The sequence below is a fragment of the Heloderma suspectum genome, chromosome 6 (genome assembly GCF_057233095.1).
Source record: "Heloderma suspectum isolate Gila_16-S chromosome 6, 16-S_ref, whole genome shotgun sequence".
NCBI classification, from domain to species: domain Eukaryota; kingdom Metazoa; phylum Chordata; class Lepidosauria; order Squamata; family Helodermatidae; genus Heloderma; species Heloderma suspectum.
Window position 1 is genome coordinate 111,420,168 of NC_139463.1, and position 65,000 is coordinate 111,485,167.

General features: G+C 45.9%; 3 protein-coding genes across 3 annotated transcripts; all 3 read left to right on the plus strand.

Moving 5' to 3' along the window:
* Nucleotides 1–812: 812 nt before the first annotated feature.
* On the plus strand, nucleotides 813–30,793 carry LOC146342526 (vomeronasal type-2 receptor 26-like). Its single transcript, XM_084807877.1, has 7 exons — nucleotides 813–821; nucleotides 6,962–7,128; nucleotides 8,704–8,881; nucleotides 16,089–16,949; nucleotides 18,967–19,194; nucleotides 27,142–27,268; nucleotides 29,892–30,793. The coding sequence occupies exons 1-7, from the start codon at nucleotides 813–815 to the stop codon at nucleotides 30,791–30,793; spliced, it is 2,472 nt and encodes an 823-aa protein (XP_084664003.1).
* A 4,151-nt stretch (nucleotides 30,794–34,944) lies between these two features.
* Nucleotides 34,945–48,049, plus strand: LOC146342527 (vomeronasal type-2 receptor 26-like). Its single transcript, XM_084807878.1, has 5 exons — nucleotides 34,945–35,210; nucleotides 37,858–38,149; nucleotides 45,083–45,943; nucleotides 47,664–47,835; nucleotides 47,982–48,049. The coding sequence occupies exons 1-5, from the start codon at nucleotides 34,945–34,947 to the stop codon at nucleotides 48,047–48,049; spliced, it is 1,659 nt and encodes a 552-aa protein (XP_084664004.1).
* Nucleotides 48,050–50,984: 2,935 nt separating this feature from the next.
* LOC146342528 (vomeronasal type-2 receptor 26-like) lies at nucleotides 50,985–61,261 on the plus strand. Its single transcript, XM_084807879.1, has 2 exons — nucleotides 50,985–51,087; nucleotides 60,360–61,261. Exons 1-2 carry the CDS (start codon nucleotides 50,985–50,987, stop codon nucleotides 61,259–61,261), a joined length of 1,005 nt encoding a protein of 334 aa, XP_084664005.1.
* The last annotated feature ends 3,739 nt before the right edge of the window (nucleotides 61,262–65,000 follow it).

Sequence of the window (65,000 nt, forward strand, 5' to 3'; positions counted from 1 at the left end):
TCCAGAGAAACCTGCACCCATCTAACAGCAGTAAATAGTAGTGGAGTTTCAGGGTTGTTTCTGAGTGCAGGGAGTGGAATAGCAGTTCAGATTCTGAAGGAGAACTGCCAGACACAGGGGAGATGTTTTCCCAGGCTAGTCCAGACATGACTGAGCTGGCTTCTCAGGTTTCAAACTCCCAGCTGGCTGAGGATGAGTGTTCCTCTCCACACACCCCTGTGAGAGATGGTGAGCAGAAGGAAGCAGGGTGTGGAGAATCTGATCTAATAGATGCCAGGCGCAGATGCAGAGCAAAGAGGGAGAAGGCAGGGGTGGAACTTAGACGGTCCACCCGATTGGCCTTGCATGAGAAGCTGTGCTCAGAGACCTCACGAGACAGAGGGTCCTCCCCTCCCCCCAAGTTAGGCTAGTGAACCTGCTTTCCTCTTCAAATGGCAGGCAACTCTCTCTCTCTCTTAACTACCTTTTGAATTCCCCTGAAGGTATTCCTTTGTAGAGTGAGAGTCACTGAGACTTTGCATCTGTATGACCCTGTGAGGTAATGGATTAAAAGCTATACTGAAGCCTCTCGCCTGTGTTCGTCTTTGACGCTGAAATAAAGTGGGGGCTAAAGAAAACCTGATGCAGAGGGCAGCAGCTCCAAAAAACATGAAGAAAGGGGAAAATATAGATCTTCACTTGCTCATTCTTAGCTGTTGCTCTCTTTGATATTGTTTTGTATTTTGTATTTTAACATTTTCAATATGTGCCTGGGGAATACATTCAGTAACTCAGGGGCTTGGGGGGATGCCACCATAACTGTGGTCGTGGGTATGGGGGAGGTATGGCCATGTGGGATTAACAGGTCAAAAAAGTCAAAAGGGCTGGGACCAAAAATATAAAGAAAATCCATTACATTCTAGAATGAACCTCTTACTACCATAACTAAGATGTTGCAGTGTCATAAGCAAAAATAGAGGCACTGTAGCCTTTAAAAATGGGGAAATGCTGCACAAAAGCTAGGAAATCACAAACCACTTTGTGTGGTCTGTGGAATGGGGTGTAGTAATCTTCCTGGAGAGCCATATTGTGACACAGGAGGGCTGTATTCAGCCCTCAGACCTGAAGTTCCCCATCCTTGCTCTGTAACAGTGCATTACTTGGGGGAAACATAACTGCCCCCACAGCTGTAGTACAGTCAGACCAGATGTAGTTCCTCCCAACGGGGCACCATACAGGATGCCACATTACCATGTGTCTTCCTTCTTCAGATGCATTCCAGGAAAGAGATTCTCACAGCCACTGTTTTCCCATAGTGATAAAATATGTTATTGTTGATTTTTAGCTGTAAACAAACAGGGACACCACTGCCAGCAAATCATGGATTCATGCAAGTATATAAGTGCCTTCCTGCCTCCAGGAAGTACCATGGACATCTTGAGAATTTCTTCATCCCAAATGTTTTTCACTCCTTCCTGTATCTCACACCCCCACACCTCCATGGATGTTGAGAAAACATTTTTAAATGGATGTTTGACAAAGCCCTGATGTAAACTATGGATTTGGTGCAAACCAGGAAGAAAAGGGGTCACATTATTTAAACAACAAAATTTTAATCATTTACTGAAAAAAGTATTATTAAGGCTGTAACATCTGAATAGTTACAGCACACGCATAACAAAGTCATAAGAGAATAAGGATAAGAAAGTAACCAGGATAAACACATCCAGCTAAACCTAACGAGAGTGTGTCCCTATTTTCTCAAAGTTCTTCCCACAAATATCTTACTGTCAGAGGTCCCAGATTTTCCAAATATTCAACCTCTCCTGAGCAGCTCTCTGATTTTCTTTTGTTTTCTGAGTCTTCTTTCCTTCTCTCTGTCTTTCAGCCTTCCTCTACCAAAGCAGCCATTCTTGCCTCAACTTTTTATATGTGAAAGCTATCCCACATTTTTGTAGCTCTGACCAATTGAGTGCTTGCCTTTGCCCTGAATACCTTCTGCTGAGCTCTTTGCAAAACTCTGCAAAATCAAACTACTATTTTGTGACCTTCAGAAACTTCCCTGCAACCCCTTGTCTTGCCTACCATCTGATAATCCTTGTTCTCTCACTTGCTTTACAGACCTGGTGGGACAAAACCTAGTAACACATACACTTAACTTTTAACCTTTTGATTTTAAACTGGCCAGAATATATGGGGGTGTGGGGGGGAATCAACCTTTAAAGATAGATAGATAGATAGATAGATAGATAGATAGATAGATAGATAGATGGATGGATGGGTGAGTGGGTGGGTGGGTGGGTGGGTGGACGGATGGACGGACTGTAGTATAAGACAGTTCTGTTGCTTCACATATGGATTGGAAGATAATTCCACAGCAGAGGAGCAACAGGGACAGTCCTAGGTGCAACCTGAAATAATCACAGCACCTAGTAGAACAGCGATGCCAAAAGGGCAGCCCATGGGCCATAGCATTCCCTGAAACCCTTTCTGGCAGTTTCAGCCCATGGGCCATAGCAGTCCACCCACAACCAGAAAAAAAAAATCTCTTGAAATGGGTTCTGCAGTTCCTACCATAGTATCAAAGGTTCCTGCCTGCTTCCTCAGACTATCTAGGAATTGAGCTTTTGTGTCAGAAACCATAGAGCCTGTTTCTAGAGCATTTTCCTGTCTTTCTTTTTGCTTTGTTCTTCTGAAAAAGTTCCAGGTCAGAGAGTGTGGGATGTGAGGATGCCTCAGAAAGAGAGTTGGAGGAGGGTTTGGAGCCACTCATCCTTGGTGACTGGGGGGTTTGAGAATAGAGGTTTGGGGGAGGTGTTGTCAGGAGTGTTTCTCAGCACACTGAGTAGGATAGCAGCTCAGATTCTGAAGGAGAACCATCAGGCATGGGGGAGGTGTTTTCCCAAGCTAGTCCAGATATGAGTAGGCGTGCTTCTCAGGTTATAAATGTCCAGATGGCTGAGCATGAGGGTCCCTCCTCACCCCCCCGTGACAGCCAGTGAACAGGAGGAGGCGGGGTTTGGGGAAGATGACCTAATAGATGCTAGGCGCAGACGCAGAGCAAAGAGAGAGAAGGCAAGGGCGGAACTTAGATGGTCTACCCAATTGTCCTTGTATGAACAGCTGCGCTTAGAGGCCTCACAAGAAGAGAGGGATCTCCCCCCCTTAAGTTAGGCTAGACAGACCACCTCCCTCTTCAAACAGCAGGCAACTCTCGCAAATCCCATTTGAATCCCCTGAAGGCATTCCTTTGTAGATGGAGAGTCTCTGAGAATTTGCATCTGTATGACCCTGTGAAGTAATGGCTTAAAAGCTGTAGACTGCAGCCTCTCGTCTGCGTATGTTTGGGTGTTGAAATAAAGTGGGGGTTAAGAGAGCTTCGGCTATTGGGCGGTATAGAAATAAATAAATAAATAAATAAATAAATAAATAAGGGAATCCTGACAGGTGTGCTGGTTGTATCTGCTCAAAGCAGGTGTCAGGTACCTGAAACACTCTTGGGCAGGAGGGTAATCTGAGTGAGTGAATGGGTGATGTGTGTGAGAGTGGTCTTTCTGTGTGAGAAAGTGAGTGTATGCTGTATGTCAGTGTGCATGTGTGTGTGTGTGCGCGCGAGCGAGCGAGTGAGCGTGCACGTGCATTCGTATATGTGCATACACGTGTGTGGTTCCTGCCACTCCAGCAGACACCTGATGTGGACCTCAGGGCCCCAAAGGCTGTGCAGTGCAGTAGAGTCTTATTTTAATCATTGCCACCTCCTCCCACACTCCATCTGAAGACTGTGACTAAATGTAGACTTAATGTCCTCAATGTCAGCCAGTGCCGCCCCGCTCCAACATTTTTGTGTGTGTGCTTTGTTTGCCATCAAGATCAGAGGAGGGCAACCACAAATTGAGTCGGGGATAGGGATGCTGGAGACATCTGCTGCAGAATCCAATGAGGCCAGATTCCCAAGAATTCAATTTCTGGAGTCCACAGTAGACCAGTTCCTCCTTACCTGTGTGTCCTCGGGTTTTGCGCACAGTGGCTCTCTGTTTTTCTAAAAGGTGTGATTGGCTACTGGCAGCCTCCATTTGCCTGTCATGGGAAATTACAGCCATAATTGGTGTATTTTACACTACTTGTTGCCCTAAAGCATTTAGGTAGAAGTAAGTGCTTCACAGCCCCAAATGGCATAACATTTGTCAGGTATGAATAATTTCTCCACAATACACTAATGTATGATTAGCCTATTTCAACATTTAGAAAGATGGAGAGCTGCCCTACGAACTCTGGCAGATGTGCCAGGACTCCTGGGAAATCCGCAGGGCCCCAAGTGGCCCGAATTTCACCATGGTGGACCCCCCACACACACCAGGTTTCAGTGGTCTCACCCATCCCTAGAGGGGGGAGATGACCTCCCACCTGGCCCACAGTGGGAAAAAAATGGTATCAAGGAGCATGAGCTTGCTCCTTGATATCACAAGTGGGGTTCCCATGTGCTTTAAAGGTACTTGATCTTCCTGACGACGCATCTGCCGGGAATTGGATTTTTTCTGCCCTGCACCTCCTTCCATTGGGGACAGAACGTAAGGAAGGCAAAGCTGGCTCAGTGAGGTTCTCAGAGACTGTACTTCCCCTTTGCTTTTTGAAGACTCATCAATAGTCACAGCCTTTTGCTGCATGAAGATGTTGGATTGCTAAAGGAGTCAAATTTCCAAATTTTGGTAAGAAGTAGGGGTGGACGAAAGTCCCTTACCTGTCGTCGAAGGACGTTCGCGGTGGGGGGGAGGCGCTTCGCTGCTCCCCCCGTGAAATTCAGGCCGGGGGGGAGGCTTCCCGCCTCGCCCGGCCGCGAACGCGAAAGTTTTTTTTTTTTAAAAAAAACGCCCCCTGATAGGCTTCGTGACGATTCACATAGCCTATCATGGCTAGGTCTGCAAAGTCAGCTGTGATAAGCTACGTCAATCATCACGTAGCCTATCACGGGTGACTTAAAAAAAAAAAAAGCGCGTACGCTAATGGCGGCCCCCATAGGGAGCCGCCATTCGCGTTCCGTATTTAGTCGCTGTAGTCTACGTAAATGTTTACGTAGACTACGGCGAAAATAAGGGCAATGCAAATAGCGTTGCCCTTATTTTCGCCGTAGTCTACGTAAAGATTTACGTAGACTACAGCGACCAAATAAGGAACGGGAATGGCGGCTCCCTATGGGGGCCGCCATGAGTGTACGCGCTTTTTTTTTTTTAAAAGTCACCCGTGATAGGCTACGTGACGATTGACGTAGCCTATCACGGCTGACTTTGCAAATCTAGCCGTGATAGGCTACGTGAATCGTCACGTAGCCTATCAGGGGGCGTTTTTTTTTCCTTTGATTGCAATGGCGGTGGCGGCAGCCGGTCGAAAGACCGGCTGCCGCTCCCGGCCCGCTCGAACACCCGCCGAACCGCCGGCCGGACCCGTCACCGGGAGGGACATTCGGTGAAGGTAAGTCCCGTCCCGGGGTGGGTGCGGGGGGCGGGGGGGGGGTTCGGAGGATTTCTCCCCGAAACTTGTTTGGGGGGCCGAACATGTTGGCGCTCGGCCCCCCGAAGTTTCGGGGAGAAATTCTCCGCCATCCCTAGTTAGGGATGCTGGAGAATTTCTCCCCGAATCTTCGGGGGGCCGAGTGCCAACGCATTCGGCCCTCCAAAATAGGCGGTGAAATTCTCCCCCCGCCCCCCCCGGGACAAGACTTACCTTTGGCGAATGTCCCTCCCGGCGGCGGGTCCTGGCAGCGTATCGGCGGCGTTTCGGCACGGGCGGGGGCGGCGGCCGGTCTCCCGACCGGCTGCCGCCACCGCCATTGCAAAAAAAAAAAAAAACTAAAGTAAAAAAACAAACAAACCCGTGCATAGGCTACGTAAATCGTCACGTAGCCTATCACGGGGTCCTTTTTTTTTAACTTTTTGTTTCGCGGCCTGAACCCTGGCCTGAATTTCGTCCGGGCAAGGCGGGAAGCCTTCCCCCCTTCGCCTGAACTTCAGGGGGAAAAGCGAAGTGCCTCCCCCCCACCGCGAAGCCAAGCTGCGAAAAGGTAAGTGACTTTCGTACATCCCTACACTCACTAGATTTGCAGCTTGAACAATAAGGAAGTTGTGCAGCTAATGGTCAAGCTGATCTAGATTTATTGTTTCACCATCATTCTGCATCATGCAACATGAACATGAATATGAAACTTCACAATCCTATGGCCATTCAGAGAATAGCTGAAATCAATAGCTGAAAACAATGCGTCATGCGTTACACAATCCTGTGTCTGCTCCTATGTGGTTTCTTGCTAGAACATTGGATTGTTCTTTGACCATCCTGATTACTACATCACTACTGAAGTTTGCATTTGGGTGCTGAAGTATTCCAGTTTTGTAAAACAGCAACAGCAACCAAAGAAAGCCTGTCTCAATATGCAATTTGTATGCTATCTCCAAATACAGAAATTGCAATCGTGTGCTTCTTTGGTAGTAGACATTCTTCTTCTTAAGGCCTCAGTTTGCTGAGTACCTTTTCTCACTGTCAATCATTAAGTGTATCTGTCTCTCTTGCTGTCCCACTGAAGAGTGGATAAACATGTTTTCTCATTCAATGTTTCACAGGGCCTGTAGTTCGAAGGTAGTGATTATCTCAGTTCTAAGTAACAATTGCACCATGATTATTTCTACTTTGCCTCCAAGTCCCTAGGGAGCTGCCGTACCTAACGTAATGCAAACCAAGATGACGGATGCTATTAATATTCCACAGACAACTGCAAGCCAGGGCTAGAGAGATAATCAAGGCTCTGTCAGTCAGGGCACTGATAACTTTCACTGCACGGCCTGAGCCCCACCCCAACCATTTGGCCATTTATGTCAGGCTATGCTAGTCAGCATAGACTCCTTGAAGGATAATGTGGGGACAGGTGAATTGGTTTACGCAAGGCATTGTTTCAATCTTATTTGTAGCATTGGTATTTGTGTTTTTTCCTCAGGTGGTGTGTAATGTTAAATGCAGCATCGGTGATCCACTTCCCATTCTTCACAAGCATTACCAGTCAGGAGACCTCATCATTGCTGGCATTATGTCTCAGATCTACATATTTTCTCTCCTTATAAACTTCAAAGAATGTCCCTCTATTAACCTCTTTGATGACATTGTGTAAGCTTTTCTCCGTTGTGGTTTAAAGACACCGATCATGCATTTCTTAATCTTTTAATAATAAACAGGTTTTTCAGGAAAGCCTGTCCCATACATTGGTGTTCACTTCAGTGGATGAAAGAATGATCAATACTGCAAATCTTTACCAAATAGCATTCCATCCCGACCATTATGTTAGGAAAAGTGCTTGTAAAATGTGTATATTAGGCAAAGTTGCATACAAAATACATATATTAAGAGAAATGCACTCAAAACATGGCAGTTTTCAAGCAAACAACCCCCCTCCCCCCTCCCACAAAGTTTGGGATGAACCAAATTTAAGATTGGAAAAAATGCTCAAAGTTCAGAATAAATCAACCTTAAGATCTGAAGCATGAGAAATAGAGGATAATTAATATTTACCTTTATCTCCATCTCTACTCCTAACCAACCCTTCAAAGGGAATTGTAAGTTAACATTATCGTGTCTCCAAATATCTTATTTTTCTAAGTTAGGGGTGGGCAGCCCTACATATTTTTGTAACCCCAGTGACCATGGCTGTGGCTACATTTGCCACCATAGTGCTTATAGTGAAAAAGGCAGTGATTTTTTTTTTTTTAAAGGAAGCCATGCACACAGGGAGCATACTCCTTATTCATAAGCAGAATCATGCTCATAAAAGCTTCCTAGAAACACAATTCTGGTTTTTGCCATTGCATTAGGTGTGAAGCCCACCAGCAGCAACAGCAGTGGGGTATGGCTGCTGGTGAATTTTGCTTGAACCAATGTGGCCCATGACACACAAGAAGTAGCCCACCCCTTTTCTAAGGCTTATCTAGACATTGAATGCTACTTCATAGTCTACATAGATCATGGGATTGGATCCAAGGAAGCACTTCTGGATCCATTCCATACACATATCCAACAGAAGAAGCTCCTCTGAATTCAACCATAACTTGTAGCTACAGATACATAATAATAAAATTGAAACTGGGACATTTAACAATGGCTTTATTGTTTTGTTTTTTAACACTTGAACATTTGTGATATAGAAGTGCAAAAAAGAAAAAAAAAGCTAAAGTAACTGACTGAAAGCCACAGAAAATGGTGTATCCACAGCACGTGGTTTGAAAAATCTGAAACAACAACAGTTTTTAAAAGAACATGGACAAAAGTTGGATTCTGCTTGTGTTGCCCCCATTTTGGAGACCAACACTAAACAATTCAAATATCCCATACCTGGAGAGAAATACTACTACTTTGTATAAATGTGGACAATGACAATCTCAGAAACATTCTTCTGCTAACTAACATCTTTCAAAAAACTACCAGTATTGGATTTTTGAACACAGATGACAAAAATATTCCAGAATGTGCCTATAGCTTTTCATATAGGGTCTCATTTGTACAATGTACTGAAATGTGGCAGATTCATATAATGAACCAATTGCACTGTGACACAGCAAATAACTCTCATTTCAGGTTCATGACCCAGATCTACCAGCACAATCTAGCCTTGGGTTTTGCTGTAAATGAGATTAATGAAAACTCCCAGATTTTACCGAATGTCACCCTGGGCTTCCATATCTCTGATAGCCATTTCACTGCAAGCTGGACCTATCATGCCTCATTGGAACTCTTCTCTACGCAGGGCAGATTGGTCCCTAACTACAAGTGTGACATCCAGAACAATCCAGTAGCAGTCATTGGAGGACCTACCTCTGATGTCTGTATCCACATGGCAATCATCCTGTACATCTACAAGATCCCACAGGTACAATGGTATATGGGAGGTCAATAAGCTGTGCTTACATCAATGGCCTTTTAGAAGTTTTTCTTTTTCTTTTGGGGGAAATGGAAACTGTTGTGATTGAGATAAAGAGGCATATCTTGCTTTAAGCATGGTAGTGAAAGGTCAAAAACATATCAGGAAATACGTTTCAGATTTGTGAAACAAAATAGTTCATGGGGACTTCTTTATTGAACTGCATAGCTACCAACATGAGAATGGAAAGCATCTCTTTGTTGGATCAAGCTGCATTATGATAAACTATGACTAGCATTTCAGTAGCAGTTTATACTAGGGATGTACACAGACCCTCTGCTTCAATTTGGACCCACTGAGTAAACACTATTTGCAATTTTGGCTTATCATTCCAGAGTTTGAGACTGTGTTAGTATGAAATTCAAGCTCTTGAAGACAGTCTGGAAACTGCATTTAGTACAAATTGCAGCTGTTAGAGTACAAATGGTGACCACTTGCTGGGTTCCCCATGAGTACTTATCAGTATGGAAGCATTCCAGTTCATCAACTCCACTTCTCTGCTGCTGATCAGGAGTAAATCCAGGATAGAAGATCCCTTGTTTCTTTCTCTAACTTTTTAGAGGTAAAGTTGTCAGCAACAGAAGTGAAGAATTTATTGGACATTTAGCACATGTCAAGAAAGTTTAAATCCTCCATTAGTACTATGGCATACCTCTGAAAATGCTTTGTATCTCTTTCATGAAAATGTCATCCATATCTTCTGGCTGGCTGAGTAGTTTGTAGAATACTGTGATGGGCATCAATTTGGATAGCTTAAGAGCGGATTAGACAAATTAATGGAGGATAAGGCTATCAATGGCTACTAGTCATGATGGCTATATACTCCCTCCAGTATCACAGGATATATGTCTCCATATACACATCCTACTTGTGGGCTTCCCATAACCAGCTGGTTGGCCATTGTGTGAATAGAATACTGGACTAGATAGACTCTTGGCCAGATCCACCATGGCTCTTCTAATGCTCTTATGTTCATATACTGCCACAAATATACCACCTTTTGTTTCTCTCTCCTTCTGTCCTTGACCCAAGCTCCCTCTTCCTTCCTTCCTTCCTTCCTTCCTTCCTTCCTTCCTTCCTTCCTTCCTTTGATATAATAGTTTTATTTAAAACAACAAGAACAAGAACATAAACACACAATGCACATATACTAAAATATCTCTTAAGATTGTAAGATATCTACCTTTGGCTCCCCTTACACAACAAATACTTATTATTAGTGTTGCTCTTGGCAGTGGTGGTGGCAGGATAGGGGCCTGTGTGGTGGCCCCTGCTCCTTGCCCGAGTGTTGCTCTTGGTGGATGCGGTGGCAAGATGGCACTTCCCTCTCAGCTTACATCCTGCTGCCTCTGCTGCTGAGAAGAACTGCACGCCTCTCTGCCCAGCACCAGCAGAGAGGGACACAGTTGCTCTTGGCGATGGCAGTGATGGCAGGGTGCTTCCCTCTCAGTTCCCATCCTGCTGCCTTCGCTGCTGCCGGTGAGAACAACTGTGCCCCTCTCTGCCCAGAACCAGCAGAGAGAGATGCAGTTGTTCTTGGTGGCAGCGGCAGCGGCTCTCACCAGGCTCCTGTGAACCATCAGCCAGATCACATCCCAGTGCAAGCAGGGGATCCGGTGAGCAGAAACCATCTTCACCTCCCCATCTGATCTCATAAGCTAAGCAGGGTCAGCCTTGGTTAGTACTTGGATGGGAGACCGCCTGGGAATCTGGAGATGTTGGAGAATTCTGACACAGATCTCAGTGAGGCCAAATGCCAGTGCATTCAGCTCCCCAAAATCCATGGCGGAACAAAGCCCCCCACCTCACCACGGAGCACTTACCTGTTGCCTTTCGCACTGCTTTGCGAATGGCAGCCGCGGCCGCCATTTGCTTCTTCATTATTGCCATGATAGGCTATGTAAATACGTACGTAGCCTATCACAGCTAATGCAGGGATGCCATTTGCCTCCCTGCAGAGGCTGTGATAGGCTATGTAAATATTTACATAAATATTTACATAGCCTATCACGGCAAAAAGGGAACGCAAATGGCAGCGGCTACGGATGTGGAAATACAAAGCTGAGCAGAGAGGACAACCAACTCTGTGTACCAACTTCCATAAGAAAGGCTATTTTTCGTAGGTATCAGTGTATTTTTTCCCCTGCCCTGAGATGTGCAGTAATTACTTTCAGCCAAAACACTTCCTCCTCCTTGGGGCTTCCCAAAACAAGGCTGTCCTAGGTGTGCCTGAGTGATGCACTCTTGGTTTAAAGCACCGCTGTTTGACAGAAAGAAAGAAAAAACGTTTTAAAATGACCATGCCAGTCTGGAGCCCTGAACGAGGTATTATGCTCCCTGGTAAGTTTTCTATTTCCACATCCAGCCTTGTTGGTGACGTTGTGAGGCTAAAATGGGGAGGAGAACCAACTCTGTGCATGTCTACTCAGAAGTAAGTCTTACTGAGTTCAATGCGACTTACTCCTACACATGTCAGCACCCCACTTGCCCCCAGCTCAGCTTTGTATTTCCACATCCAGCTCATTAGCAAACCTCCTGTTAGTTATCTCAGAAGACCCTTGGGTGAATGGGGGGGGGGTTAAGGGAACAGCTGGATTGAGGGAGATTCCCCACACACACACATAATGGAAGAATATTGTTCTTCATATTCCCTGGTATGTTTATTCCTCATTTTGTCCATTCCCTGAGCATGTGCAGAGTGTGCTTTTTATTCAAACAAAGAGAAGGTTGCTGATCTTTCCCTTCATGCTGCATTTGTACCAGTGTGACTGCTTCAGAAAGAACTTTCCATTATACTGTCTCTTTTTCTTCATAAGTTTCATAACAGAAGTATGGTGTAGTGGTTAGAGTCCAGTCCGGAGTCACCCAGTGAGATAACTAACAGGACGTTTTCTAATGAGCTGGATGCAGAAATACAAAGCTGAGCTGGGGGCAAGTGGGGTGCTGACATGTGTAGGAGTAAGTCGTATTGAACGCAATTAGACTTACTTCTGAGTAGACATGCACAGAGTTGGTTCTCCTCTCCATTTTAGCCTCAGAATGTCAACAACAACTCTGGATGTGGAAATATAAAGCTTAGCAGGGAGAATAATACCTGGTGCAGGGCTCCAGACCAGCATGGTCATTTTAAAAGGCAGGCTGGCTGGCTGGCTGTCTTTCTTTCTTTCTTTCTTTCTTTCTTTCTTTCTTTCTTTCTTTCTTTCAAACAGCGTTGCTTTAAACAAAGAGTGCATCGCTCAGGCACACCTAGGGTAGCCTTGTTTTGGGAAGCCCCGAGGAGGAGGAAGTGTTTTGGCTGAAAGTAATTACTGCATGTCTCAGGGCAGGGGAAAAAATACGTAAATATCTATGAAAAATAGCCTTTCTTACGGAAGTTATGCAGACTCACGGAGATGGCTGGGCACCAGAATTATGGCTGTCAGTACGGATTTATCTTTGCAATTTTCGGAGTGGAAAAAAAAGAGGAGAATTCCGGGGGCTTGTGAACGACGGTACTGAGCACTGGCCGCAAACTATGGAAGTCAAGCGGCACGGAAGGTACACAATTCGTACATCCCTAGATTTCTCCAACATCCCTAATAAGAAGCCTCAGTTTGGTAGGCCAGAGTGCCAAGTCCCCTATACCCCTCTTTCCAGAGATCTGAGGCCATGCTGGTGTAGTGGCTAGAGTGTGGTGTAGTGGCTAGAGTGTTGGACTGGGAGCCGGGAGATCCAGGTTCTAATCCCCACTCAGCCATGGAAGCTTGCTGGGTGACTTTGGGCCAGTCACAGACTCTCAGCCCAACCTACCTCACAGGATTGTTGTTGTGAGAATAAAATAGAGAGGAGGAGGATCATGTAAGCCGCCTTGGGTTCCTTGCAAGAGGAAAAAAGGCGGGATATAAATGCAATAGACAACAACAATAACAACAACAACAACAATGCTGCAATCACTAGGTTTCTTACCCCAGCAGGGCTAAGGTGCCACACTGCTGCTGAAATCACTCAGAGTGCCTTCCCTGTGAGGAAAGGCTCCATGCTGAAATCACTGAAAGACTAGCTCCCTTCCCACTGGAATCACTGGGCTCCTTGCTTCATTGACGGAGAAAGGTGCCATCATTGGGTACCTTGCCTCCCCTAGTCAAGGCCTGCTGCTCTCCTTCCCCATCAGCTGAGACCAGGAGGGTCGTTCAACGCTCACAAGTTCTTGTCAGCAGGAAAGGACTTCAGCCCAGGGAAAGGTATATTGCTTTTGGAGGTTCTTCATGCAAATTGTCGCCTCCAACCCTGCTTTCCTTTGTGTGTGTGTGTGTGTGTGTGTGTGTGTGTAGGCCTCAGGCCTCAGGAAGGCTCCTTCCCACAGTCTTGAAAACTGCTTTTAGGCCTGGAGCTCAGCTTCACCAAGAATGCAGCCAATTTCCCCACCAAAGCCTAACTTGGTGAAACCTGGAGCATCCCCAGCTGGTCTTAAGCATTAAATCCATTTGCTCAACTACTTTCCCCAAAACTAGCTTGTGTACTTGAATCTTTGGAAACCCCAAGAAATGTGCCATTGTGGCATTATCCTCTCCAATAGTGTCCGAGTGTAGATCTCTTTGGGTGGGAATCACCTTCTTGGCCATAGAGACTCTAATGCCACTGATTAAAGACTCTTTTTAAGTGGGTGTGTGAGTCTCATTAGAATGTGTGCAGGTTTGTACATGGGTCTGACCAGAACACATCATGTAACAGACCTATATATGAAAAGACAATGCTAACCTCCATCCATGAGGCCCTCTATCAAGGGTGAATCCTTTTCCCCTATAACATCCCATAATAAGCCTTGTTATGCACCAACCAATCTAATCCACTAGAAAATTACATAGCTATCTACATGCAACATTTGGGGCAGATTGGACAAGGGGGAGCTTAGCTATGCCTCCCAAACTGACTTTTTGCTCCTTTGGGAAAAATACATAAAATGGTGATCCCAACCATAGCTATGGGTGGCCCAACTGGGCCAGCCACAATAATGACATCAGAGGCCATTGGACTTCCACCTTCCCTGTTTCCCTACAGAATTTTCCTGCAAACGATCAGATATCACCTCGACTGATGTTATTCATCCTTTGTTATATTTAGCTCCAGGGTTTTGCCCCCCCCCCTTAGGATTTACTTTTATGCCATCTTGGTCAGGATTGCAACACTTCTGCCATTAGCAATATGACAATGGAACCAATTACCTAGGGAGGTGGTGGGCTCTCCCACACTGGAGGCATTCAAGACAAGGCTGGACAGCCGCCTGTCAGAGATGCTTTTGACCTGGATTCCTGCATTGAGCAGAGGATTGGACTCGATGGTCTTGTAGGACCCTTCCAACCCTACTGTTCTAGGATTCTGTGATTCTACGTTCTTCCCATTCTTTGTAAGGCACAACACATCTTGTGCCAGGAGTCCTAATATGTTATTTGGGTAACATAAGCTGCTATCAAAGAAACCAAACCTTCTCCAATGACACCACCTTCATAGACAGCTATTCACTTCCAGTATCTGCTTTCCCTAACAGCACCTTGACATTTGACAGGAAGGAGTAATGAACACACCACTTCATATTTATTGTTACGGGAGTGTTTTGTTTATTGCAGTTTTTGTAAACTTCACCTGGAAACAGATGTTTACAGCCTGGATAGAAAAATGGTAATAAATAAAAAACAGAACAAAATATATTAAAGGATGCATTTTTTTCCACTGAGATATACCAGCTGAGGGGCTATACAGTATAGCAGAAGCCTTGCTACACTAGTATAACATAAGAGATGCCACCACCATGTAACGTACACAGGTACAACTGCTTCAATACTTGGGTGCAACACTCTGCCAGCATATCTGTTCTGTTGACACAGTTCTGTCTCATGTGTAATTGGTGTATTGGATGTGCTCCAGGTATGGGTGAGAAACTCATTTGGTCCACATTTTAATGGGAACTTATGAAATGTGCACTTCCCACTCCCACACCTGAACCAGAATGCGGACCAAATGTGGAACAAATGAATTACAGTGACACCTTCACTTTTTACAATGCCCTTGGCATGGCTATTCCCTGGCCTATAAGTGAAAGGTTGACCAGGCAAAGCAAAGTGTTCCTCTGCTGTTTGCCCCTTCCTTTCTTGAACTTTTCCACTGCCATGTAAAAATGCATCTACTACAGACTATCGAGCACAAACATGCTTTATTTCAGGGTGAAATCACTTGCAAAATGCCATATATTTGCACAACTGCATACAAAAATGGCTATAATTAAAGAAATGTGTAAAAATGTATGAATTTCCATGATTTTTTAAAAAGCAAACTGATGTGAAAATGGGACGGAATTAATGAAATTCAGAAAAAGGGGAGGGGGAAAAGAAACTGAGTGAAACTGAGTTTCAGAGGTTCATCGATCCTGAAATTGCTCAATGTATGTGATCCTTGAGTGTTTCATCATTTTCAAATGAAATTGAGAAAAAAAATCTCTTGATTCATCAACACTCAATTAATATAAGTTTGAAATCTCATCAACACTCAATTAATACAAATTTGAAATCTCTGCGGCCAGTCTGTGGAGCTGCCAACCGGGCCCACCCACAGCCAGACTTCCGTCTGCTGCTGGGCTGCGGCCTCAAATGGCGTCTGGAGTAGCGGGCACCATTTGCCTCCCTGCGTTAGCCGTGATAGGCTACATATATATTTACATAGCCTATCACGGCAAAGAGCAGGGATGCAAATGGCTCCAGCTATGCCATTTGCATCCCTGCTCTTCTCGTTAGAAAAGAGAAGAAGACCTATCATTGCTAACGCAGGGATGGAAATGGCATAGCGGATGCCATTTGCATCCCTGCTCTTTGCCACGAAAGGCTACGTAAGTAAGTACGTAACTATCGCGGCTAAAGTAGGGAGGCAAATGGTGGCCGCAGACCGGGGCAGCGGACGGACCGGACCGGCTGACGCCGGGAAAAGTTCGCAGGAGGCGGGGGGGGAGTGCTCCATTCCACCATGGACTCCGGGGGGGGGGGATTTTAAAGAATGCAGCCTCATTGGAGTCCGTGGCAGAATTCTCTAACATCCCTACCATTTGGAAAGAATGTCACTATACATGAACATTGTTTCAACACGCATCCTAAATAATTCTTCTCCTTTCATTTTTATGTCTTTCCTTAAGCTTATATATGGCTCTGCTCTAGAAGTACATAAGAAAGAACAGGCGGTCTTCTACCACCAGATGTTCCCAAATTTGGACCATCAATATAAGGGGATGCTTCAGTTACTGCTTCATTTCAGGTGGACCTGGATTGGGGTGTTGTCAGCGAATGATGACAGTGGAGAGAGGCTTATACAGCATGTAATTCCAATGTTTTCCCAGAGTGACATATGCATTGAGTTCATACAAAGATTCCCAATAATTACTTATTCCAATGATATTGAAGGAATGGTGGCAGAGGGAATACAAACATACAATGTTGTCATGAGTAGCACTGCTAATGCAGTTGTTGTTCATGGTGAAATTGAGATCATGATACTTTTAAGAATGTTTCCCAGCTTGTCAAACTATGAGGATATACCAATGCAAAACAGAGATAAAATCTGGATTTTGACAGCCCAGATGGATTTCACATCACTTCCCTTTCAAAAAAGTTGGGACATAGACTTCCTCCATGGTGCTCTCTCATTCACACTTCACTCAAAGGAGGTGTTGGGATTCCAGAAATTTCTTCAGAGGAGAAACCCTACTTTGGATAAAGAAGATGGCTTCATCAGGGTCTTCTGGGAAGAGGCATTTGAATGTTCCTTCCCCAACTCCATGAACAGAAAGCAAGTTGGGACAATCTGCAGTGGGGAGGAGAAGCTGGAAAGTCTCCCTGCATCTGTCTTTGAAATGAGCATGACTGGCCACAGCTACAGTGTCTACAATGCAGTCTATGCCGTGGCGCATGCTTTGCATGACCTGCATTCATCTACACTCAAACACAGAGCAATAGTGGATGAAGCAAGGCTGAAGCTTCTGCATGAACATCCACAGAAGGTAATGCCCTGAGCACACTAATGAAGGAGAGCTCACCATATCTGTGGGAACAAAAACAGAATAGAGACAGAGTGGGAACTGTCTCTACCAAGGCTGCTTAGTATCTAAGGCCCGATTTGTACATGATGTTAACAGATCTCACTGTTAGCCCTGTTGTAGATTCTTTTTTTCTTAAGTTAATATTATGTATGTTCATCTGGCCAAGTGGTATAAAACTATATAAAATATATTTGATTTCAAATGTATTTTCAATCTGTAATTAAATAGTTGCCTCAGTGATATACATGGTTTGACTGAGTAGGGTGTGAGAGACACCTTGTGTGAGGCTTAAACCAGGCATCTGCTTTGACTGTGAATAGCTGAAGAGTGGGGTTTGGACTTGCTTGGAAGGGGCCAAAATGCGCATTCTTGGTTGAGAAAACCCAGGACAGTATCTGATTGCCCTTCCTCCTTTCTTACTTTTCACCACTGTCCCTTTCTACTCTGACCCCAGCTTTCTTTCCTGCATTAATTCTGAAGAGCTAAGAGACGCATGCCTTTAATAATGTGTTCATTGATAATTCTGTTTTGCAGATTGATTAATTCTTGTATTTCAGTGTTTATCTCCCATTTTCAAATATAGCAGCCAGGACAGTTAGCAGCAGCAGCAGCAGCAGCAGCAGAGAAATAAGTACAGAAAAACCATGATTTAAATATCTATATTCTAAAGTTACCCTTAGAAGATCATTAGAATGTCACCACATCGTTCATATATTTGAATGTTTCCTACATGCAAATCCTAATTTCAATCCTAAATTCCCCTCCTTAAATAAGCTTGGCTGGCAGCACTTTTTTCCCCCATGAGGCATAAGGTTAAGACCACAAACCAGTGGTCCCTGGGAGGGTGTCCCAAAGCTGAAGGACTTTGAGAAACTCACTCTTCATGGAGAAGGAGGCCTGCAGGTGGAGAAGAAGGTCCACCCTCATACGCTTCCTCTGTGCAGCAATGGGGAAGTTTGTCAACATTACTACAGGGTTACACTGTCAGAGACAGCAAAAAGAGGCTTTTCAGTGAGTGATTTGGGGAGGCTTGGATCGTGTGGTTCTGAGGCCACCTAACATGTCCCAAGCATGTCTTGACCTGGCTTAGTTCATTTTCCTCCAACTAAAAGTAACAAGAAAGGAATATTCAAATTGCTGACTTAGGCAGAGGAGGAAAACATCCCTACACTCCATTTTCTGCCCTTCCAGCAGGAGCCCGGCCCAGTATATGGACTGGTGGTTCACCTACCATAGATTCTACCACTCCTAGCCAGCCCTGTTGCATTTCTCTCGATAATGTTATTATTCTCTCAGACATATTAATGTATTTCAAACACACTGGAATTGATGGCTTTCACTCCGCTAGGTTTATCTGATTGTTATTTAGTTTTTCAGTTGTTTTACTGATATAATTTTCCCTTGATATTTATGATAACATAATCTTATCGATACAATGACAACAATGCAATGCCTAGCATATTTCAGCATGAAACAACTTCTACTATATCTCCTACTAATCTACATAGAGGTTTTAAATTGTTCACTGCCCATAAGCATCTCTACACCAGCCTAAAATCCCACATTTAAAACAAGGCTTTCTGCTTCCATTTTAAGTGCAGGATTGCTCCCTTTAGACGAGCTTCCCTTCCCCCTCTTATCTGAATCTTCCATATGTTTCATTATACAGCCACTAGATGGTGCTGTGGTCTATGTCTTCTTAATGCGAATTTTCCTCTTTTCACGAGGGAACTCGAGTGGAACTCAAGCACTATAATCTGATAGCTCATTACCACCGATCTTTTAAAAAATGGAATAAAGGTCATTTAGTGTGGGAGACACCCTGGAGGTTAATGACATCATCTAAAGGCCCCCAAACTTCTGTGAGAAACCAGTCTCAATAGCAGGATAAAAGCTCCATGAGAAGAAGCTCCATATTGCTTAAGTCAGAAAGATCAACATCCTTATGACTTACATTCCTTTTCTTTTTCCATTTTAGCTTGACTACTTTCTGAGAAGCATCTCATTTAATAACAGTGCTGGAGAAAAAGTTTCCTTTGACCAAAATGGAGAGCTAGAGGCCGGATTTGATATTATCAATTGGGTCACATTTCCAAACTTGTCCTTTATTAGAGTGAAAGTTGGAGCGATGCATCTCAAAGCCCCTCTGGATGAAGGATTCACCATTTGGGAGGAAGCCATTGTGTGGCCCAGCAGGTTTAACCAGGTAGAGTCCAGCAATATTTGGGCTGTATCTAGCAGTCTATTTAGCAGAGTTCAAGAAGTGGTTCACTGTTTAGACCTGGGGTGGGGACTTTCACCTATGGGCTGGATGTGGACCATGGAGCCTTTGGATCTGGCATGCAGCCTCCTCTCATTGCCCCCACCATCTTATTAGGTTGTGGGGGGACCCATTCTCATGAATGACATGCATTGCTTTAAGCATAATTGTCATGCAGTGGTAATTTATTTTGGGTGGGGGGAGGTCACAGATGGCAAGGGAAGCACTAGCCCTCCCAGTGTACTGTGACTGTGAAGGTTTGAGGCCTACAAAGGCAAGGGAAAAAAGGGTCAGTCTTAGAGTTATCAAGTGTGGGTTTATCATTGAGATCCAACCCTGCAAAATACTTTTTTCCCCTCATTTATGGGCAGGCACATGACATCCCCTTTGTGGGTGAAAGGAGGGTGGCGGATAATGAGATGAGACACAAGTGTTTGGTATCAAATTGGGGCCACATTTATTGAAAATCTTCAAAGGAGAGATACTGGGACAGGCCACTAATCTATGCCACCAACTAGTCAGGCAATATAACAGGCGAAAGATTCTCTGCCTGAAGAGTGGTGTCGATAAGATGCCCCAGGACTCTCCCTTTTAGGGAAGGGAGGCCTTCCCCTGTCACCCCCTCCTCCTGGGCTGCAAAACACCGGGAGGGTGAGGTGAGTTGGCCTCACAGGTAACCCTTATCCCCTCGCTGGGGCTGCAAAACCCTGAGCAGGAGGCCTCAGGCATCGCATCATCTGTCACCAAAACAATGCCTCAGAATGCTCACCATCCCTTTTCTCAGCATCAGTGGCTGTCCTTAGCAGCTACAGGAGGATGACAAGCCTGTTGCTTAGCCCCCCCCCCTCAAAGAGACTGAATTAATTCCCACAGGCCCTTTGCAGACCTGACAGGAACAAGTTATTGCCTAAGTCTGACAGATGTTGCCCATCCTGTCTGTAAAGCTCCCCCCATGTCTGTGAAATCTCAGGATGAGGAATAATTCTGTTGCATTGCCTATATAGTCCTATAGCTAGGCCTCTGTTCACCTTCCTGCAGGCCCGTTCCAGGGCCTGCTGGTCCCAGCTATCCCTCCATGACACTCTGGGAATTAAACTGGACAAAAGAATTGTAAATCCCAGTCAACGACACCGGATAACGTGAACATTGGCTAAAGCCTGCAGAATGAGAGCTTTGCCTTTCAATAAACCCAGGTTGTTCCCTCTAAGTTGCAACACCAAAACCTGGGCGGGGGGGGGGTTCCACACCAAACCTTGATGGAATAACATGGGCAGGAGGAGCTCCCAACGCATGCCACATCTGCCCAACCACTGGACGTTGGCATGCAAGCAAAGTCCAAACTGAGATCCGCACTCTGACCTGGAAGCCCTCCAACTAGCCCAGAACATCATGCTGTGCCTACATATGAGCACACAAACAGGTTCCCATCCATTCCATCTATCTGAAAGAAAATTAAACAAGTGAGAACTCGAACTGTGTAAAAAGGTTATATCAATACCCTGCCTGGGAATGGTTTCACAGAAGCCTGGAAGGCCTTGGAGCTCCTGCCCACCACCTGGAGCTTCTCAGGTACGAAAACCTGAGAAGCGGCCATTGAAGTAGCCCCTATTCAGAAGGAATGCATACCGAACACCTTCAAGGTTAACTTCATGATTGCCCCAAACTGATATTTAGCCAAAGGGGAATTGTCAAGATGACAGAACAGTGGACCATTCCCTGACCCGCTAATATCTTGAGAAGCCTCCAAAGCCCTCACAGGGTATCACTCAGCGACCTGGAAAGGAAACAAGGATACTGTAGTGCCTATACCTTTGTGGTCATTCTTGGACTGCCTGAGCCAAATATGAATAATGTCCTGTGAAAACTGAACATCTCAGAACCGTAAAGCCCATTAAGACACATTGCTATGGCTGCCACAAGCAGTTTGGAAATTCTTAAATGCCCCAAATAATGCCGTCAATGCTGCAGCATGGAATAAGGTAACCACATAAGGAAAGTTGCACACCAATGGCAACAATCCCTGAAGACCTAGCAAAATGTCAGGGGATGGGGTGCCTGGAGTCAGCGACTGCAGGAGATACCCTGCCCCAGCCCTGGAGGCTACTCCAGACCCTAAAATCAGTGGTGTTATCAGACACGCTCTGGAGCTTAGACAAGAAGGCAAGTGCTGTGCGCTTACCTCTGATGATCCTAGGGATGTACGAAAGTCACTTACCTGTTCGCGGATTATGTTGATGTTGGGAGGGAGGCGTTCCTTCCCTCCCTCCTGGAATCCTGGCCGGCCTGCTCCGCTCCGCTCCACAGGGATTCTGCGGAGCTGCTGGCCAGCTCCACCAGCAGCCAGACATCCGTCCGCTGGCTAGCAGGGACACAAATGGCGGCAGCCATAGCTGCCGCCGTTTGCGTCCCTGCAGTCAGCCGTGATAGGCTACATAAATGTTTATGTAGCCTATCACGTCTGACTAAAACAACAACAACAACAACGCACATACGCAAATGGCAGCGGCCACGGCCGCCACCATTTGCATTCTTTATTTTGGCACGTCTTAGTCTACATCAAGATTTACGTAGACTAAGATGGCGAAAATAAGGGGAACGCAAATAGCGTAGCGGACGCTATGCTATTTGCGTTCCCCTTATTTTCGTCGTCTTAGTCTACGTAAATCTTGATGTAGACTAAGACGTGCCAAAATAAGGAACGCTAATGGGGGCGGGCATGGCTGCCGCCATTTTCGTACGTGCGTTTGTTTGTTTTTTAGTCAGACGTGATAGGCTACATAAACATTTACATAGCCTATCACGTTGTTGTTTTTTTAAACCTAGTCGTGATAGGCTACATAAATCTTTATGTAGCCTATCATGTCTTTTTATTTTTTTCTTTAACCAGAAATGGCGGTGGTGGCAGCCGGTCAGAAGACCGGCCGCCGCCGCCGTTGAACCACCGCCGCAGCAGCCGCCGCAGCCACCGCCACCCGGAAGATCCGCCCCAGGTAAGTCTCGTCCTGGGCGGGTGGCGGGGGGTGGCAGGCCATTCCACCACCGATTTCGGGGGGCCGAATGCACTGGCATTTGGCCTCCCCGAGATCCGTGGCGGAATTCTCTGACATCCCTAGATGATCCTAGCTGAAAGTCCTTTCCCCCAGGAATGGACACAGAACTGCAAAAGGTGATCCACTGGAATAGGCCACAACTGCTGCAGTTGTAGGTCAGACCTGAAAGCAAAGAACTCCCTACCTGCATTGTTCTAAGAGGCCCTGGTACTGGGAGCTATGGAGTGCATCATGGCTTGCTCTGCCGCAATCTGCCAATCTCCCAGAGTGCTGCTGGCATGGTTTCTGGAAGTGCACGCACCCGGGGGGCCAGCTCCTGGAACCTTTCCACCTGGTTACGCAACAAATCTGCAATTGGGTTGACTGGTATGTGCCTCACACAAAACCATATATTTTACGTTGCAGATAATGCAGGATGAAGGCTCTGACAAATGACATCACTCTATTACTATGGGAGGACAGGGTGTTGATAACCTGGACAGTGGCCTGGGGATCACACCAAAAGTGAACAACAGAGTTGGCCATTTGTTCTGCCCAAATAGGGACAGGCACATAAATGGGGGAAAAATAATAATCCAGGAATGTAAGATCTTTACAAATTCCCATGGCCAAGCAACTATTAGGCCACTGCCCTGAGCACCAGTGGTCCTGCCATATAACACCAGAGGTGTCAGAATGTATCTACAGTTTGGCCTCCAGGAGCAACTCACATATCCAAAATGAAACACCATTGAACTCCTGTAGAAACTGAAGCCAAACCACAAGATCTTGCTGCATTGCAGTGGAAATTCTGACTCAGTGGTGTGGGAGCTGGAGTCCCTGCCTGGCTCAGCACAGCCACCTCAGAAAGGCCCATCTGGGGGCAACTACTCTACGGGCAAAGTTCAGATGTCTGACTACCTCCTGGAGAGTATGGAGTGTTACCTTATGGGAGTGCATGATCACATGGATCTTATCACTCAGAACCGTGAGCTTATCCATAGGGAGTCTGCTGGACTGATTATTAACACTGTCTAGCTCAATCCTCAGGAACATCAAAACAGGAAGTGGGCCCTCTGTCTTCTCCTGCACCAGAGGGACACCCAACTCCCTGGACAATGTGTAAAATTCTTGCGTTGAATGGGTGCATTGGACAGAATCCCAAGGGCCAGGGAACAGAAAATCATCCAAATAAAGGCCAACACTCTGCACCTAGTCCTGTCTCTCGCCGCCCAATCCAAAAAGGTGCTAGACTTGTCAAACATGGTGCAAGACACAGAACATGCCATGGGGAGGGCCCTGTCCAGGTAAAACTGATCCTGGAAGCAAAACCCCAGAAGGTCAAAGTCAGAAGTGTTGACCAGGCAGCAGGATGCCATAAGTGGACTTTATGTCACACTTGCCCATCAGTGCCCCATGCCCACGAGCCCTTACAATAGCCATTGCAGTGTCAAAGAAGGTGTAGCACAGCAAACATAGTTGTTCCAATATTTCATCATTCACAGATCCACCTTTAGGGAAGGACAGGATGTGAATTAACCTGTACTTCCCTGGCACCTTCTTTGGCACAATCCCCCATGGCGGAACTCACAGATTGGGGACCAACGGAACTGTGAATGGACCAAGCACCCTCCCAGCTGAAACCTCCTTATTGATTTTAGCTTTGGCCAAGTGTTCCCTGCCCTTGATAGACTTCTAATTCCTGGAGAATTGGGCCTTGCATTGTCTCTGAAATGGTATTCTAAACCCTTCAGAAAACCTGAGATCTATCATCTAGGTATATTGCATCCTCCCTCTGCAGGTACTGCTTCAAGTGTTGCCTAAGGGGCTCAGGTTTAACTGGGCTGGGTCCCTTTTGGAAGAGGCTGTTGTCCCCTGCCAGCTTTCCTGCCCCCTTGCCCATCCTAGCTGGGGCCGCACCATCCTTTAATTTTGGGACAAGTGGTGCAAGCATGCTGTCCACCACAGGTGGAGCATTCATGGCAGAACTTGCATGGGGTTCGAGAGCAAGAGCCACGGGAACTGAATTCCCAGCAGAGCAAGTGGTGTTGAACCACCTGCTCCGTACTCACCCTAAAGGCCGAGGCGGGCTGTTGGTGGGCCAAAATGTGGCCACTATCAGACCTTTCCCCAAAACCTGGTCTGGCTGGAGTCATAAACTGAATCCACCCACATTTGGGGAATTTTTGTTGAAGAACGCCCATGTAGATAAGGAAACCTGGCAGCCAGCTGGGACATGTACGGGACACTGTCTTCTGTTTGCCTGTGTCCTGAGCTTTGTCACCTGACTTGTCTTTGTCCTTTGATTCCAGTTCACTGAACAATAAGGCAAAGACATCTATGAACTCCCCTCTAAGTATCTTCTCTCTAGTGGCAGGCATAAGGTGGTATCCGAAAGGGGTAGAAGTACACCCAGTTGGACTGGATCCCTCTCAGCTTTAGCGTATGGAACTTCCATCACAGGGGTTGATTCTGTCTGTCCCACTCTGGCAGGCCCAGCCGGACCAGTGCGGGACAGCCACCAGGCAGTTAGGTCAGTTGATGTTGCTGGAGATACCACAGGGGAATCCACGGGTGGCATGTTGTTAGACACAGTCCCAGATGAGGTGGCAGACACTCCAGATGCCGGCAGGGTGGGAGAGAGCAACTGCACGCTGTCAGGAGCAGTTGTACATGGTAAGGTATAGGGCCTATAATCAATTACCTCCGTGGGTGCCTTGGACCTTTCCACAGCATTGGGTGGAGCCAGCTGTGGCACCCCAGGCAACACACCCAGCCAAACTGGCTGTGCTGATGACTGATCCTCAGTAAGCTGAGGAAATGGCCAACCCAAGCCAGACGTCCAAGGCAGCCACCCCCACCCCCCATGGCAAAACTGGGCTCCAGCTCTGCTGAGGTGCAGTGGGCCCCTGAGTCTTCTCACCTTGGTCTGAAGTTACTACAGTGGGGGCCTCTGGAGCTGGTGCATATTCGACCAATGAAGACCCTTGGGCTGGTGGCAAAGTGAGGGCTGATCCTTTGACTGATGCAGAAGAAGTTGGTCCCATAACCTGCATTGAAGCTGTGCTAGAAGAGGCTTCAGTTGCATCCACAGGTGCTGCAACAATGGGGCACACATTACACTGGGCCTGTCCTCTAGTTTGCCTGAGCTGGGAACCTCCCCCAACCTCCTGCAAGACAGGTAAGGGGTCAGGTGTGATCCCCTTGTCTTTCTCGACTGCCTCCAGCCTTGCCAAAAGTAAAGGTAGGTCTGGTCCCTCCTTGTCCTCTGAGGAGGAATCAGGCGTCCTCCACCATCTCTTGGCAGGAGGGTGTGGTGCTTTCCCCTTCCCTTTCTTTCCACCTTGCCCCCTTTTTGGAGGCATCCTTGCTGCAAATGGCAAGGGCCAGGAAAACTGTTGCTCAGAGAGACTAGCCTCCAGATAGAGTCTGGAGCCTTGTATTGAGGCAGGAGTTGCGGGTATAACATCACCAATACTCCCCACAACTCCTCCTCCTTGGTTATATGGCATATGGGGGGGCAAGAACAGCCACCTACCTATGGGCTAGAAAATCCACCCTCCAAAAAAAACATAAAGAGCACTGCCAGGGGATGAATGGAAGGCAGCTGCCAAACCCAGCCTGAAGTGGCCAGATAAAGGAGGCCTGAAAGGCCCAAGACCATCAGACCGCCCAGTCACCCCCCAAACACATCTTCCTGTAGTCCCTGATCAAATGAGGAAGACCCTACTGGCTCACCCAGTAAACCTCAGGCCCACTAGGCCCCACAGAATCAGCCAGCGCATGAAGAGAGGTGGCCTGCGCACACAGATGGGCCGAACAGCTACTGGAGTGGCCATGCCTCCCTCCTTCATGCTCCTTGACTGCCACCGGCGTGCTGGCCCAGGAGAAGGCAGCAGAAACAATGGCCGTGCCCATTTTGGGGCCCTGCACACAGCCTCTGAGCAATGGCAATGCTTGGCAGGCTGAGGGGAAGGCACCCACGACGTTCCCAGGGGGTGCTGAAAACAGGCCAATGCCACATCTTCTCTGGCTGCAGAAGCATGTATTACCCCCTCTGCAGCTGCACTTCAGAGAGGCAGGAGGGAGGGGCCCTGAGAACTGAAATGCTTCTCGGGCCCGTCCCCCGGTTGGTGGCACCATTCAGCGACCACCAATGGCCATCGCCCATGTCTCTCCTTCCCCCCATACCCACAAGATCCCCCACCCCCCTGCCAGGCAAGCCAGATGCAGGGTGGGGCTTATCATTTCTGTAATGATAACTGCTCTTCAGTTTATAGCAGGATCAAGAAGGAAGATAAGGCCTTTCGAATTAAAAAGCTAAGCAATGTGCAGCAGTTATAGATATATAAGGCCTCTACGGCCATTATTCTAAGTGGTAACACTCACCACAGGAGCTGGGATGGCGCCATGTTGAGTAGCCACATACCTCAATGGCGTGTCAGCACGTGTCTTGGTACGAAGGTCGATGCCAGCAATTGGGAGGCCTTTGAGTGTACAGCTGTTCATGCTGAGTCGTCCACATGATTTGGAACCCTTCACAATCAGGATTCCAAAACTAGCACCTTGCAAATGTGTTGGACTCCCATAATTTCGAGCCAGCATGTCTATTGACTATCCTGTCTGGCTGGGAATTATGGGAGTTGCAGTCCAACATGTCTGGAGGATGCCAGGTTGGGCTATTGGCATTAGGATATAGAGATATTCATTTACCTCACATTGAAAAAGTTGTTCAGAATACTCAATTTGCCATTGGGTCTTAACTTTACTGTCATAGTAATAATAAATAGATGAATAAACAAAGAAATGAATGAATGAATGAATGAATGAATGAATAATATTGTCTTGTTTCATTTATTGACAGGCACAGCCCCTTTCTCTTTGTAATGACAACTGCCAGTTGGGTTATAGCAGGATCAAAAAGGAAGGGAAGCCATTTTGCTGCTATGATTGCCTTCCATGTCCAGAAGGGAAGATTTCCAGCCAGAAGGGTAAGCAATGTCACATTCAGAATGTGCAGATATATTGACATTAGGATGTTGAGATATTTATTTCCCTTGTGTCAAATAAGTTGTTTGAAATCCTTTGGTGTTGTCAGTGGCTGATATGAGGGTGGAATCTGACATAACTACTGATAATGTTAGAGCTCTTCTGCTTAACAGCTTGATAGAAATAAAAACAATTTGTTTGACTTACCTCAAGAAAATGGAATTAGTGACGAAGTAGAATTTAAATTTGTTTGAAAAATTGGAACTTCATGAATTCCGCTGCAAAAATACCTGATCCCTACCATGTAGAACAATGTGAAAATTGTAATGTTGTCATCCACTAGATTTCTCTTTTAGCTGCAAAGCACTATTAGGCTGCTTTAGGGAGCAATCCTATGTGGATAGTTGGCTGTATCTGAACTCAGAGGTTACCACCTATCCAATGCAGGGTGGGAGTAGGGATGGCGGAGAATTCTAAAGAATTCTAAAGAATCCGGCCCCCTGGAGTCTGTGGCGGAACAGACCACTCACCTCTGCCACCCCGCGAAGTTTGCGCTGGCCGGATCCTACCTGCTGCCGTTGGATCCGGGTCTGTCTGCTGCCAGACTGTGCCCCTGCTCTTTGCCATGTTAGGCTACGTAAATCTTTACGTATCCTATCGCGTGAGGGAACAGGGATGCAAATACGCCATTTGTGTCCCTGTTCCTTTGTGTGTAAAAATTTACATAGCCTATTGTGCGAAGGAACAGGGACGCAAATGGCATCCGCTATGCCATTTGCGTCCCTGCTCTTTGCCGTGATAGGCTACATAAAGATTTACATATCTTATCAGGACAAAGAGCAGGGATGCAAATGGTGTCCACAATGCCGGACGCCATTTGCGTCCGCAATCTGGAAGTCCGGCAGTGGACAGACCTGGCCAACAGCTCCGCAGACTCGCCACGGAGCGGAGCAGGCCGAGGATGATTCCGGGGGGAGGAATGGATCGCCTCCCCCCCCGCGGACCCCCCGGCAGACTCAGGTAGGTGGGGTTCATACTCCCCTAGGTCTAGGTGGGAGAAGCACAGAGGGGAAACTCAGCCCTGCATGGATGGCTAGATGGCCAATTTCAGCTGTCTAGTCACAGGTCTTCAGAGCAGTGGTGGGTGCGGGGAGGCTGGACAACACATAGGAAGCATTGTACCAGCACTTCCACATAACCTGCCCCTCCCTGCCCCCAGAAACACCCCCCGCCTTTGCCCCACTCCACGCTGCTCTTCCAAGCATGGAGCCCAGGGCAAACTATGCCTGTTACAAGGTGCCAGGGGCAGGGACAGGGAGATGGTTCTCTGGGAACTGAACAATCCTATGGCCACGTAGTGGCTGCTTTCTAGTGGCCATCAGATTGTACCCTTAAATATGTATTTAAATACAATATTCAGAGAAAATGCATGTTTAAATATGCATTTTGAGAGGAATCTCTGTTTTTCCTCCCCCCCGCCTTTAATTTTCTTTTTCATTTCCAAAGAAAAAAAAATATACAAGTAGGTTAATGTGTGAACAGCATGGAATGGAATTTGAAGAATATAAAATAATGATGCAGACCAAAAATAGACATTTTTAAAATCCCTAACAATTTGAAATATCTACGGAGAGAAGACATAGCTACTGAGTTAGATTCAGAGACCTGGATCACTAGAAGAGATGGACCGATTGTCCTATTTCTTCCCCGTGTATCAGTGTATCTCCCTCTCTCAAAATGCTAGGACCTGGGGTCATCCCATGAAGCTGATTGGTCACAGATTCAGGACAGATAAAAGGAAGTACTTATTCACACAGTGCATAGTTAAACTATATAATTCACTCCCACAGGATGTAGTGATGGCCACCAATTTGGTTGGCTTTAAAAGGGGGTTAGACAAATTCCTGGAGGAGAAGGCTATCAATGGCCACTAGTCTTGATAGCTATGCGCTACCTCCAGTACCAGAGTCAGTGAGCAGTGAGTATACTGGTTCCTGGAGAACATGGGTGGGAGAGTGCTTGTGCTTGTGGGTTCCTGGCTGACAGCTGGTTGGCCACTGTGTGAACAGAAGGCTAAACTAGGTGGAGCCTTGGTCTGATCCAGCATGGCTCTCCTTATGTTCTAATATTCATTTCAGTGTCATGGGTGTTCAATGATAGGCCCATTCAAACTCATTTTCTTTGAAATGTTTGAACAAAAGTATTGACATTTGCATTGAATTTGTACATACTTTGCCCCCAAATGTACACTTTTAATTCATTTCCACCAAAAAAGGCACGCGTTGGGATGCATTTTCTGAGCGCAGAATGGATTGCACAGTTCAGAGAAATGCACAGTCTAAATGATTATTGTGCTCTGATCTGTGTATTAGTCCAGAAAGTGTTAAAATGGTCTGCTTGCTGAAAAATGAAGACTGAACATGATTCTCCACTATCCTTAGACCACAGAATGTCCCTTTGAATGGGATTTTGCAATATAATTTCATGAGAAGATCAGAAACATGTGTGTTTGTTTCCTCCATTTCTCAAGCCAGCAACCTTCAATCATATTCAGCCCTGATTATTCCAGTGCAATAAACATAGGGCTGCCATCTTTCAAATGCAATCTTTGTTTGTTTTTTCTAGACATGGACAACTGTTTTCAATGTCCGGAAGATCAGCGTCCAAACAAGGGCCAAGATTTATGCATTCCAAAAAAGATAAGCTTCTTGTCTTACAAAGAACCTTTAGGAATCACTTTGGCCAGTTTTGCTCTTTCCTTTTCTTTTATCACAGCTTTAGTTCTTGGCATCTTCATGAAGCACAAGGACACAGCCATAGTCAAAGCCAACAACAAGAACCTCACCTACACTCTCCTTGTCTCCCTCTTGCTCTCCTTCCTTTGCACTTTGCTATTCATTGGCCGACCTAAGACAATGATTTGTCTCCTTCGACAAATTACTTTTGGCATCATCTTCTCAGTGGCAGTTTCCTGTATATTGGCCAAAACCATCATTGTGGTTCTAGCTTTCATGGCCATCAAACCAGGGTCCAGCATGAGGAAATGGATGGGGAAAAGACTGGCATCTTCTATCGTTCTTTCCTGCTTCCTTATACAAGTGACTATTTGCACTGTGTGGCTGACAATCTCTCCCCCATTCCCAGATTTCAACATGTACTCTTTGACTAAAGAAATTGTTTGGGAATGTAATGAAGGATCAGTCACCATGTTTTACTGTGTGCTGGGCTTTATGGGCTCCCTGGCCATTGTCAGCTTCCTTGTGGCTTTCCAAGCTAGGAAGTTGCCTGACAGTTTTAATGAAGCCAAATTTATCACCTTCAGCATGCTGGTCTTTTGCAGTGTTTGGCTGTCCTTTGTTCCCACCTACCTGAGCACAAGGGGGAAATATATGGTAGCAGTGGAGGCCTTCTCAATCATAGCCTCCAGTGCCGGCTTACTGATTTGTATCTTTTCTCCAAAATGCTACATCATTGTGTTGAGTCCTAAGTTGAACAACAAGGAATATCTAAGAAGAAGAAACAATTGAGGAATATACAATTCTATGTTCCTCAACCAGTTTAGGTTAGCCAGGAGGAAGTAATGAGAGTTAAGACTGCAATCATGTATCCCTTTACCTGGAAATGATCCACATTCAACTCTGTGGGACTGACTCCTAAGTGTACTTGCTTAGGATTGCCCTATAAATAATTTACCACTCGTTTGGTTATTGCCATTCAGTTGAGATTAATCATGTTTTATTTCATGTTGACTGAGGTGCAGGTTGCTGTTCCATGATTTATTCTTCATTGCTGTGTAAATGCAATATAAATGCATTATAAATGCTTATAATGCAATGCAATAAATGCAATATAAACCTTGGCTGATCTGAGAATGCCTCAGCACCTTTGAAGCCACACACTTTGAAGACGGTGATGTATTTGCTGCATATTTGGGGGAGGGATGAATAAATTCTGATGACCTTCTGGACCCTGGAACTTGTGGGAACCTATAATAGTATTCTGTGAGTCACAGTGGCTTCTCTGAGTATTTTATAGGGATGCTGGAGAAATTTGAGATGGATTAAAATGAGCATGGATTTCAATCAATCCGACCAGTGGAATCTAATGCGGAGCAACCCCCTCAGGCCATCCAGAGTCTGTTGAGTTTTGGATGATTTTTTTACTTTCCCGAAATCTACACATATAAATCTGTAGAAAAATACGTAAATTTATGCTTAGGAAATTTTGAATGGAACAGGGGACAATACACTAAGTGTTACATACTGAGGTAAATTATGTAAATAATGATGTAAATCCTGAGGTAATTATTTACCTAATTATTTCCGTGTTTTTCCACATGATGAAAAAAAAATTGCATCCATCTGTGGGTAGATGACGGAACAAAAGGCACCCGACAATCTGCAAAAAACAGACAGAGTGGATTTTACACCGTTTGTACATTCCTAGTATTTTACACTTTTTATTTTTGAAAAATAAAAACAGGTTTACCTGCTCTGACACAATGGTATCAGTGATCTTCCCTAGCCTAGGGATATCTGTCGCTGGGAAATCCAGCCCTTTGGGGACTTTCTGTAAAATTCGGGGGACTTTGTGTGTGTGTATAGACAGTTGCACAAATTGCAAGCGCAATTTGCACAATATGAGCAAATGTTGGCCAAAATCTGAATAATTTGCACAAATTGCAATTGACACACTTACACACACACACACACACACACACACCAAAGACACAAGAACAAAAGGGTAAGAAAATAGCCAGGATACATGCATGCTGCTAAACCTAACCAGACTGAATCCTTATTGTCTCAAACGTCTTCCCAGCAGTATCTTACTGGCACAATTCTCAGCTTTTCCAAACATTCGTCCTCAACTGAGCAGCTTGCTAATTTTCTTTTTCTATCTGATCCTTTTTTTCTTTCCAACTATATTCTCTCTTTCAACCTTCTTCTACCAAAACAGCCTTTTATGCCCTAACTTTCACTATGTTACAGCTAGCCTGTGTTCTTGTAGCTCTAATCAATCGTGAGTGCTCAACTTTGCCCTTCATTCCTTCTGCTGAGCTCCTATTGAAATTGAAATTATTTCTTGCAACCTCCAGAATCTCAGCACCTCTGTATAAACATAATCTCCTCTACAACTCCTTGTCTTGCTAACTCGTGCCACAAGTTCTTCCTTTACAGAACTGGTGGCACCAAATGTACTGACACTTTCACAGAACACTTTCACCTTTTGATTTTACATTGACCAGCAAAAACAGGAAAAACAAGCAAGCAACCCTTTAAGGGACGAATTATATACAAAATTGAAAGACAATTCTGTTCCTTCACAGATGGATTAGAAAAAAATTCTGAAGAAGAATCAGCTGAAGAAGAAGCATGAAGAGTCAGCCTCAACCATCACAATACTTAGTAGAGCAGGGGTGCAAAATGTGCTGTATGGGCCATAATGGATGCCCAAACCCTGTCTAGTGCCCCTCAGACCCCCCAGGATTTAAAAAAAAAAAAAGGAAAAAAGGAAAAATCCCAGTTTCTACCATAGAATCAAAGGCTCCTCCCTGCTTCCTAGGCCTATATAGGAATGGAGGCTTTTGTGGTAGGAAGCATAGCGCTTATTTCTAGAGCATTTTCCTCTCTTTTGTCTTGTGTATGTGTGCTTTTTCCCCCTGGAAAAGTTCCAGATAACAGTATGTGATGTCAGGATGCTTCAGAAAGAGAGCAGGAGAAGGGCTTGGAGACACAAGTCCTGGATAAGTGGGCCATCTGAGAACTGAGGTTCTTGCGAGGTGTATTGGTTGTATTTGGTCAAAGTAGAAATTAGGCCTCCAGAACCCTGTTGGGGAAAGTGTGAATCTGAGTGTGTGAGTGAGTGAGTGAGTGTTGCATCTCTGTGTGAGAGAGTGATTTGTAGAGTATGTTCTGTGTGAATGCGCATGCATGTCTGTCTGCGCATTCATATGTGTGTGCACAGATGTGTGGCCCTGGCCAGTCTAGCAGACACCTAATGTTGCCCTCAGGGCCAAAAAAGTTGTGCAACTCTGTAGCAGAGTGAAATTTGAATGTCTGCCATGTCCTTCCACATTCCATTTGATGATGATGACTGGAAATGTCCATCGCTGGGAGTTACGGCTCTTTTTTGGCTCACTGGAGTTCTGTGGTGTTCATGACTCGAGTTGCATTTGAGAGCCGAGATGTGGGCTTGTCCCTGTACTCCAGGAAGTGTTTTGCACATTTTTACGGAGGGGAGGGGAAGGGTCTTCAATCTGTGCAAATTTTTGAGCATCTTGGGCAAATTGTGGCCAACTTTGCACAAATTCAGCCAAACCTGGCTGTAATTTGCACAAACTGATCAGACATTTGTGTATATTGCAGAAGTTTCCCCCCCACCCCAAAAGTGCAAAATGCCCAGAAAACCTGTGAAGTGGACTGACTCCCCGCATCCCGACTTGGGTGCTGAACTGGGAACAAGGATGAAGTCAGCAGGGGGTGGGAGGAAATCTAGGAATACTCATCGAACTCCGCCCCACAAGAAGATTTCTTTGACATCTCTAACTATGACTAAATACACTCTCCATGTCTTCAATATCAGCTAGTGTTTCCAAAGCTTTTTTGCTTTGCTTTTTTGCTTTATCAAGCTCGAGGGAGGGCAACACTGATGTGTGGTGAGTGATGACCTCCCACCCAGATCCCGGTGGGACAGATGATATCAGGGGACATGGCCATGCCCCCTGTTATCAAAATGAGCGTCCCCATGAACCCTGAGGTCTTTTGATCTTCTTGTCACATCTACTGGGAACTGGCTTCGCCTGCTCTGCGCCTTCGTGCATCGGGAGAGGATGTAAGGACGGCAAATCTGGCTTAATCAGGCAGATTGTCCCATACAGAAGCTTCCCCAATGTTTTCTCGTAGAATGTACTTCCCCTTCGCTTTTGGAACACTAGCCAATAGTCACAGCCTCTTGCTCCATAAAGACCTCCGATTGCTAAAGATGTCAAATAGCCAATTTTGCTGGGGAGTACATTGCATTGATTTGGGCTATTCTCTGAATGGCTCATAGCACTGTGAAGATTTATAGCACAATTCTTGTGTCTGCTTATGTGGCTTCTTGCTACTGTCCTCTGACTATACTGAATACTCCATGTCCACTGAAATTTCTGTTTGGATATGTCTTCCAATTTTGAAATTGGAAAGAAAAAACAAAAGACAAACCCTGCCTCAATTTGTATCCTATCTCCAAAAACAGACATTGCAATCATGTTCTTCCTTAGTAGTAGAATTCTTTCTTAAGGCCTCATTTTTCTGAGGACTTTTTTCACTGTCAATCATTAAGTGTCTCCATATCTCTTTCTGTCCCACTGCAGAGTTCATAAACATGATTTGTTGTTCAGTGTTTCATGGGGCCTGTAATTCTCAGTAGGTGATTATCTCAACTATAACAATCAATTAAGCTATGATTACTTCTACTTCGTCTCCAACTCTCAAGAGAGCAGCATTAACCACCACGATACAAACCAAGATGAAGGATTCTGTTAATATCCCATAGACAATTACAAGCTGGAACTAGATATTGCCAGAATTCTGTCAGTCTGGTCACTGATCAATTTCACTGCACAGTCTAAGACCCATACCAACCTCATGGCCATTTAAATCAGGCTTGTCAGCAAAAGACTCAGTGAAGGATAATGTGTGGAGGGGTGAACTGGTTTACAGGAGGCATTGCTTCATTCAAGACAGTGGCATTTGTCGCAGTGGAATTCATGTTTTTGCCTCAAGTGGTGTGTAAGATCCCTCATGTTAAATGCAGCATCAGTGACCCGCTTCCTATTCTTCACAAGCATTATCATCCAGGAGACCTCATCATTGCTGGCATTATGTCTCAGATCTACATATTTTCTAGTCTGATAACCTTCAAAAAACTTCCCTCGATTGACCTCTTTGATGACATTGTGTAAGGTATTTGTGTGTGTGAGTGTGTGTGTGTGTGTAGGTGTGTGTGTGTTTTAACAAACACACACACACACATCATACATGTGTTTAAATATGTTTTTCAGGCAGGCCTGTCCCATGTTAACTTCAGTGGATGAGTGAATGATTAGTACAGCATCTTACTTTTTCTTTACCAGATATCATCCCATCCTTCCTCTTCTTCTTTCTCCTCTTCATCATCATTGTCATCGTCATCATCATTTCTTCTTCTTCTTTGTAACAGTAGCAGCCAGCTCTTCTTCTACAAGTATGTTGATCATTTAACTATGTAGTTCTTGGTTATAAAGATTTGCTGGATAGATAGTCCAACTTACATCACCCATTTGAAGGAACACTGGGGATGAAAAAAAAAAAGTTTCATTTTAATCCTCATTGGCTTTTCAGTGAGCATGTGTTTTACCTGTATGGTTATTTTTTTGAAAGGCATCATCATTATCATCATAATCATTGTCATCATCACAACTTTAGCATATGTATCAGTGTGAGGTACTTCGGGAGAGAATGGAAAGGTGAAAGGGAAGGCCTCCTTAGCTGTGATGTGCGATAAAGAGATACAGTTATTCTGGCACTGATTAAGAGCAGGACTACTGCCTAAGGCCTGGCATGCTCAACCATGTTTCATGTAGGGATGGCGGAGAATTCCGCCATGGATTCCAGTGAGAATCCAGCCTAAAGAATCCGGCCCCCCGGAATCTGTGGTGGAACGGCCTCCTGCCCCCCACCCACCCCGGAATCCCCCCGGGACAGCACTTACCTAGGGCAGATTTGCCAGCGGCGATGCTGGCGGCGCGGCAGCGGTGCCAGCGGTGCCGGCAGCAGCTCCGGCGGCAGCAGCTGGTCTCCTGGCCGACCATGGCAGGCCTGCTGCCGCTGCCATTGCCATCCTTGGACCGTGATAGGCTACATAAGAATTTAGGTAGCCTATCACGGCTAACCTCAACCCCCCCAAAAAACCCGCAGTGTACGCAAATGGCAGCGGCTACGGCGGCCGCCATTTGTGTTCCCTATTTTTCGCCTATTTATCTTATGTAAATATTAACGTAAGATAAAACGGCAAAAAAAGGGGAACGCAAATAGCGTAGTGGATGCTACATCAATTCTTACATAGCCTATCACGGTTGTCTGGCCGGATGCAAATGGCAGCTGCTATGGCGGCCGCCATTTGTGTCCGCACCAGGCCGTCCGTGGCCAGAAATCCTGCTGTGGACAGCCCTGGCCGGCTGCTCCGCGGCCTGGCTGCAGAGCAGAGCTGGCCGTCGAGGATTCCTGGGGGGAGGACCAGATCGCCTCCCCCCCCATCGAGGATTCTGTGGGGAGGCACGGAGCAAAGGTAAGTGAGTTTCGTACATCCCTAGTTTAATGTTGATCCAAGGGTGACCTTACCTCATACTGGGTTTCCCGGCAAGGGTTACAATTTGTCAGCTGTAGCTCAAGGGTGTGCTGAGTTGTGTTACAGGGAACTTCTGCTTTAAATCAGTCTGCATTTTCTTTGTAAAAGGTTTGTTCAGAAATTAGTCTTACAGCCATCGCCTTGATTTAATTAAGTAATTAATGAGAGGGGGGAGAGAGAGAGCACTGCCTTCCCTTGATTCACAACCAGTTGTCCCAGATTATAAATTGTAGCAACCTAAATTGATCACCAATATTCAACTGCATAAAGTATCTGATATGGACGTATAGGTACCACCCTTGATAAAGCAGCTTAATTTCTTTGTGCGTAATAAGACATTGTTTTTTAAAGTTCCATATATCTGTGCAAATCATTATATGATACTCCTAAGTAGGGATGGGGAGAAATTCATTTCGTTCACATTTCAATGTGAACTGACCTGATATAATACTTTGTCCTTCGAAATTCCCCCTTTTCAGAATTTTGCAGTGGAGTTCTGCAATAATAATACTAAGACTACTACTACTACTACCACTACTACTAATAGCAGCAGCCTAAACCTGTATATATTATGCAAACATGTGAATATTAATGCAAATAGCATTCAAAATTATATTAGGAACGTTTCATAAGGCAAAATCACGAAAATGCACATATAGCCACATGCGTGAATATGTGCATTTTCGCAAATGCACATATCTGTCCATATGCATATATGTGCACTTTCACAAATGTGCATATTCGCGTATGATATTGTAAGCAGAGGGGAGCCTGAGCGCGGATCTGGGTGCACAGAAGCGGTGGGAGGGGCTGGCTGGGTGCCTGAAGAAACTATATGGGGGGGGGACACCCAGCTATCTGTTGTTGTTGTTGTTGTTGTTGTTACAGAAAATGGACAAATGTTGAATTTGTCAGCTCTGTTTTGGAGACCAACACTAAGTAATGCAAAAGTTCAAAATCTGGAGACAAATATTATTATTCTGCAGATAAATCTGGATGATGAGAATATCAGAAACTTCCTTCTGTGAACTAACATATTTCAAAATAGTACCAGTGCTGGGCTTCTGAACACAGATGGCAAAAGTATAACCGAATGTACCAGTGTTTCTTCATACTTATGTGGACTAGGTCTAATTTGTACAATGTATTGAACTGAATGTTAGCCTATTCTTATTATGAACCAATTCCACTGTGACACAGCATGTATCTCTCATTTCAGGGTCATAACCCAGATTTACCAGCACAATCTGGCCTTGGTATTTGCTGTAAATGAGATCAATGAAAATCCTCAGATTTTACCCAATGTCACCCTGGGCTTCCATATCTGTAATAGCCATTTCAGTCCAAGTTGGACCTATCATGCCTCATTGGAACTCTTCTCTACACAGGGCAGATTTGTCCCGAACTACAAATGTGACATCCTTAACAATCCAATAGCAGTCATTGGGGGACCTGGCTCTGAAGTCTTTCTCCACATGGCAACCATCCTGTACATCTACAAGATCCCACAGGTACAATGGAACATGGGATATTAACAAATTATTCACACATACAATGAGTGGTTTTTTTGGAGGGGAGAATGGAAAGTGTTGTGACTGAAATAAAGAGGCAGATCTTGCTTCAAGCATGCTAGTGAAAGCTCAAAAGCTTATCAAGAAATTCAGATTTGGGAAACAAAATAGTTCATGGGTAGTTCTTCATTGACGTGCATAGCTGTCAGTATCAGGTTAGAGAAATTTCTCTATTTGATTAGGCTGTATTATCATAAACTATGACTTGAGTTTCAGGATGAGTTTATACTAGGGACGTACATGGAAACTAGGGATGTACAAAACTCCCCTTACCTGGCTCTGACAGGTTCCACTGGGAGGGGAGGCATTCTGTCCCTCCCCCGTAATCCTCGCAGGGGGGGGAGGCGCTCCGCGCCTCCCCCCTGGAATCATGGCAGGCCGGCTCCACCAGCAGCCAGACATCCGGCCACTGGCTAGCAGGGACTCAAATGGCGGCGGCTGTAGCTGCCGCCGTTTGCGTCCCTGTAGTCAGCCGTGATAGGCTACGTAAGGACTTACATAGCCTATCACGTCTGGCTTAAAAAACAAACAAGCGCGCGTACGGAAATGGCGGCAGCTACAGCCGCCGCCATTTGCGTTCCTTATTTTTGGCTGTCTTAGTCTACGTAAATATTTACGTAGACTAAGACGGCCAAAAATAAGGAACGCAAATGGCGGCGGCCGTAGCTGCCTCCATTTGCATACGCATTTTTTTTAAGCCAGACATGATAGGCTACGTAAGTCTTTATGTAGCCTATCACGTCTTGTAAAAAAAAAAAAACAACCCGACAAGACTGCAAATGGCGGCAGCGGCAGCTGGTCGGAAGACCAGCCGCCGCTGCTGCTGCCGCCGAAGCCGCTGCCGGAGCCACCGCCGCCCGGAACATCCGCCCCAGGTAAGTCTCATCCCGGGGGGGATCTGCGGGGGGGCAGGGGGGGCAGGCTGTTCCGCCACAGATTTCAGGGGGCCAAATGCACTGACATTCGGCCTCACCGAGATCCATGGCGGAATTCTCTGCCATCCCTAATGGAAACCCTGCTTCAGCTCAGACCCACCGAGCCAATATTTGGGTCTGTTACTGAGGCCTGAGGATGCGGACAAGGTGCTTGGCCAAGTCCGATCAACCACTTGCGTGCTTGTTTGACCCTTGCCCTTCATGGCTTATTAAATCAAACAAGGAGGGGATGTCCGGCTGGGTCCAGGAGGTTTTAAATTTCTCCTTGAGAGAGGGAGTGGTGCCTGCCACTTTAAAAGGGGCGGTAATTAGACCACTCCTGAAAAAGCCTAACCTGGACCTGGAGGATGTTAACAATTATAGGCCAGTGGCCAATATCCCCTTCCTGGGAAAGGTGCTGGAGTGGGTGGTTGCAGGACAGCTCCAGGCACTCTTGAATGAAATGGATTATTTAGATCCATTTCACTTGGGCTTCAGACCAGGTTTTGGAATGGAAACTGCCTTGGTCGCCCTGTGGGATGACCTCTGTCAGGAGAGAGACAGGGGTAGTGTGACCCAGTTGATTCTCATGGACCTCTCAGTGGCTTTCGATACCATCGACCATGGTATCCTTCTGGATAGGTTGTCTGGGTTGGGAGTTGGAGGCACTGCACTGCAGTGGTTCCGCTCCTACTTGGATGGCCGATTCCAGAAGGTGGTGCTGGGGGATTATTGCTCTGTGCCATGGCAATTGTGCCATGGGGTTCCACAGGGCTCTGTTTTATCCCCCATGCTATTTAATATCTACATGAAACTGCTGGGGGAGGTTATCCGGAGGTGTGGGCTGAAGTGCCATCAATATGTGGATGACACCCAGCTCTACCTCTTTTCTCATCAAACCGAGGTGAGGCAGTGGCTGTTCTGAATCAGTGCCTGGACATGGTAATGGACTGGATGAGGGCCAATAAACTGAAACTCAATCCAGACAAGATGGAGGTACTGTTAGAGTTAGTTCATCTGCCCGGCTAGGTGATATTCAACCTGTTCTGGAGGGGGTTGCACTCCCCCTAAAGGATCATGTTCATAGTTTGGGGGTGCTCTTGGATCCAGAACTGTCACTTCAGGCACAGGTGAACTCAGTGGCATGGAGCACTTCTTAGCTTAGGCTGGTATACCAACTATGCCCTTATCTGGACAGAGATAGCCTAGCTACAGTTATCCATGCTCTGATAACTTCTCGTCTGGATTACTGCAATGTGTTATATGCGGGGCTGCCTTTGAAAATGGTCCGGAAACTTCAGCTGGTCCAAATTAGGGCAGCAAAATTGTTAACAGGGACTGGCCTGCGAGCTCATATTACGCCAGTACTTTTCCAGCTGCACTGGCTGCCGGTCCATTTCCGGGCCTGATTCAAAGTGCTAGTATTAACATTTAAAGCCCTTAACAGCTTGGGGCCAGGTTATCTAAAGGATCGCCTCCTCCCATATGTGTCTGCCTGGACCTTAAGATCATCCTCAGCAGCCCTTCTCCAGTAGCCCCTGCCAAAGGAAGTGAGGTGGGTGGCTACTAGGAGGAGGGCTTTTTCTGCTGTGGCACCCCGGCTCTGGAATGAGCTCCCTAGTGAGGTTCGCCTGGCACCTAAATTGTATTCTTCCAGTGCCAGATGAAGACCTGTTTATTTTCCCAGGCATTTTAGCATTTTAGCTTTCTAGACTTTTAGCTTTGCTGTTTTAAATCTGTATTTTAAATTACTGCACTGCTGCTAGGTTTTATTGTGGTTGTATTGTCATATTGTGGTTTTAATGTTCTATATATTTTAAATTGTTTTATTGTGTGCTGTTTGGTTTTAATTTTTGTGAACCACCCGGAGAGCTGCGGCTATTGGGCGGTATAGAAATGAAATGAAATAAATAAATATGTTACAGTCTAGGCATATCAGCCCAGAGTCTGAGACAGTGTCACTGTGAACTTCAAACCCTGAAGGCAGTCTAGGAACAGCAGTGAGTAAAGCTGCAGCCATTTTAGTACCAATGGGGACCACTTGCTGGGTTCCCTACGGATACTCATCAGTACTGAAGAACTCCACTTCATCTACCACTTCACTGCTTCTGATCAGCATTCAGCAGAAGTAAAGATATTTGAAATCCCCAATTACTACTATGGAACACCTCTTTGAATGCCATCTAATTTTTCATGAAAACATTGTCCATGTCTTTTGGTTGGCTGACAGGTCTCTGTAGCATACTGTCATGGCCACCTATCCAGATGGCTTTCAAAGGGGATTAGACAAATTCCAAGAGGACACGGCTGCTCATGACAGCTATGTACTATATCTCCAATAGTATGTCTCTGTTGTTTGAATATGCTATTGCATTCACATCCTACTTCTTGGCATTACGGAAGTAATTGATTGGCTCTTACTGAACAGAATGCTGGACTAGCATGGCTCTTCTAATGTACTTATGTTCTTTTTGTTGTTGTTGTTGTTCAGTCGTGTCTGACTCTTCGTGACCCCTATACTGCCACAAAGATATCTTTCTTTCTTTCTTTCTTTCTTTCTTTCTTTCTTTCTTTCTTTCTTTCTTTCTTTCTCCTCAGACATATTCAACAGGGCTTCCAATCTTAGGTTCATGAATTCCCATGCAGCCATGCAGGTGTATAAATTCTTTCTATATCATGCTACTCCTGCTCCTTTCTGTTGCATCTATTTCTTTGGAACAAGACATAACTTGCAATGGCTATATTCCAATCAGGAGTCCCATTGCACCAGGTCTCAGTGATACCAGTTAGATTGTACTTACCTTCTCATATTATAATTGCAAGTTCATCCTGTTACTTTCCCACATGCCATGCATTAGTATAAAGACAGAAGAGGCCACTGGCTTTTGACCTTCTCCGTTTCCCTACTTAATTTACTTTCACATTACTGGATACCATCTTGACTACCTTTCTCCTTCCTGTCTCATATATATTCTTGAACCTGATAGTTTATTTGGTACTCTAGTTCTGGGGGTTTGCCCCCTCCATTGTAGGATTAGGTAGGCCCCTCCTTCTTGGTTAGGCTTGCAATACTTCTGCCAAACTTGTTCTTCCCAGTCCTTGCAAGGTGCACCACATCTCGTGCCAGGAGTCCTTCATTTCGGTAGCATAAGCTGCTGTCGATGAAACCAAACTTTTCCAAATGGCACCATTGGCACAGACAGTTGTTCACTTGCCCTAATAGCACCTTGGCCTTTGACAGGAAGAAGTATTGAAAACATAACTTGCTTTTTATTGTTTCTCCTGTGAGTTTTTTTCTTTTGATTTTTTAAAACTTCTCCTGAAAACAGATGTTTAAGGGCTGGATAGAAAACTGTTAATAAACAAACAAGCATAAAACAGAACTAAAGAAGGTATTTTCTATCGATGCAATTTTGAGTCTGGATATAGTAGCTGAGGGGTATAGGACATGGTGGAGGCTTTGCTACACTAGCATAATGCGAGAGATGTCATTGCCATGAAAGATATGCCAGTGCAACTGCATGAAAACTTGGGTGCAACACTCTGCCAGTGGATCTGCTCTGTTGACACAGCTGTGTCTTAGGCACAATCTGTGTATCAGCTTCTTCCAAGTATGGTCGAGAAACACATTTGCTCAACATTTTAATGTGAACTTACAAAATACACACTTCCCAAACCTGCACATGAACCAGAATGTGGACCACGTGCAGACCAAATGAGTAACTGGGATGCTTGAACTTCCTAGAATCTATCTGTCATGGGACCAGCCACACCCTGACCTGTGAATGGAAGGGAGTCCAGGCCAAGAAAAGTGTCCCAGTCCTGTTTGCCACTCACTTCCTGATAATTTTCCACTTCCACACAAAAATGCATATATTACAGGAAGGTCTAATAGGTCTTCTCCCAAAAGAGGGTCTATGATCCCCCTGGCAAAGGCAAAGTATAGGCTGAAGGGGCAGGATTGCAGCTTGAGATTGATAGGCACATGGTCAACGAACATCTCATTACTTTGAATGAGTTCAAATCTCCTGGGCCAGATGAACTGCATCCTACAATAATAAAGGAACTGGTAGAAGGGCTCTCAGAACCACTGTCAATTATCTTTGCGAAATCATGGAGGACGGGGGAAGTGCCAGATGACTGGAGGAGGGCTAATGTTGTCCCTATCTTCAGAAAGGGCAAAAAGGAGGAACCTGGGAACTACAGACCAATCAATCTGACATCAATCCCTGGGAAAATTCTGGAGCAGATGATAAAACAAGCCATCCGTAAGTACCTTGAAAACAATGCAGTGATTACTCGAAGCCAACATGGATTTGTCAAGAACAAATCCTGCCAGATGGATCTGATCTCATTTTTTGATCAAGTAACCTCCCTTGTGGACTGTGGGAATGCTATAGACATCATATACCTCGACATCAGCAAAGCTTTTGACAAAGTGTCCCATGATATCCTGTTGAGCAAACTAACTCAAAGTGGGCTAGATGAAACAACTCTCAGGTGGATCCAAAGATGGCTACAGAATGGGACTCAAAGTGTGCTTATCAATGGGATCTTCTCAAACTGGGGAGAGGTAACGAGCGGGGTACCACAGGGCTCAGTCCTGGGCCCAGTGCTCTTCAACATTTTTATTAATGACTTGGAGGAGGAGGTGCAGGGAATCCTGATCAAATTTGCAGATGTCACAAAATTGGGCGGAATAATACCCGGGAAGACAGAAACAAAATTCAAAGTGATCTTGATAGGCTGGAGCGCTGGGCAGAAAACAACAGAATGACATTTAATAGGGATAAATGCCAAGTTCTGCACCTAGGAAAAAGAAACCAAATGCACAGTTACACAGTTGGGGATACATGGCTCAACAACACTACAAGTGAGAAGGATCTTGGAATTGTTGTTGATCACAAACTGAATATGAGCCAAAAATGTGATGTGGCTGCAAAAAAGGCAAATGCTATTTTGGGCTGCATTACTGGAAGCATAGCTTCCAAATCCCGGGAAGTACTAGTTCCCCTCTACTCAGCCCTGGTTAGGCCTCATCTGGAGTACTGTGCCCAGTTCTGGGCACCACATTTTAAGAAGGATGCAGACAAACTGGAGAGGGTTCAGAGGAGGGCAACAAAGATGATCAGGGGACTGGAAACAAAGCCCTATGAAGAGAGACTGAAAGAACTGGGCATGTTTAGCCTTGAGAAGAGAAGACTGAGGGGAGATATGATAGCACTCTTCAAGTACTTGAAAGGTTGTCACAGAGAGGAAGACCAGCATATCTTCTCGATCATTCCAGAAAGTAGGACATGGAATAATGGGCTCAAGTTACAGGAAGCCAAATTCCAACTGAACATCAGGAAAAACTTCCTGACAGTTAGAGCAATACGACAGTGGAACCAATTACCTAGGGAGGGAGGTCTTGTAGGCCCCTGCCAACCCTACTATTCTATGATTCTATGTGTGCACAAACTTTTTATTATTATTATTATTTTAGTGGAAAATCACCTGCATAAAGCTGTATATTTGACGAAGTGCATATAAAATTGCTATAATTTTAGAAATGTCAGAAATAAATGAAGTTTCATGCAGTCGTACTTTTCTTTTCTTTTTTTAAAAAGCAAACTGATATGAAAATGGGATGGAAAGAACCTGAATTTGGAAGAAGTAAAAAAAAAAGAGAGAGAGAGAAACTCAGTGGAGCTGAGTCTGAGAGGTTCATCCATCCCGAAAGTATTCATGCCATCTGCTTCTTGGGCATTCCATCATTTTCATACAGAATTCAATTGAGAAAATTCTGAAATCTCCTGATGCATTGACACTCTATGAATACAACTTTGAAATCTGGGATGAATTTAAATTGGCACTGAAGGACAATCATTCAGAAAGTATATCACTATGTACAAATATTGTTTGCACACACACCCTAAACAAGTCTTCTCCTCTTTTCATTTTTATTCATTTTATTTAGCTCATATATGGCACTGCTCCAGAAGCACATAAGAAAAAACAGGCAGTTTTCTACCACCAGATGTTCCCAAACTTGGACCATCAATATAATGGGATTCTTCAGTTACTGCTTCATTTCAGGTGGAGCTGGGTTGGGGTGATGTCAGCAAATGATGACAATGGAGAGAGGTTTATACAGAATGTAATTCCTATGTTTTCCCAGAGTGGTATATGCTTTGAATTCATACAACAGTTCCCAGTAATTACTTATTCCAATGATATTGTTGAAATGGTGGAAAAAGGAATAGGATTATACAATGTTGTCATGAGAAGCACTACTAATGCAGTGGTAGTTCATGGTGAAATTGAGAGCATCATACTTTTGAGAATGTTTCCCAAACTGTCAAAATATGAAGATATACCCATGGGGAAAAAAGGTAAAATCTGGATTATGACAGTCCAGATGGATTTCACATCACTTCCCTTCCAAAAAAGTTGGGATATAGACTTCCTCCATGGTGCTCTGTCATTCACAATTCACTCAAAGGAGGTGTTGGATTTCCAGAAATTTCTTCAGAGGAGAAACCCTATCTTGGAAAAAGAGGATGGCTTTGTCAGGGTCTTCTGGGAAGAGGCATTTGGATGTTCCTTCTCCAATTCCATGATAGGCAACGATTTTGGGACCATCTGCAGTGGGGAGGAGAAGCTGGAAATTCTCCCTGCATCTGTCTTTGAAATGAGCATGACTGGCCACAGCTACAGTATCTACAATGCAGTCTATGCTGTAGCACATGCTTTGCATGACATGCATTCATCTAAACCCAAACACAGAGCAATAGTGGATGAAGCAAGACTGAGGCTTCTACATGAACAGCCATGGAAGGTAATGTCCTGAGCACACTAATGAAGAACTCACCATATCTGTGGGAACAAAATAGGAATATAGTACACTGTATAGGAAGTTATATTTCTACCAAGTCTGGTTTTTATCTAAGGGTTGAATCGCACATTATGTTAAACAACATTTTGCTCTCAGTGTTAGCCCTATTGTAGGTTCATCTCAGTGTTAGCCCTATTGTAGGTTCTCTTTTCTTAAGTTAATATTATGTGTATTCATCTGGGCAAGTGTGTATAAAGCTGTTGGATCAATTACGATTTGATTGATGGCAAAGTATCATTAGATGCTTGCTTCACAGATATACTTGGCTTGACCGAGCCAGAGGTGAGACAGCACAGTGAGGTATGATTAAAGCAGCCATCTCCTCTGCTTGTGAGTAGCTGAGGAATGGGATTTGAATTTGCTTGAAAGGGGCTGAATTGCACAATCCCAGTTGAGAAACCCCAAGGCAACATCTGATTGTCCTCCCTCTTTTCTTACTTTTCACCAGAATGTACTACCCCTTTTCACTCTGCCTCTGGATTTCTTGCATTGATTCTAAATAGTTAAGAGACACATGCCATTAATAATGTGTGTATCAATAATTCTGTTTTGTAGACTGACTGATCCTTTGGTATCAGTTTTTATCTCACATTTCCAAATATGTCAGCCAGGATGGCTAACAACAGCAGAAGCAGTAAAATAAATTTTAAAAGGACACCAGTTAAAATCTATTCCAGTTAGTCTGGTAGAATATAATATTAGAATATCCATACATGATTGACAGATTTTAATGTTTCCTAAATTTTAATCCTAATTTTAATCCTAAATTCCCCTCCCCATATGGCCTTGCCTGGCAGCACTTTGTTATCGTTCAGGCATTTGTGAAGACCACAAGCCATTGGGCCCTGTGAGGGTGTCCCAAGGCTGAGGGATTTAGAGAAACTCACTCTCAGTAGAGAGGGAGGTCTGTAGGTGGAGAAGCAATGGTAGTATCCAATGTCAGTCCAACTTAAAGTAGACCCTTTGGAATAAGTGGATCTTAAGTTAGTCATGACTAACAAGTGCCATTCATTTCAAGGGTCTACTCTACGTAGGATTAATTTTGGATACTACCCAAGGTCCACTCATAGTGACCTCCTCTGTACAGCAGTGGGAGGTTTGTCAACAATACTAAAAGGGGACATTTCAAGGACTGACTCTGAGTGGGGGAAGCTTGGATCCTCTGATTCTAAAGCCACCCAACATTCCCCAAGCATGTCTTGAGCTGCGTAAGTTCATTTCTCTCTAACTAGGAGCAGTGGGAGGGAAATGGTGCTGGGTGGCTGAGGAAGGCCCATGTAAGAGAGGGAAAACACCCCTCCCACCCACATTTTCTGCCCTGTCAGCAGGAGCCTGTCAGGGCATAGGATGTGGTGGTTCACCCACCACAGATTCTACCTCCCTTCACTTATGTTTTAATTCATTTGATTGCTCATTTGTGTTACTGATATTGTTTCCTTATATATATTATTGGTGCTTATTTCTGGTGCTCAATTTTATTGACATTACAACAACAACAGCAGCAGCAGCAATAATAACAACAACGTCTACAACAATAACAATGCAGTGCCTATCATATTTAAGTGACTATTGCCTTCTAAACCGCATAGAGCGTTTAATTTGTTCAGCACCCTTATGCCTCAATACCTTTATGACTTGCATTCCCTGTCTTTTTCCATTTTAGCTTGACTGCTTTCTGAGAAGCATTTCCTTTAATAACAGTGCCGGAGAAAAGGTTTCTTTTGACCAAAATGGAGAGTTGGAGGCTGGATTTGATATTATCAACTGGGTCACGTTCCCAAACCTGTCCTTTATTAGAGTGAGGGTTGGAGCAGTATATCCTAAAGCCTTTCTAGGTGAAGGGTTCACCCTTTGGGAGGAAGCCATTGTATGGCCCAGAAGGTTTAACCAGGTAGAATCCATGAATATTGTGGGCTGTATCCAGCAGTTGTTTTACCAGAGTTCCTGAAGTTTGTTTGTTTGTTTGTTGTTGTTGTTTTAGACCTGTGTTGGAAAACCAGCACCTACTGGCTGGATGTGGACCATGGTGCCTTTGGATTTGGCCGGTAGCCCGCTTTCAGCACAGTTAACACTAGTGCGCCAACTGCACCCATTCCTGGAGATGTCTGATCTGGCCATGGTGACACATGCCTTAGTTACATCCTGTTTGGATTACTGCAATGCACTCTACGTGGGGCTGCCTATGAAGAGTGTTCAGAAATGGCAGTTGGTTCAAAGAGCTACTGCCAGACTGTTGACTGGGGCTGGTTACAGGGAGCATACAACTCCCTTGTTAAAAGAGCTTCACTGGCTTCCCGTCTGTTTCCGGGCACAATACAAAGTGCTGGCTGTGACCTATAAATCCCTATAGAGCTCCCGTCCATGTTATCTGAAAGACTTATGAACCTGCCCATGTTCACTGAGATCTTCTGGGGAGGCCCTTCTCTCAGTCCAACCACTGTCACTGGCACGTTTGGTGGGAACCCGGGAGAAGGCCTTCTCAGTGGCTGCCCCACAGCTGTGGAACACCCTTCCCAGGGAGGCTGGGATGGCTCCCTCCTTGATGTGTTTTTGGAGGCAGACCAAAACATTCTTGTTCCAGCAGGCCTTTGAGACATAGTTGGTTGGAACCTGGGGGTAAGCTGCTAATATGCTGTTTTAAAATGCTGCTTTAATGTTTTAATATAATTTTAATTATATTGTTGTTTAATTTATATTTTAACTTTTGTATATTTTCATATGTTTTAAGTGTATATGTTTTAATTTTGGTAACCTGCCTTGTGTCCCAGGACTGGGAAAAAGATGGGGTATAATTATTATTATTGTCGTTGTTGTTGGTATTGTCATTGTTGGTATTGTCGTTGTTGTTGTTGTTATTATTATTATTTCATTGCACCCTCCATCTCACTCAGCAATTAGGCTTATGGAAAAAAAAGAAAGAAAATGGTCTCATTCTCATGAATGGGATATATTGTTCTACAGTAAATGTAATTGGCATGCAGTGGCTTGTTGTTGTTTTGTTTAAGGCAGTGGAGGTGGCAAATGGCAAGGGAAGTACTAACCCTCCCAGCCTGCTATGACCTCATGAATATTGCCACCATACGTCCATGAGTTTTATGGAAAAGCTCCCATTCCTGCAAAAAGGAGGTTTTCTAAAATAAATAAATAAATGCAAATGCAGCCCCATGTAGAACGCATTGCAGTCATCCAGACGAGAGGTTATCAGAGCATGGATAACTGCAGATCCCTTTTCTCAGTCCAGACTAGGGATGTACGAAAGTCACTTACCTTTCGCAGATTATGTTTATGGGGGGGAGGCGTTCCATCCCTCCCCCCGGAATCCTCGACGGGGGGGAGACGCTCCATTCCTCCCCCCCAGAATCCTCCGTGGCTGGCTGTGCTCTGCGGCAGCTCCACGGAGCAGCCGGCCAGGCCCAGCCAGGCCAGAGCCGGCTGCAGACAGATTTCCAGCCATGGAAGGCTCTGGGGAAAAACCAAAAAAAACAAAAAGGCATACGCAAATGGCGGCGGCTACGGCCACCGCCATTTGCGTTCCTTAATTTGGGCTTAGTCTATGTAAATATTTACGTAGACTAAGATGGCCCAAACTAAGGAATGCAAATAGTGGCGGACGTAGCCGCTGCCATTTGCGTACGCTTTTTTTTTTTACCCAGATGTTTTAGGCTATGTAAAAACTTACGTAGCCTATCACATCTCTGTAAAAAACAAACAAACAAACAAACAAACTGTAAATGGCGGTGGCGGCAGCCAGTTGGAAGACCAGCCGCTGCCGCCGGAGCCGCCGCCGGAGCCTCCGCCGGAGCCGCCGCCCGGAAGATCCACCCCAGGTAAGTCTCATCCCGGGAGGGATCCGCGGGGGGGGGGGCGGGGGGGGCAGGCCATTCCACCACAGACTTTGGGGGGCCGAATGCACTGGCATTCGGCCTCACCGTGATCCGTGGCAGAATTCTCTGCCATCCCTAGTCCAGACAAGGGGGGATTCCTGGGATGATGTTTCTGTTTTTGAGCTGATATAACCTGAATGCCAGTAGTGTTGCCCTGCTTTTTCTCCTGACTCCGAAAATGATTAACACAGGTATAGTGGAATTCTGCCTGGGCTGAATGGTGCCTATTTACCTCATATTTTAATTTAATTAAGCTATTATATATTTCCAGAGTAGGCCATTTGTCATAAGATGTCAGTAACTGTTGTAATTCATTTTCCAATTTGGTGAGCTGCTTCCTACTAGTCTTCTTTTGATGGGATGCATGTGCTATGGCAAGTCCTCTCAGGTATGCTTCATTGCATCCCATACCACAGTGAATTTAACTCCAGTATCGTTATCCTTTGGGACTTGTAATATTCCTTCTCTCATGGTTATCAAGAAGGCTGGGTGTTTTAACAGTGCCGTGTTCAGGCACCATTGTGGGGATTTAATTGGGTGGGAAGGTGGACAAAAGTTACTATTACTGGGGCATGACTTGAAATAGCCCTTGGTCCTATTTTGCACTGTGTGATTGACTCTACCAAAGCAGAACTAACTAAAAAATATTCAAGGCAAAAGCAGTTGTGGTGCATCTGAGATTGTTTTTAAAAAGTATAATCCCTACCTATGGGATGCGTGAGGCACGAGATATCTCTTGGACCTAAATCTTGCTGGAAATCTGTAGCGCAGTGTGTACCAGGATCTTGAAGTATGAGTTGGTGTATTCCTATCACGTAAGGGGTCCAGGATTTAATTAAAATTGTCTCCATAATTTATTTGGGAAGCATCAATCCGCAGTAAACATTTTATGTAAGGCATGAAAGAAGTCAGGATCGTCTGTTCTGGGTCCATAAACATTCACAAGGAGATATCACTCAGAATCAGTTTGTAAGTCTAATATGATGTATCTGCCCTTACTCTCCAGAGGTGAATTGCGAATAGTGGCATTGGGATTCCTATGGACAAGTACAGCCACTCCTCTGGCTCTTTTGGAGTCACCTGCACTATAGACCTCCCCTATGCAGCTCTTCCGAAATCAGGCTGAATCCTCTTCCAGCGACTGGGTTTCTTGTAGAGACACTGTATCAGTGTGGAATTCTTTTGAGATGGTGAAGCCTTTATGTACGTTTGTAAGGGGTGCCTAAACCCTTAACAGTCCATGAGACAAAACATAAGGACCACATCAGATTGGTTGGCAGACAAATATTAGTACCAATAAGCTTACCCGGGAGACCACGTCAGATGAACTGCAGTCAGGCAATGCAGGTGTAAGAGACAGTAGTCATTTCTCATGAGGGACTTGCCTGACTGAGAGCTTAAGCCACCGTCAATGGCACTTGGGGGGTACTAATATTTGTCTGCCAACCAATCTGATGTGGTCCCCATCCATCGCGAAATCCATCACAGAACAAAGCCCCCACCCCCCCAACCCACGAAAGGCACACGGGACGAAGTCCCCGCCGCCCCCAACACACAAAAGGCGTGCAAAATGGAGCATTTACCTGCTCCCATCTGCACTGCTTTGCGAATGGCAGCCGTCCTGCGGCCGACATTCGCTTCATCTTCATAGCTGTGATTGTTGTTGTTGTTCAGTCGTTCAGTCATGTCCGACTCTTCGTGACCCTATGGACCATAGCACGCCAGGCCTTCCTGTCCTGTGCTCTCTCCCGGAGTGTGCTCAAGTTCATATTCATTGCATCGGTGATGCTATCTAGCCATCTCATCCTCTGCCGTCCCCTTCTCCTTTTGCCTTCAGTCTTTCCCAGCTTGAGGGTCTTTTCCAGAGAGTTTTCTCTTCGCATTAGGTGGCCAAAACATTTGAGCTTCAGCTTCAGTATCTGTCCTTCCAATGAGCACTCAGGGTTGATTTCCTTTAGGATGGACTGATTTGACCTCCTTGCAGTCCAGGGGACTCGTAAGAGTCTTCTCCAGCACCACAGTTTGAAAGCATCAATTCTTCAGCGCTCAGCCTTCCTTATAGTCCAGCTCTCACAGCCATACATTACTACTGGGAAAACCATAGGGTTGGCAGAGAATTTCTCCCCGAAACTTCGGGGGGCCGAGAGCCAACGTGTTCGGCCCCCCAAAGAAGTTTCGGGGAGTAATTCTCTGCATCCCCCTGCCCCCCGAACCCCCCCAGGACGGGACTTACCTTTCCCGAATGTCCCTCCTGGCGGCGGGTCCCAGCGGCGGTTCGTCGGGTCTTCGTCAGGGGCGGGGGCGGCAGCCGATCTTTCGACCGGCTGCTGCCGCTGCCATTCCAATAAAACTAAAAAAAACAGAATGCCCCCATGATAGGCTACGTGACGATTTACATAGCCTATCACGGCTGACTTTGCAGATCTAGCCATGAAAGGCTACGTTAATCATCACGTAGCCTATCACGGGGGCATTTTGTTTTTGTTTTTTTACTTTTTATTTCACGGCCGGGCGAGGCGAGGCGCCTCCTCCCCGGCCTGAATTTCGGCCGGGCGAGGCGGTAAGCCTCCCCCCCTGGCCTGAACTTCGGGGGGAGAGCAGTGAAGCGCCTCCCCCCCACCACGAAAAGCTGCGAGACCAGGTAAGTGACTTTCGTGCACCCCTAGAAAACCATAGCTTTGATTAGACTAACATTTGTCAGCAAGGTGATGTCTCTGCTTCTTACTATGCTGTCTAGGTTTGCCATAGCTTTCCTCCCAAGGAGCAAGCGTCTTTTAATTTCATGGCTACAGTCACCGTCTGCGGTGATCTTGGAGCCCAAGAAAGTAAAATCTGTCACTGCTTCCATTTCTTCCCCTTCTATATGCCAGGAAGTGATGGGGCCAGATGCCATGATCTTCGTTTTTTTAATGTTGAGTTTCAAACCAGCTTTTGCACTCTCCTCTTTCACCCTCAACAAGAGGCTCTTGAGATCCTCTTCACTTTCTGCCATTAGGGTGGTATCGTCTGCATATCGGAGGCTGTTGATAATTCTCCCAGCAATCTTAATTCCGACCTGTGATTCATCCAACCCGGCATTTCTCATGATGTACTCTGCATATAAGTTAAATAAGCAGGGTGACAATATGCAGCCTTGTCATACTCCTTTCCCAATTTTGAACCACTCGGTTGTTCCATGTCTGGTTCTTACTGTTGCTTCTTGACCCTCGTACAGGTTTCTCAGGAGACAGGTAAGGTGGTCTGGTACTCCCATCACTAAGAATTTGCCACAGTTTGTTGTGATCGGCACAATCAAAGGCTTTAGCATAGTCAATGAAGCAGAAATAGATGTTTTTCTAGAATTCTCTTGCTTTCTCCATGATCCAGCGAATGTTGGCGATTTGATCTCTGGTTCCTCTGCCTCTTCGAAACCCAGCTTGTACTTCCGGTAGTTCTCAGTTCGCATACTGCTGAAGCCTTGCTTTTAGGATTTTGAGCATCACCTTGCTGGCATGTGAAATAAGCACAATTGTGCGGTAGTTTGAACACTCTTTGGCGTTGCCCTTCTTTGGAATTGGAATGTAAACTGACCTTTTCCAGTCTTACGGCCATTGTTGAGTGTTCCAAATTTGTTGGCATATTGAATGCAGCAGTTTAACAAGGATTTTAAATAGCTCAGCTGGAATACTGTCATCTCCGCTAGCTTTGTTGTTACTAATGCTTCCTAAGGCCCACTTGACTTCACTCTCGAGGATGTCCGGCTCAAGTTCAGTGACCGCACTATCATGGCTATCAGGGACATTCAGATCTTTCCTGTATAGTTCTTCTGTGTATTCTTTCCACCTCTTCTTAATCTCATCAGCTTCTGTTAGGTCCCTGCCTTCTTGGTCCTCTATCATGCCTGTCTTTGCATAAAACGTTCCCTTGAGATCTCCAATTTTCTTGAAGAGATCTCTAGTCTTTCCCATTCTGTTGTTTTCCTCAATTTCTTTGCATTGTTCATTTAAGAAGGCCTTCTTGTCTCTCCTTGCTATTCTCTGGAACTCTGCATTCAGTTGCATATATCTTCCCCTTTCTCCCATGCTTTTTGCTTCCCTTCTTTCCTCAGCTACTTGTAATGCCTCATCAGACAGCCACTTGGCTTTCTTGCATTTCTTTTTCTTTGGGATGGATTTAGTTGCTGCCTCCTGAACAATGTGACAGACCTCCGTCCGTAGTTCCTCAGGCACTCTGTCTATCAGGTCTAATCCCTGAAATCTATTCCTCACCTCCACTGTATATTCATAAGGGATATGATTTAGGTCATACCTGAGTGGTTTTCCCTACGTTCTTCAATTTCAGCCGAAATTTTGCAAGAAGCAGCTCATGATCTGAGCCACAGTCAGCTCCAGGTCTTGTTTTTACTGACTGCATAGAGCTTCTCCATCTTTGGCTGCAAAGGACATAATCAATCTGATTTCGATATCTAGGGATGGGGGAGAATTTCTCCCCAAAACTTTGGGGGGCCGAGTGCCAATGCATTTGGCCCCCCAAAATCGGTGGTGAAATTCTCCGCCCCCCCCGCGCCCCCCCCCGGGATGGGACTTACCTTTCACGAATGTCCCTCCCTGCGGCGGGTCCCGGCAGCGGTTCGTCGGGTCTTCGTCAGAGGTGTGGGCTGCAGCCGGCCCTTATTTTCACCGTAGTCTATGTAAATCTTTACGTAGACTACAGGGACCAAATAAGGAACGCAAATGGCAGCTCCCTATGGGGGCTTCCATTTGCGTACATGCTTTTTTTTTTTTTTTCCAAAGTCAGCCGTGATAGGCTACGTAACGATTTACGTAGCCTATCATGGCTGACTTTGGAAATCTAGCCATGATAGGCTACGTTAATCGTTACGTAGCCTATCACAGGGGTGTTTTTTTTTTTTTTTCACGGCCAGGTAGACGGGGCGCTTCTACCCGGCCTGAATTTCACCGGCAAGGGATGGGGCGCCTCCCGCCCGGCCTGAATTTCGGTGGGGCGAGGCGGGGCCCCTCTCCCCCCTCGCATGAACTTCGGGGGAAGAAGCGAACCGCCTCCCCCCCACCGCGAAGCAAGCTTCGAGGACAGGTAAATGGCTTTCGTCCATCCCTAATATTGACCATCTGGTGATGTCCATGTGTAGAGTCATCTCTTGTGCTGTTGGAAAAGAGTGTTTGCTATGATCAGCGTGTTCTCTTGGCAAAACTCTATTAGCTTTTGTCCTGCTTCATTTTGTACACCAAGGCCATGCCTGCCTGTTATCTTGGTGATTTCTTGACTTCCTACTTTAGCATTCCAATTAGGGATAGACGAAAGTCCCTTACCTGTTCTCGAAGCTTGCTTCACGGTGGGGGGGAGGCGGTTCGGTTCTCCCCCCGAAATTCAGGCTGGGGGAGAGGCGCCCCATTCCTCGCTGGTGAAATTCCGGCCGGGTAGGAGCGCCCCGTCTACCCAGCCGCGAAAAAAAAGTAAAAAACACACACACACACACACCTGTGATAGGCTACATAACGATTTATGTAGCGTATCATGGCTAGATTTCCAAAGTCAGCCATGATAAGCTATGTAAATCGTCATGTAGCCTATCACAGGTGACTTTGAAAAAAAAAAAGCACGTACACAAATGGCGGTTCCCATGGGGACCACCATTTGCGTACCTTATTTTGGCACGTCTAGTCTACGTAAAGATTTACGTAGACTACAGCGAAAATAAGGGCAACGCAAATAGCGTTCCCTTATTTTCGCCGTAGTCTACATAAATCTTTACGTAGACTAGACGTGCCAAAATAAGGAACGCAAATGGCAGCGCCCATGGGAGCCGCCATTTGCGTACGCGCTTTTTTTTTTCTTTTCAAAGTCACCCGTGATAGGCTACATGATGATTTATGTAGCCTATCACGGCTGACTTCAGAAATTTAGCCATGATAGGCTATGTAAATCGTTACGTAGCCTATCACGGGTGTGTGATTTTTTTTTACTTTACTTTTTTTTTTTGCAATGGCAGCGGCGGCAGCTGGTCTGGAGACCGGCCACCGCCCCCGCCTCTGCTGAACCGCTGCTGAACCGCCGCTGAACCGCCACCGGGACCCGCCGCCAAGAGGGACATTCGCCAAAGGTAAGTCCCATCCCGGGGGGGGTGTGAGAGGGCGGTGGAGAATTTCCCCAACACTTTCGGGGGGCTGAATGCATTGGCACTTAGCCTCCCGAAGATTCCTGGAGAAATTCTCCGCCAACCCTAAAAAATCCCCTATGATGAAGAGGACATCTTTTTTTGGTGTTAGATCTAGAAGGTGTCGTAGGTCTTCATAGAACTGATGTCCCTGCGAAGGCCGTGATAGGCTATGTAAGTATTTACGTAGCCTATCACGGTAAAGGCAGCCATGTAAACAGCGTAGTGGCCACCATTTGCGTGGCTGCCTTTACCGTGATAGGCTACATAAATACTTACGTAGCCTATTACGGAAACAGCAGCAGCGCATACGGCGTAGCGGCCGCTGTTTGAGTCCCTGCTCTTTGCCGTGATAGGCTACGTAAATACTTACGTAGCCTATCACGGCAGCCTGGCAGGATGCAACTGGCGGCCGCTACGGTGGCCTCCATTTGCGTCCGCAGCAGCCCGACTGCCGCTGGAACTCTGGCTGTGGATGGCCCTGGCCAGTGGCTCCATGGAGCCGCTGCGGAGCAGAGTCGGCCAGGGAGGATTCCGGGGGGAGGGACAGAGTGCCTCCCCCCCACCGTGAATCACACCTGCGAAAAGGTAAGTGACTTTCGTACATCCCTAGCTGCAGCCAATTTAGCTGAAACTTGACGAATTGAGGTTTTTAATCCTACCATCTCTGATCGCAGTGAGGCTTGTCCCACTTGAAGTTACTTTTGTATCTCTCGCCACCACCCTTAAGAGAGATAAGAGGGTCTCCCGGAATGGTTTTTTCCAGGTGAAGAGGCAGGAGAAATGGGAGCTGTAGAGGTCACCATTTTAACAAGGCCTGGGGCCTTCTTTCTTGCTCGCTGACTTTGGCCTGCCAGGGTGGGTATCACGTGTCAGCCCTCAAATCTTCTTTTATTGGGGGGGGTGTATTACTATACCTTTCCTGTCTGAATATAGTCTCTGCTCAGATTAGAAGTATGGATGTTGGTGGATTCCTTCCCCTATATCAGGAGCCTCAAGAGAATGCAGCCATTTTCCTTGATGGTCCTGCAAGAAGTCCCCTTCTTTAGGTTATCTTTTTACCACCTCCAAGAGAGTTGTGACTCATATGTTTTGTTTTTGTGTCCACCCCGCCCTAAGTCAAAATATATGGAGGATACTGGATTTCCTACCCATGCCTCATGGAACACTTCACTGTCTTAAATAGCTGGCTGAGTTCTCTATTCCACTGGCGAGCCTGGCAAGAAACCCTGCCGCTAACATCGCATCCTCCCCGTTATCTTCTCCCATTAATTACAAACACAACACTCCCCCCCCACACACATGATATAGAGGAAGTGAATAATACTGTAGGGTTTCTAATACAGGGGAATCATTCAGATCCAAATTGCAAAACAGAAATAATTCTTGTTTATGGACAGGCACAGCCCGTTTCTGTGTGTAATGATAACTGCCAGTCGGGTTACAGCAGGATCAAGAAGGAAGGGAAGCCATTTTGCTGCTATGATTGCTTTCCATGTCCAGAAGGGAAGATTTCCAAACAGAAGGGTAAGAAATGTCACAACAGAGTTTACAGGTATATTGATGCTAGGATGCACAGATGCTTATTTCCCTTTTGTCGAAAACGTTTTTTGCAGTTCTTTGGTGATGGCAGTTGCTGATAGATTCTTATATAGCTACTGGTTATGTCAAAGCTCTTCTTCTCCTCAATGGCTTAGTACAGCTTACCTAAACTGAATGGACATAGTGCTGATGTGGAATTTTAAGGATTCTTGAGGAATTTGAACTTAATTCCTACAGAAACATTCCTGATCCTACCACCCAGACGAATATGAAAATACTAAACTGTGATGTTGCTGTCCACTGGAGTTAACACTTACCTGCATGTTGCAATGCAGGTTTAATCATTTTTTTTAAAATGTATTTAAATTGTTTGTTCAGAGAAAATAGAGATTTAAATATTCATTATCAGAGGAAACTTTACTCTTTATTCTTTTCACAAAAACACAAAAACAAAAGAAGATTACTGCATGAACATAATTGTATAGAACATGAAGAATATTATCTGATAATGATGAAGACCAGGAACAAACAAAATCTTTCATTTCTGTCAATGTGTACTGTCTAGTGGGATGTGCGAATCTGGTTCCGATCAGGGCATCCGCTGGGGGGGCAATCTGTTCCTCCCCCTGGAATCCTCAATGGGGGGGGAGGCGATCTGATCCTCCTCCCTGGTATCCTGCCCGGCCAGCTCCGCTCCGCGGCCATGCCGCAGAGCTGCCGGCTGGGCCGACCCGCAGCAGGGCCTCCAGCCGCTGCCGGGCTGGTGCAGACACAAATGGCGTTCTGCGTAGGGGATACCATTTGCATCCCTACGGTAGCCCATGATAGGCTACGTAAATATTTACGTAGCCTATCATGGCTAAAGCAGGGACGCAGATGGCGGCCGCTACCCCATTTATGCCCCTGCTCTTTGCCATGATAAGCTACGTAAGTATTTACGTAGCCTATCATGGTAAAGGCGGCCACGCAAATGGCGGCCGCTATGTGGCCATTTGCATGGCCACCTTTACTGTTATAGGCTATGTAAATACTTACATAGCCTATCACAGCAAAGAGCAGTGGCGCAAATGCCGTAGCGGCCGCCATTTGCATCCCTGCTCTTTGCTGTGATATTTACATAGTAAATACTTACTTAGCCAATCACTGCTGCCATTTGCGGCTGCATCAGCCCGGCAGCGGCCGGCTGGGAGACCAGCTGGAGCTGCCGCCACTGGAGCTGCCACCAATAGAGCTGCCGCTGCCACTGCATCCACCCCAAGTAAGCTCCGTCCTGGGAGGATTCCACAGGGTGGCGGGGGGTGGGAGGCCATTCCACCACGGATTCCGGGGGGGTGGATTCTAAAGAAAAATTCTAAAGAATCTGGCCTCACTGGAGTCCATGGCAGAATTCTTTGACATCCCTACTGTCTAATGAGAAAAGACACAGTAGCTGAATTGGGGTCAAAGACCTGGATAATCCAAAGAGATGGAGAGATTGCCCTATTTCTTGTAGGGATATCAGAGAATTCCACGACGGATCTCGGTGAGGCCGAATGCAGTGCATTCAGCCCCCCCAAAATCTGTGGCGGAACGGCCTGCTACCCCCCGCCCCCCCCGCAGATCCCCCCTGGAACGAAACTTACTTGGGGTGGATCTTCTGGGTGGCGGCGGCTCTGGCGGCGCCGGTGGCTGCGGCAGCTGGTCTTCCAACCGGCTGCCGCGGCCGCTATTTGCAGTCTTGTCATTTTGGTTTTTTTACAGAGACATGATAGGCTATGTAAAGATTTACATAGCTTATCACGGCTGGGTAAAAAAACCCAAACAAACTGCGTACGCAAATGGCGGCGGCTATGGCCGCCGCCGTTTGCATTCCTTATTTTTCGCCATTTTAGTCTACGTAAATATTTACGTAGACTATGACGGCGAAAATAAAGGGGAACGCAAATAGCATGGCAGGTGCTATTTGCGTCCCTTTTTGATTCGCCGTTTTAGCCTACGTAAATATTTACACAGGATAAAACGGGGAATCAAAAAGGGACGCAAATAGCGCCCGCTACGCTATTTGCATTCCCCTTTATTTTTGCCGTAATAGTCTACGTAAATATGTACGTAGACTAAGACGGTGAAAAATAAGGAACGCAAATGGCGGTGGCTGTAGCCGCCGCCATTTGCGTACGCGTTCTTTTTCTTTTTTTACCCAGAGCCCCCCGGACCAGAAATCCGGCTGCGGACGGCTCTGGCCTGGGCTTGGCCAGGTGCTCTGCGGAGCCGCTGCGGAGCACAGCCGGCCATCGAGGATTCCGGGGGGGGGAGGAACGGATCACCTCCCCCCTGTCAAGGATTCCGGGGGGAGGGACGGAACGCCTCCCCCCCTCATGAACATAATCCGTGGAAAGTAAGTGACTTTCATATATCCCTAATTTCTTGTCCATATCACTTTCACAGGTGTTCAAACATAAATCCATTCCATCCCATTTTCCCCAAAATGTATGAAAAAAAGCATTAATATTTACATTTAAATTTTATATATCCCCCCACCACCTAATATGCACATTTTTATATGTATTTTCACAGAAAATGCACACTTTGGGATGCATTTTCGGAGCTTGGAACTGAATTATGCAGTTCAGAGAAATGCATCATCTCATCCGCCAGAAGTTTAAACATTTGGTGGGAATTCTTTTTTTCCAATTTTCATGTGAGCAGTATTCATCCAGGGTATTATCATATTGAGCTTTGTTTAGTTCAGTGTAATAAACATAGGGTTGCTCTATTTCAAATCTGATGTTTTCTTTTCTAGATAAGGGTGATTGTTTTCAATGTCCAGAAGATCAATACCCAAACAAGGAACAAGATTCATGCATTCCAAAAGAGATCATTTTCTTGTCTTATGAAGAACCTTTGGGGATGACTTTGGCCAGTGTTGCTGTTTCCTTTTCTTTCATCACAGCTTTGGTGCTTTGGATCTTCAGTAAGCACAGGGACACGCCCATAGTCAAAGCCAACAACCAGAACCTCACCTACACTCTCCTTGTCTCCCTCCTGCTCTCCTTCCTTTGCACTTTGCTATTCATTGGCCGACCAGAGACTATGATTTGTCTCCTTCGACAGACTGCTTTTAGCATCATTTTCTCAGTGGCAGTTTCTTGTGTATTGGCCAAAACCATCATAGTGATTCTAGCTTTCATGGCCACCAAACCAGGGTCCCACATGAGGAAATGGATGGGGAAAAGACTGGCATCTTCTATCGTTCTTTCCTGCTTCCTTATCCAAGTGACTATTTGCACTGTGTGGCTGTCAATCTTCCCCCCATTCCCAGATTTCAACATGTACTCTATGACTAAGGAAATTGTTTGGGAATGTAATGAAGGGTCAGTCACCATGTTTTACTGTGTCCTGGGCTTCATGGGTTTCCTGGCCATTGTCAGCTTCACTGTGGCTTTCCAAGCCAGGAAGTTGCCTGACAGTTTTAATGAAGCCAAATTCATCACCTTCAGCATGCTGGTCTTTTGCAGTGTTTGGCTGTCCCTTGTTCCCACCTACCTGAGCACAAGGGGGAAATATATGGTAGCAGTGGAGGCTTTCTCAATCACAGCCTCCAGTGCTGGCTTACTGATTTGTATCTTTTCTCCAAAATGCTACATTATTGTGTTGACTCCAAAGTTGAACAACAAGGAATATCTAAGAAGAAGAAACAATTGAGGAACATAACTTTCTATGGCCTTTGTCTAACTTAGGTTAGTTGAGCCTTAAGACTGGAACCATATATCCCCATACCTGGAAATAATCCACATTCAACTCTTACTGGACTTATTTCTAACTACACATGGACATGTATAAGATTGTAGTCCAAATAATTTACCACTATTTTGTTCCATTCTCATTCATTTGAGCTTAATCATGTTCTGTGTTCTGTAGACTGAGGTGCAAGTTGCTGTTGCATTAATTATTCCTCATTGCTGTGTAAATGCAATCTAAATTAAGGCTGATCTGAAACAGGCTTTTTTGCCCCAACTCTTCATGTGTTACAGCTAGCCTGTGTTCTCTGACGAATCGGGAGCGCTCAACTTTGTCCTAAATTCCTTCTACTGAGCTCTTATCAAAATTGAAACTACTTGCAACATGCAGATTCTTGGCACCACAGTTTAAACACAGCCTCCTCTGCAACTCCTTATCTTGCTAGTTGGTGCCCACCAGTTCTTGCTTTACAGAATAGGTGGCACCAAACCTAGTAAGCCTTTCACAGAGCACGTTCCCCTTTTGATTCTACATTAACCAGAAAAGACAGGGGGGAAAGTAAATCCTTTAAGAGCTAAGCTATATACAAAATTATAAGACAATTCTGTTCTAACACGGATGGACTGGAAGAAAATTCTACTCAGAAGAGCAGAATCACACAGCACTTAGTAGAGAAGGGGTGCAAAATGTGCAGTCTATGGACAATAATGCCCCCGCCCCACAAGCCCTGTCTAATGCCCCCTCTGAGACCACCAGGGGGGGGACTGGAAAAAGAAAATGTTCTATGAATGGGTTTTGCAGTTTCTGCCTGCTTCCTAAGATTTTAGGAATGGGACTTTTGTGGCAGAAAGCATAGAGCCTATTCCTAGAGCATTTTCCTCTCTTCTGTCTTTTTTTTTTTTCCTGAAAAAGTTCCAGGTAACCGAGTGTGGGATGTCAGGATACCTCAGAGAGAGGGAGGGCTTGGAGCCACACGTCCTAGATGAGTGGGCCATCTGAGAACTGAGGTTCTTGGGAGGTGTGTTGATTTTATCTGCTCAAAGTAGAAATCAGCCCTCCAAAACTCTCTTGGGGAAAATGTGAATCTGAGTGAGTGAGTGAGTGAGTGAGGTACATGAGAGTTGCGTCTCTGTGTGAGAGAATGATCTGTATGTCCTGTGTGAATGGGCATGCATGTCTGTCTGCATATTCATATGGGTGCACACAGGTGTGTGGCCCTGGCCAGTCTAGCAGACATCTGATGTTGCCCTCAGGGCCAAAAAAGTTGTGCAACTCTGTAGTAGAGTGAAATTTGAATGTCTGCCACATCCTTTCATGTTCCATCTGATGACGATGACTGGAAATGTCCATCGCTGGGAGTTACGGCTCTTTTTTGGCTTTCTGGAGTTCTGTGGTGTCCATGACTCAAGTTCCACTTGCCAGCCAAGGTGTGGGCTTGTTCCTGAACTTCAGGAACCTTTTTGCATATTTTTATTGAGGGGAGGGGAAGGTTCTGTGATTTGTGCAAATTTCTGAGCAATATGGGCAAATTACGGCCACATTTGCACAAATTCACATTTGCACAAATTTTCACAAACGGATCATAAATGTGTGTAAACAGCAGAACTTTCACCACCACCCCAACATGTGCAAAATGCCCAGAAAATCTGCGAACTGGACTGACTCGCTGTACCCCAAGTTGGCTGCTGCACTGGGAACCAGAATGAAGTCGGCGTGGGAGGGGGAGATGGACAATGACCTAGGAATACTCATTGAACTCCACCTCTCAAATAAATTTCTTTGACATCCCTGACTATGACTCAATATCAGTGGTGTAGATCTGCCACCGTCTCACCGGGTCTCTGTCCCTGTACTTTTTCTCGAGCTGTGCCACAGCCGGGTCCCAGCGTGTTGCTGTGGGATGGGTGGCTGGAAGCACCCGAGAGGCTGCCACTCAAGTCCTCGCATGGCTGCTGCTGCTATGGCAGGGTTCCAGTGGCAGCCACCACCATCACTGCTGCTCTCTTGCCCTGCAGCACCGCCCACCCCTCCAGAAAGATGTTGGTCGGTGCTTTAGGCATGGCCTCCTGCACCTTTGGCAAGGCCGAGGAGGTGCCGCATGGCGCTGTGCTGCCACCACCTTGCACACCAGGCACCCTGCCCTGCCATAGCCCTGCCTCTCCTTACCACGTTCCGTCCCTTTGGGGAGGGCAGTGTGGTGCCCCTCTCTTCCGCCCGCCTACCAAGACGTTCCCAACGCGCAGCCCTGTGGAGCTCGGCTCCTGCAGGGCAGGTGCACAAAGGGATCCCCTTCCGCTCTGCACAGCCCAGGTAAGTGGATCAGTGTATCAGTCAGCAGATTGCTTGGGTTGCTTGACCCAGCTTCACAATCATGACTCTCAAGGAGCTGAATTAGGAGCGAATTAGGCCGGCTCGTCTAATTGGCAAGCAGGAGGCACCCTAGTAATGAGGGTTTTTTGATTGATTGATGGATGGATTAAATTTCTTAATTGCCCATCTGGCTGGTCACCCAGCCACTCTGGGCGATGTATCATGGCACAATTTAAAACAGTAAAATTACACATTAAAACATTATTCAAAAATACCCTAACCCACCCCAAATGCCTGCCTGAATAACCACGTTTTCAGTGCGTGGCGGAAGCTCATTGAACAAGGGACATGGCGGAGTTCCCTAAGAAGGGAGTTCCACAGAACTCTGTTGTCCTCACCGACCTAGCTGTCATGGCTGATGGGACAGAGAGAAGGCCATCCGAGGCTTATCTTGTTAAGCAGCCTGTGTGGTATATAAAATATAACCCATTTTAGCTCTGCATGTGTGTGTGTAGAATGGGCTTTCCTCTCCTTGTTTTAGTATGGGCAACCTTAAGATGACACCATCCAACGGAGGCTTACTTGGGGGGACCCCGCCCATTGAACTCAGCAGGGAGTTATGCCAAAATAAACATACATTGGGATGCAGTGACTCGGGAGAGAGAGCACTGCTTGCTTGCACTGGGGTTGGCAGCAGCTTCCTCAGGCAGGACTCCGGCTGCTGCTGCTGCTGGTGGAATGTGCTGCCAGGGGGGCTGGTGCTGCCAACAGCAGCCAGGGCAGCTCCCTGCACCCGTGGGCACCAGGTTAGCTGAAGGCTACGAGGCGAGGGAGCCATCGCCACTGTGGGAAGGAGGAAGGGAGTTGGGGGCTTGCGAGGTATGTTTCCCTCCTTGGGTTTGGCTGTCTGCATGGAGAGTGTGCCTGACTTGGTACACTCCCCTTCCTCCGTTCCCTTCCTTCCCCACTCTTGAGCCTGCCTTTCTCTTTCTCCCCCCCCCGCCCCCACCCACACCCCATCTTCTCTCCTCAGCCAAAATTATTAGCATTTATAGGTGGACTTGCCCCACCAAGCCCTTACTGCTCAGTGCAACAACACCACAACCACGTCTGGAAATGGAGAGCTGGGAAGAAAAACAAAAGCTCCAGCCAGGAGGAGGAAGAAAGCGGGGGGGGGGAGTGAGAGGAGGAGGAAGCTGAGTCTAAGAAAGCTCCTGCAGCCTTTCTGTTTCATCATCGTTGTTGTTGTTGGTTGGTTTATTTTTTTTCCTACTGCTTTTCCCTGTGTGCTTGGTGGGAGGGAAACTGGGGAAAGTGGAGTCTATCTCTGTTGTGCCACTGCACAGCATATGGTCTTGAGGAGGTTACATTAAAAAGGCAGGTGCAGGCCCCT

Coding starts and splice junctions, on each gene's coding strand:
- LOC146342527 (XM_084807878.1), top strand. CDS start 34,945: ATGTGTGGAGGGGTGAACTGGTTTACAGGAGGCATTGCTTCATTCAAG. Junction 45,944..47,663: donor TACATGAACAGCCATGGAAG/GTAATGTCCTGA, acceptor TTTCCATTTTAG/CTTGACTGCTTTCTGAGAAG. Junction 47,836..47,981: donor ATATCCTAAAGCCTTTCTAG/GTGAAGGGTTCA, acceptor TTGTTGTTTTAG/ACCTGTGTTGGAAAACCAGC.
- LOC146342526 (XM_084807877.1), top strand. Junction 19,195..27,141: donor GGCCCAGCAGGTTTAACCAG/GTAGAGTCCAGC, acceptor ATTTATTGACAG/GCACAGCCCCTTTCTCTTTG. Junction 27,269..29,891: donor GAAGATTTCCAGCCAGAAGG/GTAAGCAATGTC, acceptor TGTTTTTTCTAG/ACATGGACAACTGTTTTCAA.
- LOC146342528 (XM_084807879.1), top strand. CDS start 50,985: ATGCAGCTCTTCCGAAATCAGGCTGAATCCTCTTCCAGCGACTGGGTT. Junction 51,088..60,359: donor TGAGATGGTGAAGCCTTTAT/GTACGTTTGTAA, acceptor TTTCTTTTCTAG/ATAAGGGTGATTGTTTTCAA.